Here is a 69,988-nt window from a genome sequence, read left to right on the forward strand (position 1 = left end):
TCTGATGTTAGAGAAGCTTCCATATAAGAATACTCTCTGGGTTCTATTGGATAAATAACTCTCCAATCATGTGATGGCAGGTGATGTAAAGCCATAGCAAGAGTTTTTTCAATAACAATACATTATCAATAACATCAAATGCTGCACTGAAATCTAACAATACTGCTCCAGATATCATCTTATTTTCCATTTCTTTTAACCAATCATCAGTCATCTGAGTCAGTGCAAGTTGAGTGTCTTCTCTATATGCATGCTAAATGTCAGTAGTTAATTTGTTCTCTGAAGAATAGCATTGTATTTGGTCAAACACATTTCTCTCCAGGCTATTAAGGACAGGCAGCAAACTGATTGGGCAGCTGTTAGAGCCAGCAAAGGGTGCTTTACTATTTGTAGTCAGTGAAATTACTTTAGCTTCCTTCCACACCTGTGGACACACACAGTCCTTTAGGCTTTGGTTAAATACATAGCAAATAGGCGTAGAAATACAGTCTGCTACCGTTTTCAATATTTTCCCATCAAGGTTGTCTGTACCTGGTGGCTGACCATTATTGATGGAAAACAACCATTTTTCCACCTCTCCCACACTAACGACCAAATTCAAAACAGCAATCCTTCTCTTTTATTATTAGATCTTTTATACATAAATATGATTGGTTCACTGTTCAGTGTTTGACCATTTTACTAATGAAGTAGTCATTGAAATGATTGGCAATATGGAAAGGTTTTGTTATAAATGACCTATCAACTTCAATGAACGATGGAGATGAATTGGGTTTTCTGCCCATGATATCATTTAAGGTACTCCAAGGTCTTTTTCCGTTGTGTTTTATGTCATTTATCTTGGTTAGGTATTATAATTTCTTCTTCTTTTTGTTAAGTTTAGTCACAAACTTTTTCAATGTACAGTGTCAACTAATCAGTTGAGCAGCCTGACTTGTTTGCCACCTCTTCTGCACAATTTCTTTTAACCATATCATTTTTCAATGAATCATCAACCCAGGGGGCTCTAACAGTTCTCACAGTTAGTTTCTTAACAGGTGCATGCTTGTCAACAATTGGCATACATTAATAACTTTACAAATACTGCATTTGGATTCACTTCCTCATACACATCAGACCAACATACGTATTTCAACGAAAGATTGCTGATAATTTTTTTTGTATGATCTCTTATAAATTACTTTAGGCTCAACCTTTGGCACTTTGGCTTACCTTATTATTGTCACAGGGACCACGTTTACATTCACACCAATATCCCATTATTATTCGGGATACTCAAGGATTTTGTTTTTAAACATCATATACCGTTAACAATAACCTGAAAAAGCTTGTTTCCTGGTTATAAGAAACCCAGGCTAGATATACAGTGCCTTGCGAAAGTATTCGGCCCCCTTGAACTTTGCGACCTTTTGCCGCATTTCAGGCTTCAAACATAAAGATATAAAACTGTATTTTTTTGTGAAGAATCAACAACAAGTGGGACACAATCATGAAGTGGAACGACATTTATTGGATATTTCAAACTTTTTTAACAAATCAAAAATTGAAAAATTAGGCGTGCAAAATTATTCAGCCCCCTTAAGTTAATACTTTGTAGCGCCACCTTTTGCTGCGATTACAGCTGTAAGTCGCTTGGGGTATGTCTCTATCAGTTTTGCACATCGAGAGACTGACATTTTTTCCCATTCCTCCTTGCAAAACAGCTTGAGCTCAGTGAGGTTGGATGGAGAACATTTGTGAACAGCAGTTTTCAGTTCTTTCCACAGATTCTCGATTGGATTCAGGTCTGGACTTTGACTTGGCCATTCTAACACCTGGCATGTTAACATTTTATCCCATTTATTGTTGTTTTTGCGGTTTGGGCAGGTTCAGTTTTGCATATCATGGGTGTGTGATGCATTATGTTTTCATCTGATTGTTAAACAAATCACTTCAAAAAGTAGGCTACTTGTGCAATTTGACCCACCCTAATAATTTTGCCTACTAATTTACTGTAAATTTCTGCTTATAATTTCCGACATTTGGTAGGCCATATTCAGTGGCGACCTGTCATTCAAGGCAGTTTAAATCCCCACATTTGTTGCAAAATATAAGTAAATAAAAAGGCTTGCCTGTTTTGTATGTTATTTTGGCATTAATACATGTCAGTTTGCAAACAATAAAAAAATATATATATATCATTGAGTTAATAAAGCCGCATACAAACAAGGTCTCTTTTTAGTTTTTTTTAATAAGGAAGCTCCAAAATGCAGGTGTTTCAGCCTAGCTCAGTGCTTTCTGTTGTGGTGGGGCAAGCCAGCAGAAAATACGGAGTGTTGCGCCGTGATTTGGCGCAGTGTTCTGTCAGTCATGGGGACACGACGTCACTGCCAAGGCTAAGGGCAGAGCTCTAAAATTCTAGCTCCTTGAGTGCTGCCATAGAGTTACAGTACATTAGAAGTGTCCATCCAAGAAGGCTCAAGGTCATTGGCCACAGATAAAATTACATCAAATCACATTATATCTACAGTAGCTTTGATTGGACTGATCATGTCAACATCATACATTCAAAATCTTATATAGCAGTCATCATCATGAATCAAGTCATCAATCTACTGGCAAATCCTTTTTAATCCTTGTCATATGAAGATAAATAATGAAGAAAAATTATAAATAAAAGCCATATCAGCTATGTTTTTTTAATGGCAGTAAATGAGGCTGAATGAACTGTTTCACTGCCAGACAAGGCTCCACTGATAGCAAGGTGTAGCAGTCGTATAGTGCAATTCATGTATTGTTTAGTGTTGTGGCTTTGCTGGCATACACACCACTTTTTTTTTGGTTTTGCCACACCAAGATTTACATGCTAAAATCGCCACTGGCCATATTATAATTTCTGACATTTGGTAGGTCATTTGTTTATCAACTATAGTTTGATACATGCAGCTTCTCTTCTGTCATAACTTGCTGACCCAGAAAATTCTATAAAGTAGTGCTCACCAGAATAATGTCTTACATCGATAGAATGAATGCATTAGTAATGTACTTAATACCAGTAAAGTTGTCTGTTTTGTTTAGGGACCGGGGACAAAACGCAGTAACTCCAAAACAATAGAAAGATTGGTCCTGTGCAAAATGTTTGACCAGTTTTAAGGAAATGAAAAGCTGAGAAAATGACAAAACATGTTCCTAATAAGATTTCAGTTTGTCTTGGGTGCATATTCTATGTGGTTGAAATACTGTGTGCTTGCATAACAGTGTGAAAGATAACACATTACATGGGCATTTGCATTTTCTCAAGAGATCCTGAAAGAAATAAATCATATTTCTCCACTCCTGTTCCCAATACAAAATTAGAATTTGTTGTATAATTTCACTGCAAGAAATGCATAATTCTGCAGGAGTTAATATTATATTATGCTACACGTGAGAGGTTGTAGGCCTACAGTCAGTGTCCATATTTCAGTCACAATTCCATTTAACCCATATGAACTTAGATGAGGAATATTATTTGTATTCATGGATACAGGGATACTCATTAGAGGGATATCAGAGGTGCATGTAAATGGCTTATACCTATAAAGACCTTAAGCGGCTATCCGGAATACAGTGCTCATATTAATGTGGTCAATGTTATGGTCACTACAGCCAATGGGAACTGATATTGCTCTGGAGCAAAGCTCTGCAGTATTAGTGAAGAGATGACCAACACAAGTCAATGTAACAGATCCAACACTATCTGTATGCACTGTAGTTGGTTGAGTGATAACCTGGGTCGTATTACAGCCATTAGTCACAGTTAGAAGCTTCATTTTGAGAGAAAATAGACCTCTCTGTTAATATCACACACAATATCGAGCATTGCACAAATATGATCCAAATACTGAGTGTTAGCACTTTGTGGCGAAAAGTAGCACCCCACAAGAAAAGTGTTTAAATGAGGTAGGGGAACTTGCAACCACAACACTTTGACAAAGCTCTCTAAGTTTGACAGGAATATGGGTTTGAAAATATACAGCAACACCTCCCCTATAGGCATTCCTGTATTTTCTGTAGATGTTACATCCTTGTATTGCTACTGCTGTTTCATAAAAATAAATAATGTACTGTAAGTGAGTTTCAGAGATGGCCAGTATATGAATGTTATCCGATGTTAGCAAGTTATTGATTTCATTAACCTTATTTCTAAGGCTACATACAGTGCCTTCAGAAAGTATTCAAACCTCCCTGGTCTTTGTGGTTGAATCTGTGTTTGAAATTCACTGCTAGATTGAGGGACGTTACAGACAATTGCATGTGTGGGGTACAGAGATGAGGAAGTCATCCAAAAATCATGTTAAACACTATTATTGCACACAGAGTGAGTCCATACAACTTATTACGTGACTTCCTAAGCAAATTTTTACTCTTGAACTTATTTAGGGTTGCCATTACATAGGGGCTGAATACTTATTGACTCAAGACATTTCAGATTTCAATTTTTAATTAATTTGTAAAAATTGAAAAACATAATTTCACATTATGGAGTTCAGGCTGTAACACAACAAAATGTGGAAAAAGTCAAGGGGTGTGAATACTTTCTGAAGGCACTGTATATTAATATGGGCTGTTCTTAGCCTTTTTCTTTGTAGCTTATCGGAGATAGATATGTGGAGAATTACATTTTTAATAAAAACATTGTTTAGCTAATAGAGTCAGTCAATCAGGCACTTGTGTCAGTTTTTGTGTGTGTGATGTTGGGCCGAAGCTACTGACCCAGAAGCTTGGCTCTCTCACTCCTCCCAGGATTTCGGGAGGGAGGGTGGACAATGAGCTTGTAGTAGGCGAAATAAGTAATGTTCACATTGTCACGACTTCCTCCGAAGTCGGTCCCTCTCCTTGTTCGGGCGGCTTTCGGCGGTCGACGTCACCGGCCTTCTAGCCATCGCCGATCCACTTTTCATTAACCATTTGTTTTGTCTTTGTCTTACACACCTGGTTTCAATTCCCCAATTACTTGTTCGTTATTTAACCCTCTGTTCCCCCACGTTTGTTTGTGAATAATTGTTTATTATATTGCGGTCCGTATTTGTGGCCTTATATTTATACAACTTGTATTGTTGTATTATTTGAGTAAAATTGCTTTCATTACTCATATCTGCTGTCCTGCGCCTGACTCATCTCACCATCTTCACACAGACGCATTACACCCATGCTCTCTGGAAGCTTTCATAGCTGGGATAAGTTCTTTCCACCTCTGGCACACAGCTTCAGAGAAGTCCCCCTATGATCCATCTGCAGCTTTTCAGTGAAAAAATTGCTCACTTTTCCTCAGACTATATCCAGGTCAGATGTGGAGACTCTGGTATGCCATCTACGACAATGTTATTCCTCCTGGATTGTCCTTCTAGTCTGTTTTCCCAGTCATTTGTAATAATGATTCACAGACATAGACTTAGAGTTTGTTGTCAACTTGCTGCAAGTCTCTTTCAGGGCATCCACCTCTCCCTGGGAGAACTGCAAACTGTTCTTAAGGTCTTGGACCTCTCTGGTTATATTGTCCATTCTTTTGTTAGCTGAGTCCACCAATATTTGGACAAAGCTCTTGAAGCTATTTTCCTGTTGCTGTAACAATTGCTTGTAGACATATTTTTGTTGATTTAAAAGATCATGCACTTGCGATAGCAAAACACTGTCCTCTCCATTACTCCCACCTTCTTTAGCTTTGGGCAGCATGATGGTAGCGTTACACATTCTGGTAACAAAGTGTTCTGTTGCAATTTTATAGTCTATGACATTTCAGATTTACATATGATAATTTTTCACAAAGTAGTTTGGATGTAGTGAACTCGTTTTTCAAAGTAACTTTAGTTCAGTAAACTATATTTGTCTTAAGGGGAGCTTTAATGTAGCTTAACTTCTTCCAGTGTGAAGTAATTGGTAGGTTGGTAAACTATTTTCAGAGTAGCTTCCCCAACACTGCTAAAAAGTTGTGACTAAACCTGGAATGTCAACACTGGAAACAAATGAAAGCTGGAATAAGAGTGGGAAAGAGAGGCATGAGACAAGTCCAGTCTGGTTGTGAGGTACATCCCTCTCTCTCCTGTTCTTCCCAGCCCCACCCTACACCTCACAGTTCACTACAAAACCCTTTACATCACACCAGCTACATAACAGACCACCGCTTTACACAGATCAACACCTGAATTAAGAGAGTAGAATTTCATTTTTAAGGAGAAGGAAAACCCTTGACAAAGAACTTTACTTTTCACATTTCCAATCAAGACAAGAGGACACATCATCAGGTATTAGTTCAACTTTTCAACTTGTATCTCTGATTTTGTGCTATTTCAAATATGAAACAGACCAGCTCCATAGTGCATTATAACTGCATTTTAATGTGTTATAACTCTTAGTGGAGTAACCAATCCAATCAAGTTTAAATACATGAATATTGATGATATGTTTAGGGGGCAGGCACATGCATGTAACATCCTTATACTTTCATGAATGTCACTTAATTCAAACAGACTAAGGTATGTATGATTCAGGCCAAATGCAAAGTACAAACAAATACACTTTTTTTTTTGCTCTCTATCGTTTAAAAGATAATAAGTTCTGAGGAACATTTCCACCCAAACTTTTACTTTTGACATGAATCTATTGTGAAACACTCGATGGTTAATCCAAAATACGCTACTTTTTCAATATGGTATAAGAAATGTATTCATACTCTATTCCATTGATGAATCAAACATAACGCCTTCATGTTATGCTCAGGATTCAGTGATTCACCAGGATCTATAAGTAGCAACAATTACTATTAGTAATTTTGTTCTTACCACTCACCCCCATCCTCTCGACCTCCTCCTCTTCCTCTTACCCTCACCTCTATGGGTCCTTGTGAGAAGAGAAGACAAATTTATGTCTTTGTTTTTACTAGTCTGCCTGGTCTTGTCCAGTTGAATATAAGGAGAAGGGTCCAAGTAAGTACTATTGCATGTTTTCTTAATTCAATGAGAGTAGCATACCATCAAGGGGCGGCAGGTAACCTAGTGGTTAGAGTGTTGGGCCAGTCACCGAAAGGTTTCTAGATCGAACTACCAAGCGGACAAGATAAAAATCTGTCATTTTGCCCCTGAACAAGGCAGTTGTTCCAAGGCCGTCAATGTGACAAAAACATTTATTCTAAACTGACATGCCTAGTTAAATAAATAAAACAATTCCTTAGATGGAATAAATAATATGATCCAGTGGAGAAAATAAAGGGATGACATTTTGCAAGGCTGTTGGGGTGGAAGAAAAGCTCTTTTGGCTTGATTTAGTAAAGTTGTACTCAGCTAAAGGGATGACATTTGCTGGACTTTTTCGCAGGGCTAGGTGAGATTGAGTGGATCCAGGTGAGGAGAGGTTGAAGTCTCAATGAGACTAGGAGTGGCAGCATGCCTCTGAACTGGCTGAGGTCGACCGGGCCTGTCACAACACGACTTAGTCCCAGGGCTGTGCTTTCTGAGATTTTTTTTTAAAATGCACCTCTGAGCTACACAATCCTGACTTGTACAGGCCTGTCATAGGGAATGAGTCTGTGTGTGTAAGTATGTGTGTGTAGGTGTTTGTGGGGTACTCTGCCGTGTGAAGATCACAGAAATGACCATGTAATTCTATATCTACGTTTAAAGCAACTACACTTCCTTTAATACCAGAATGTGAACTGGTATTGAACTGGCAACCCCCCCCCCCCCCCCTCTCTCTCTTCCAGGATGGGATCTGCTGGGGTACAGATTGTATGTGTGGCCCTTGGGGTCCTGGGCCTGATCGGAGGCATTGTGTGCTGTGCCATCCCTAGATGGAAAGTGTCATCATTTACAGGACAGAACATCGTAACGGCACAGGTACTGAGCAGATCAAGTGTTTTATTAGCCCTATGTGGTTTACATGTTAAACCGCTAAATACTTTCTAACATTATATTGACTCAAATGACTCTAATAACTCGGAAAACGTAGAATGAATGCAATGTGCTGAAGTCAAATAAGCTGTAATGAATGAATGGCATGTGTATTACTGTAACTATTTGTCTCTGTGTGTAGGAAACTGAAGAGGGCCTGTGGATGACCTGTGTGGTGCAGAGTACGGGCCAGCAGCAGTGTAAGAGCTATGAGTCCCTGCTGATCCTGCCATCTGACCTGCAGGCGGCCCGCGCCATGACCATCATCAGCTGCATGGTCACCTCCCTGGCCATCCTCATCTTGTTCGCCGGCGCCGACTTCACCACCTGCGTGGAGAATGAGGACATCAAGCCCAAGATCAGCCTTGTGGCTGGGATCGCTCTGTTGGTGTCTGGCCTCCTCCTCATCATCCCTGTCAGCTGGTCCGCCCACAACGTCATCAGCAACTTCTACAACCCCCTTGTGGCCCAGAAGATGGAGCTGGGAACCTGTATCTTTATTGGCTGGGCTGCTGGGGTGCTGTTGATTCTGGCCGGAGGCCTGCTCATGTGTTTCAGCAGAGCCAAATCTGGCAGCTCGGGAGGAACCGCCAAGTACTACGGCAACAGCGCTTCAGCCCCCGCTGCCAACAAGAACTACGTCTAGTACATGTATTACACCTCTGTATGTTTGTATGTGTGTAGAGAGATAGTTTGATGTATTACACCTCTGTATGTTTCTATGTGTGTAGAGAGATAGTTTGATGTACTACACCTCTGTATGTTTCTATGTGTGTAGAGAGATAGTTTGATGTACTACACCTCTGTATGTTTCTATGTCTGTAGAGAGATAGTTTGATGTACTACACCTCTGTATGTTTGTGTGTATAGTTTGATGTACTACACCTCTGTATGTTTCTATGTCTGTAGATAGTTTGATGTACTACACCTCTGTATGTTTGTATGTGTGTAGAGAGATAGTTTGATGTACTATGTCTGTAGAGAGATAGTTTGATGTACTACACCTCTGTATGTTTGCATGTGTGTAGAGAGATAGTTTGATGTACTACACCTCTGTATGTTTCTATGTGTGTAGAGAGATAGTTTGATGTACTACACCTCTGTATGTTTGTATGTGTGTAGAGAGATAGTTTGATGTACTACCTCTGTATGTTTCTATGTGTGTAGAGAGATAGTTTGATGTACTACACCTCTGTATGTTTCTATGTCTGTAGAGAGATAGTTTGATGTACTACACCTCTGTATGTTTCTATGTGTGTAGAGAGATAGTTTGATGTACTACACCTCTGTATGTTTCTATGTGTGTAGAGAGATAGTTTGATGTACTACACCTCTGTATGTTTCTATGTGTGTAGAGAGATAGTTTGATGTACTACACCTCTGTATTTTTCTATGTGTGTAGAGAGATAGTTTGATGGAAAGGAAATGGGTCAGACAGAATGAAAACAAGAAAGGGGAGGGGTTTAACCTTGAGGATAAAGAAGGGACATTATTAGTGGAAATAATGGTTGTAAATATTGAATATTTAAAAATAGTAAGACTGGTTTAGTTGTAGTTAATCCAAGGGTCCAATATGGTGATTCAATTTAATATACACATATATGTTTCTTTTTTGGGGGGGGACTAACTCAATATACTATAATATACTACAAATCAAAACTGTGTAAGGATGATGATGTACCTACATTCATACAGTTTCTTAACTGTGTCCAACTCACTAAGAATCACCTACATGAAGGCTAGACAGTCAAGGAGCACCGTAAATTCCAAAAACGATGGATAGAGGAAATTATTTTACAAATTGTGACGGCGAGGAAATATAACCAATTTTCAGTGTGGATCTCCGGACCTCGTTGAAGACCAAATGCAGCCCCCGGGGCAGAGTTTGACACCCTTGTTGTAATGTGTTATCTCGTTGAGTTTTTTAATTCTGGGTGGCATGCTTCTATAATGCCATGAATGAACAACAGAGAGCAAGGTGAGGGACTCAGTGGTCATGCATCTCAAAATACAGGTATAGTTAAATGACTGTATATATCATTTACATCCATGAGATCACAACTTTTTAACTTATGTAAATCAGCTTGTCTTTTACTTTTGTTTATCAAATAATAAATACATGTTTTTATTTTATTCTGTTGCAATACAAATGATTGTCATCTCCTTTGGAAATGTTAACAAAAGAAAAACAAGTTTAAATATTTTGGAAAATATGAAGGACTTTTATTTCCAACTATGTAAGAGCATATATTAAAAACAAGTCTCTATAAATGGGAAAACTGACACCAACAAAACAAATTCAAGCTTCCAGACCCGAAAATATTTGGCTGCTGATATTGATGGATCCTGTCTCCAACTCTCCCTTTAAACATCTTTCCTTCAAACATCCCCAACTATTTCTAACTATTTTACTTTCATCTCCTCTTTATCTTCTCCTCTTTACACCTCCTTCTCTCTCTCCATCAGCTCCACCTCGAACCCAATGGCTCTGTTTCAATTCTTGCTCTCCAGTTCGCTCACGCGCTTGGTCAGCTCCTCTACTGTTTCCTTCAGAGCCTTCACCTCCTTCTGCAAGGCATGTACCTCCTGAGAGAGAGAGAGAGAGAGAGAGAGAGAGAGAGAATATAGAGACAAAAGAGAGAGAGAGAGAGAAAGAAAGATAGAGACAAAAAGAGAGAGAGAGAGAGAGAGAGAGAGAGAGAGAGAAAGAAAGATAGAGACAAAAAGAGAGAGAGAGAGAGAAAGAAGGAGAGGGGAGATTCCTTTGTGAGTTGTGCAAAAGAGGAAGCCATATCTAAAATACAGTATCTATTCACAGATATATCAAAGCATGTAGGTAGATGCAGCCATGTCCTTACCCCAGTGTTATCGTGCTGATGCCCCATGGCTGCTGATGTGGTCTTCAGAAGACTTTTGTGAACTTTGAACTCTTTGGATTTGGTGGTTGTCGCAAAACCGTCCTTCAAGGAGATCAGGATAGGTTGGCCCTCTTTGCCTTCAAACCACTCATTGGCCTCCACAGACGGCTCTGGACCCATGGTGTCTGGGTACAAATCCTCCTGAAACAGGTCAGACTGAAGAGCGAGAGAGAGAAAGTGAGACATTTAAGAATCACATGCTTTGAGTTATAGTCATTTTTTAAAAGTGTATTTACCTTGCGGGGCACCGTCATGACAATGGGCTCACACTTCCTCTCATGGAGCTTGTAGAACCTGGTGGAGGACGAATAAAACAATATACATTCCCATTTTACAAACAGCGCTTGTGTGTATGTGTGTGTATACTGGCGAGTGAAAATGTCCATGACTCTGTGTGGTTACCTGGCGATTTCACACTTGTTGACCTCCAGGCCCCTCTTGGGCATGTAGCCCATGCCCTTCTGACTCTCCTTACTGCTGTACATGGACAGGTAGTGAACATAGGGAGCCTCATCCGTCACCTCAAAGTACCGGATACTGCTGTCACCCTGAGACACGAAAATGAATGGTTAGTAAACCATAGTGTGTGTGTGTCAAAAGAGGTTGGTGGCATCTTATTTGGGGAGAAAGGGCTCACGTAATGGCTGGAGCGGAATAGGTGCAATGGTATCGAATATATAAAACACAAGGTTTCCATGTGTTTGATGCCATTCCATTTGCTGCGTTCTGGCCATTATTTTGAGCTGTTCTCAAAAAACATTTGAGCCTCCTGTGTGTGTGTGTGTGTGTGTGTGTGTGTGTGTGTGTGTGTGTGTGTGTGTGTGTGTGTGTGTGTGTGTGTGTGTGTGTGTATGTGTGTGTGTGTGTGTGTGTGTGTGTGTGCGTGTTTTTAACTCTAACCTTGCCACAGAGGTAGACAACGCCAGTGTCAGGGTCAAAGAAGGGCAATAGGACACCACTGCTGGTGTCCAACTCCTGCAGGGTGAGTGGCTCCCCAAAGCTCTTCTGTCAAACACATACAGGTCATGTCGGGTCTTAAGACACTATTCATAAGGCTTTATAAGAAGTTCATAATGGTCTCATAACACTCACCGGGTCCCAAAGTGCCACCTGTCTCTCACTCATGCGACTGAAGCCGGTGCTCAGGATCTTCCCTTCGGACACAAACACAGCCTTGACAGGCCTGGAGCCTTCGTGTGTCTTCTCCTTCTCCTGAGAGAGACAGAAAGGCAGAAAGAGAGAGATTGTAGATTCAGGGAAAGACAGACACTCAACAAAGGAGGTTCATCTATCAAAGACACGTGAAGGGAACTATATGAACTAATCCCTGACTGTGATTCTATTGAGATCTATGACATTAAACCTGGTAGCTAGGTGCATCTGACTGTCCAGGGTTAGAGTGGCTGGTACTCCTGTGGTATTGATGGGGGCAGGGAGGGGGGCACTCACGGCGATGACTGTGCCCTTGCGGGGGTCCAGCACACGTATGGTCTTGTCCTTACAGGAGGTGAGGATCTGGGAGCCGTCCCTGTTCCAGCAGGCACTGTAGATGAGGTCAGGGTGGACCGAGTCGATCCTCACCATGGCCTCTCCACACGCCACGTTCCACAGGATCACCACGTTGTCACAGCCTGGAAGCCAAGGGAGAGAGAGACGGAGGAACAGGCATTTAGGCCATGCAGTGCTACTCCACTTATGTTAACAGTTGAAGAGGCACTTGTATTCTGAGGCGATGCATCACAGCAGTGCTATACCTGCGCTCATGAGCACATTGTGGGCAGTGGGGTGCCAACTGAGGATGCCCACGCGTTTGGAGTGCCCCTCCAGCTTCACCACGGGGTCGTTCAAGGGCGTGACCAGGCCACCCTCCGGGATCTCCCAAACCTGAACGATGGAGAGGTAGAGGAAGAGGAGGGTATGCCATTACACTGAGTTAACACAGTACATAGATACAGAACACTGATCAACTGGATCACACAGGGACATATGTCCTAAAGTGCGTCCATAATATAATTCTACTTAACAAGCTCAACATTATGGCCAGTGAAAAGTTGTGACCTCTACTTACCATGACACTGCAGTCCTCTGAACCACTGGCAATGATGTTGTCGTTGTGGGGACAGAACTCAATATCCAGCACTGGGCCTGTGTGTCCACAGACTGTGGGCTGGGACATGTCAATACGACCCGTCTACAGGGAGACACAAAGGAAAAAGGTGAGTTACTATGACACAAATAAACACACACACACACAAGCTGATGGCTCAAACAGGAGATAAATACTACAGTATGCAGTAAGAACACATGGAGATGTAGAGTGTTGCTACCACTGTGGTCTTGGCAACAGAAAGACCTAGAGAGGGTTCAGAGGAGAGGAACTCAGTCAGCTGATGACATTTGTATAGCTGTGCCTGAAATCAGCCTTAGAGAGCAGAAAACTCTACTGGTTTTCCATGGCCCTGGTGGAACACACACAGGATCTGGACTGTTGGCCCTGGTGGAACACACACAGGATCTGGACTGTTTGCCCTGGTGGAACACACACAGGATCTGGACTGTTTGCCCTGGTGGAACACACACAGGATCTGGACTGTTGGCCCTGGTGGAACATAAACAGGATCTGGACTGTTTGCCCTGGTAGAACATAAACAGGATCTGGACTGTTGGCCCTGGTGGAATACAAACAGGATCTGGACTGTTTGCCCTGGTGGAACACACACAGGATCTGGACTGTTGGCCCTGGTGGAACACACACAGGATCTGGACTGTTGGCCCTGGTGGAACACACACAGGATCTGGACTGTTGGCCCTGGTGGAACACAAACAGGATCTGGACTGTTGGCCCTGGTGGAACACATACAGGATCTGGACTGTTGGCCCTGGTGGAACACAAACAGGATCTGGACTGTTGGCCCTGGTGGAACACAAACAGGATCTGGACTGTTGGCCCTGGTGGAACACAAACAGGATCTGGACTGTTGGCCCTGGTGGAACACAAACAGGATCTGGACTGTTGGCCCTGGTGGAACACAAACAGGATCTGGACTGTTGGCCCTGGTGGAACACACACAGGAACTGGACTGTTGGTCCTCTCTGTCACGTTGGCCCTCGCCCATCATTCACAGTACCAAAACAAAACCATCTACATTCAATAATGTACTAAGGATGTACAGTACATGCCTTATTTTGAATATGAAGTGGCATAATGTTTATTTTCAAAACTTTATTCAAATGTTTCTCCTAATGTTCCTGCCTTCATTGTAGATGAACAATCAGCTGCCATCCTAAAACCTCTTAGTCACCGTCTCAATAATAGTGATCACATACGGGTTATATTGCTGTAGTAATATCTACAGAGTAGTTAAGTGACATAAAAATGTACTTCTCCAACATATAAATCAAGGTAGACTCAGCGATATGACGTAGATGCAGAAAGTAAACAGCATAGTGGGTCAATTTCCACAACAACTAAGAACGTTGAAGCGCGAGGCTCAACTTCTCAGCGTTTTTGGTCCCGTGGCTCCCACACTGTAAGAGCGTGAAGTGAACCGGTGCACATGCGCAGATACTTTGTGTGACTGTGTGAAGTCGTGCATCTCGCTCATCTCAATATCTGCAGTCATTTCGCTGTCTACCTTTAAATCAAATTATCGTTCATTGGGGAACAATGGCTTCCTTTGACCAAATCATTAGGCCTTAAATGCACTGTGAATTTTGGTTTAGAGGACTACTATTCGTCCCTGTTACAGGCAAGTCCAAACAGTGATGCAATGGCGTCTACCCATGACGTTGAGACAGTCTATATCTTTGGGTAAAAAATAAATCTGTTATATCTACGTATCTGTTCTATATATGAATATACATACAGTTAATGTCAAAGTCTTTCAATTACACCTTTATGCTTCAATATCACATAACGCATTCAAAATCAATCTAGATATTGACTACTATAAGACCATTACATACACTACATATACAAAAGTATGTGGACACCCCTTCAAATTAATGCATTTGGCTATTTCAGCCCCACCCGTTGCTGACAGGTGTATAAAATCGAGCACACAGCCATGCAAACTCCATAAACAAACATTGGCAATAGAATGGCTTTACTGAAGAGCTCAGTGACTTTCAATGTGGCATGGTCATAGGATGCCACCTTTCCAACAAGTCAGTTTGTCAAATTTCTGCCCTGCTAGAGCTGCCCCGATCAACTGTATGTGCTGTTATTGTGAAGTGGAAACGTCGAGGAGCAACAATGGCTCAGCCGCAAAGTGGTAGGCCACACAAGCTCACAGAACGGGACTGCCGAGTGCTGAAGCACTGTCCTCGGTTGCAACACTCACTACCGAGTTCCAAACTGCCTCTGGAAGCAACGTCAACACAAGAACTGTTTGTCGGGAGCTTCATGAAATGGGTTTCCATGGCCGAGCAGCTGCTCATCACCATGCACAATGCCAAGCATCTCCTGGAGTGGTGTAAAGCTCGCTGCAATTGGACTCCAGAGCAGTGGAAATGTGTTCTCTGGTGTGATGAATCACACTTCACCATCTGGCAGTCCGATGGATGAATCTGGGTTTGGTGGATGCCAGGAGAAGGCTACCTGCCCCAATGCATACTGTCAACTGTAAAGTTTGGTGGATGAGAAGTAATGGTCTGGGGCTGTGTTTCATGGTTTTTGCTAGGCCCCTTAGTTCCAGTGAAGGGAAATATTAATGCTACAGCATACAATGACATTCTAGATGATTCTGTGCTTTCAACTTTGTGGCAACAGTTTGGGGAAGGCCCTTTCCCGTTTCAGCACGACAATGTCCCTGTGCACAAAGTGATGTCCATACAGAAATGGTTTGTCAAGATCGGTGTGGAAGAATTTAACTGGCCTGCACAGAGCCCTGACCTCAACCCCATCGAACACCTTTGGGATGAATTGGAATGCAGACTGCGAGCCAGGCCTAATCGTCCAACATCAGTGCCCAACCTCACTAATGTTCTTGTGGCTGAATGGAAGCAAGTCCCTGCAGCAATGTTCCAACATCTAGTGGAAAGCAATCCCAGAAGAGTGGAGGCTGTTATAGCAGCAAAGGGGGGACCAACTTCCTACTAATGTCCATGATATTGGAATGCAATGTTCGACAAGCAGGTGTCAACATACTTTTGGTCATGTAGTGTATGTGTTTGTTGCTGATATTGCAGCAATTCGTCCCATGCTGATATTGTACCTGTATCCCACATATGCTTCTGTTTTTCAATGTCAAACCCACCACTGGTATGCATGACCAAAGAGCTATATTTTCATGTTATCTGACCCTAGCACCGGTTCCAATTCATGTGCCAATGCCATTGATCAAACTCCAGGCGGTGCTATAGTCAGATGGCATGAAAATATAACTCTAGCTCAGTAAATAGCTCAGTATATATATATATTTTATACAGTCTTTTTTTCTCATCTTTATCAAGTGTGCTAATCATTTTGGACCTGACTGTATATGCAGCTGCACTATACTGCGCCCTAGCCACATCCTGTCAAGACTGTGTTGCACTGAACCGCTCCAAATATGGTGAAAAACTAGCAACAACACAGAGAGAGCCAGTGACGTGTAGAACCGAAACTCTGCCCCAAACTTCCTTATTCAGCACAATGTGTGATGCCGCCTTGCAAAATTCAAAATTCAAATGTTGAAAAAACATTACAAACGACACGCCAATGAGCATTTTCATCAAAATTGTAGCGTAGTTGGGAAAATCTGGGCATGAATGAAAGTGACATTTTGAAACTTCAAGATTTGAGACTGAGGCATATGCATAGATCTACACAACAGATGGAGAGGGAAATGGACGTTAGACCACTTCTGAGAAATGAAAACCTCTAACTTCACTTAAGGCATTCACTTTGACCTCTGTCTCTCTGCTCAGGCCCACCTTGTTCAGAGGCAGCACTAGGAAGGCCCCTCCTCCGCTGGCATCCACAATCATGGCCACAAACTTGGGGTTGACAGAGCAGAAGTTGCTGTCCCAGGTCATCTGGGAGATGCGGATGTCATCATAGCACTGGTCAGCCTTCACCCCCTGGCCGAAGACATGACGGAACTTACTGGCCCTGACTACCTTCCTGGACATGGTGACCTGATAGGGGAGAGATGAGGATGGGGAGAGGAAGGGGAGGGGGGGGGGGGGGGTGGGTGGAGCGGTAGTAGGAGAGATGAGGACAAGGAGAGGAGAGAGTGGGGGGATGGGGCGGTAGTAGGAGAGATGAGGACAAGGAGAGGAGAGAGGGGGGGGTCGGTAGTAAGAGAGATGGGGACAAGGAGAGGAGAGAGTGGGGGGATGGGGCGGTAGTAGGAGAGATGAGGACAAGGAGAGGAGAGAGTGGGGGGATGGTAGTAGGAGAGATGGGGACAAGGAGAGGAGAGAGTGGGGGGATGGGGCGGTAGTAGGAGAGATGAGGACAAGGAGAGGAGAGAGTGGGGGGATGGTAGTAGGAGAGATGAGGACAAGGAGAGGAGAGAGTGGGGGGATGGTAGTAGGAGAGATGAGGACAAGGAGAGGAGAGAGTGGAGGGATGGTAGTAGGAGAGATGAGGACAAGGAGAGGAGAGAGTGGGGGGATGGTAGTAGGAGAGATGAGGACAAGGAGAGGAGAGAGTGGGGGAGTGGGTCGGTAGTAGGAGAGATGAGGACAAGGAGAGGAGAGAGTGGGGGGATGGTAGTAGGAGAGATGAGGACAAGGAGAGGAGAGAGTGGGGGGATGGTAGTAGGAGAGATGAGGACAAGGAGAGGAGAGGGGGTTAGTGGGAGAATTAAGAGGAGATATAAGAAGAAAAGGGAAGAGGGCAGAGTTGTTAATGCACAGTGGTAGACTAATCAAGTGGTTATTGTATTTAAGAATATGCAGACTGCTACTGTAGCCAGTGAACTCTCACCCGGCACCCCTACAACATTTACATAGACAGAGAGAGAGAGAGAGAGAGAGAGAGAGAGAGAGAGAGAGAAAAAAGAGAGAGAGTGAGAGAGATGTACAGAAGAAAACCAGTAATCTGTGAAATAAATGCAACTGTTCATAATTTGCATAAATAATACACAGATGCAAGTATAAACATTTTACAGGATATGAAGAGCAATGTAGGGATTTGAATACTGTGACCTTAGATGCCACAAAATGTCTTAAGAACATGAGCATCACTGACCCACTCCCTAGTTAGACCACAAGACAAACACTTAGTGAGGAGACAAACATACAGACACAAAGCTACAGGAAGGAAGGACAATACAGGAAAAGCAGAGAAAAGGGGAAGAAAGAACTTGCACAACTACTTCCTCCAGTCTGCAACTGTTTCTTTTTGTCTTTATTATCCGGGGTACACTTGTGGCTCTGTGCAATGCTTTAACTCACATCTAGTCGTAGGGATGAACCCGCACAGAGAGAGAAAACATGGAGAATTGAAGTAAAAATTAGCATATGGGACTACAGAGGCAAACTGAAAGGCATACTCCACTGCAGTTTGGAAATCATGTGAACCAGGAACCTACAGCAACAGTTAGACCACATCCTACAGAACAAACAACAGAACCACAAGACTATCGTTCTTTCCGTTTCATTCACACACATGCTCTCTTGTCCCTCTCTAATGCTCCTTTTTCACACATTAAACAGTTGGCAGATATGTAAATGATATTATCTTTTTGCGAGCTATAACCAAAGAGAATGCAACTGGTTGAAATATTGTCGTCCAATTTAGGGTTTGTAGGGTTTGTAATGCATTACTGTCAGTAGATAGTCCTCATGTTCAATGCATAGGCTACATTTCACAAGTTTCATATTTATCAATAAGAATATTAGTGCACACAATGACTCAGTCCTGACCTACAGCCCATACATTTATGCTGTAAAACGACAACTCTAAAAGAGTGAGCAGAGAATTTACCTCCATTTGCAGACCTTACTTCCTCAAATCTGAAGCTTCGCTGACTCTGAATCCCTTGGCTAAAGACTTAGGCCTCACTGTTCTTGTAGCATTTGTGCATCACAAGACCTCTTTGGTAGACTTTCATCTAATGCAATAATCCTTTGCAGAGTGTGCCTTAATGTTATAAAGGACCAGGACCGGAGTACATGTCAATAATGGTGTGTGTGTGTGTGTGTGTGTGTGTGTAGGCCTACAGCATAATCATATAAAGTGACAGCAATTATGGACTATCAGTCACATGGTTTGTGATTACTAGGAGAAGGATGCTGTGAAAGCAGGCCTACCTGTTTTAGTGATGGGGAAATATTCTGCTCAGTCAGGCTCCCTGCTTGGTTCTGCTGTGTCGCCAGAGAGGAGTAGGAGCCGGTAGTCTAGGGTAGATCTCTTTATGTGATGGAGGAAGTGAGTTTTAGATGAAGGTGGAAATGGGAGGTGTCACGTTCTGTCTTCTTACTTGCTGGGGTTGAAAGATTTAAATTACAGATCTCAAGAAGAGATGAATTGAAGTTGTTGATATGCAGACCAAAGTGAGCCTAATTAATTAGACTAATCAAATCATCAAAGCGTGTGTGCAATACTTTCTAAGTCTGGTTTACTTTGATTTGTTTACATTTAATTTAAATTAAGAGATATATATATATATATATATATATGAAGATAAACATTGTAATGTCACTGGAACAGAGTCTCCAGAGTGCTCTAAAGCTTAGGGCCTCCCGAGTGGCGCAGTGGTCTAAGGCACTGCATCGCAGTGCTAGAGGCGTCACTACAGACCAGGTTTGATCCTGGGCTGTATCACAACAGGCTGTGATTGGGAGGCCCATAGGGCAGCGCACATTTGTCGTCTGGGTTAGGGGAGGGTTTGGCCGGGGGAGCTTCACGAGTAGGCTGCCATTGTAAATAAGAATTTGTTCCGAACTGACTTGTCTAGTTAGATAAATAAAGAACAATGAATTCTAGGGTTAGGTCATCCCAAGGATCCCACTTAGCATCTACCATACTGTAGTTGCCTACTTGCAGTGGGGACTGTTGACTGTGGGATATAAATATGCGCAAAGAGGGTGCTGCTGTGTACAGGACAACCGCCTACAAAAATCACAATTTAACCCCTTTGCACAATGTATGGATAACAGGATGAAGTCAAACAGAGAATGCCATGGTACAGCTAGGCTCTGTTTAAAGACACATGTATGGATAACAGGATGAAGTCAAACAGAGAATGCCATGGTACAGCTAGGCTCTGTTTAAAGACACATGTATGGATAACAGGATGAAGTCAAACAGAGAATGCCATGGTACAGCTAGGCTCTGTTTAAAGACACATGCATGGATAACAGGATGAAGTCAAACAGAGAATGCCATGGTACAGCTAGGCTCTGTTTAAAGACACATGCATGGATAACAGGATGAAGTCAAACAGAGAATGCCATGGTACAGCTAGGCTCTGTTTAAAGACACATGTATGGATAACAGGATGAAGTCAAACAGAGAATGCCATGGTACAGCTAGGCTCTGTTTAAAGACACATGTATGGATAACAGGATGAAGTCAAACAGAGAATGCCATGGTACAGCTAGGCTCTGTTTAAAGACACATGTATGCATCCTTTAACCAGACCCTGCTCCCTCAACCCCCCTGAAAACATATCCATTAAAACAAGCAAGAGAACAGAACAGGAGAGACCAAAAAGACAGAATGGAAGGCCAGAGACAGGTTTAAAAATATAGACTTCAGTTTATTGCACAATCGTTGCTGGAGACTGAGGAGTGGGAGGGCCTGTCTGTATAATGCAAGACACTACAGATGGACACGTAGAGAAACTAGACACAGGGAGATACAAGATGGCCATAAATTAACAGAAGAGTTGGTGAGAACACAGGCGGGTCGATGAGGCACAGTAGGATGCAACTTGCACCCAGACATGGAGCAGGACAGACAAAACACATTAAAACACAGATTTCACACATGAAGTATGAGATCTTAAAACAGCTCATATATTCAAACATACAGGGTCCATTATATACATTCATAACTGGTTTGTGCAACCCTGAACATGCAGGGTTTGGTCACTCCTAGCATGTTAACACTGTTGAGTAGTAAGTATGTCAGTCAGTCACATTGCCTGTGTAAAAACAACCTGTCTAACTCTGGTATTTGTTTTCCACCAATGGTCTTTTGACTAATCACATCAGGTCTTTTCACATCAGATCTTTTTCAGAGTTGATTGGTCAAAAGATGAATTAGTGAAAATATCAGAACTGGGCTTCCTCTGCCAGACACAGAACGGTTGGCGGTGAGCCTTTATACGATACAATATGATGCCTGCAATAGACTGCAACGTTACAGAGTAATGTCCACCAGATGGGGCCAAATAAACAGCCATTCAATTCATTTACAAAAACCAAGAGAGACCGAAGACAAGGACAAACAGAGAAACAGACAGACCCTCAAGAAAGCTCCCTTCGTCAAGAGGAAAAGGGCATTTCATTATCAGTACAGACAGTATCATAATTAGTACCAACCCTCCACAGAGTAATTGTATCAATAATAATAAGTATCATCGTCATCATCATCGTATAACAATAGTGGACAGTTAATCCTTTATAAATAGTCAGAAACAGGCTAGCTGGCACCTGTGTACAAAAAAAACCGTTTGTTAGTGTTTTCATACATCATGTCATCATTATAATCATAGAGTAGCAGAATATACAGACTAAAACAATGACTGTTTGCTGGCCTGGTTCCATCTCTGAAAAATGGTACTGTTGGTGGGCCTGGTTCCATATCTGAAAAATGGTACTGTTGGTGGGCCTGGTTCCATCTCTGGAAAATGGTTTTCAGTTCTTTCTCCCACCACTCTTCCCTCCCCTCCCATCTTCTCGTTTCCACAGTCTTACTCTTTTCTCAACCGCTCTTTAAATACATTTTACCTCGTTTTATCAGATCCCACCCCAAGAATCCCTACTTCTACTACTACTGCTGACTCTTACCTTCCCTCGGACCCCTACCCAGTTCCGGAGTCCCTCACAGTGGCCTCTGTGGTGTATGGCTCTAAAAGCCATGTTTCAGAGAGGAACCCCCTGGCCTCAACGTAACAGCTACGGCTATAGCACCCTGAGAAGTGGAAAACCCAGGGTGGTGGAGTCCCTTTGAGTAGAGAACTGACCCTTTTTGTTTTTGTGACAGTTGAGAAACACCACTTAAACACACATCCACTTCAGACAGTGTAAATGTATCTGTATCTGATAATGCATAGATATCCAGTTGTAATCAGAGGTATTCATACATGCCCCCCCCTCCTGTATCTTCCCCATCTTTTATTTTTATGAGGTACATTTAGTCGAGCAAAAGCAGTCTTAGACTCTGGGTCTCTCAAAAACCCACACGGTTACCCATCTCTACAACAGAACTGAAAAGAATCCGTTTTATCTGGGTTCACATATTTGAGTAAATAGGTTGGATGTGGTTGATATTAAATACACAGTAGTACCACCCCTCAGGTCCCTTTTCCCTCGGACACAGAGCATTGTCTGAGGTGACATACAGATTGAATTCCAGGTTCTGCTTTCTTTCCTTTAATTACATGTATAAAAAGTATCAGCGTTATATACTGTTTGCACTGTATGTATATATAATCTACATACATACATGTATTTACATGGACTTTAAATAAGTTTCATTACTGGTGTTCACTTTGATCCAAAGCCCTTTTGAAAATAAATAAACAGTGCAGTTTATTTGATATAGTTGTATTGCCTCTGTTCTAGTCCCTCATATTCCTGTATTAGTATATACTGTATGTAGTATGTTCCTCTCTTAACACTCATGGTCCACTGCCCTGACAGCATGTAAAAGCTCTAAGCTGGAGTGACTGACACATGACGTGTCATATGTTACAATGCACAAGCATTTGGCTAATACTAAGTTAAAGTCCTCGTATGAGACAATGACTTTCCGTTTGAGAGCTACTAACATGCATTAATAATCAGTTTCATTCAGTGCACTGTAATACAATTTCAGCTTATGACGTTACAAGGGGCCATGGCTGTAATGTACTCACCATGACAGGGGTGGTTTCATAAGGGGGCTGAGAAACGGTTTAACACTAGTCAGGGTCGGGTTGCAGTCTGAGGCCTGTGTGGGAGAGGCTGGGACATTCTCCCTCACCCTTGACTCAATGTGAGCAAAGTATGTGCTACAACGGAGGCCCTCGACACATCATTTGGCAACTCGTGAGTGAAGTGGTTATTAGTGTGGGTATGTGTGAGTGTGTGCACCAGGTTACAAAAGTGCAATGTTACATAGAAACATGCAAACTTAACTAGTCCATGGGCCGACTAGGTTAAAGGTCCCTCAGAGCAAAGCAGATTAATAAAACAAACCTCTTGGTCTCAACCTTCCACAACAGTCAATCGTTGAACAAAATCTATAAAACACAAAAGTAATCCAAAAAGTAAACATTGTACTTTTCCTCAGAGCATAAACTCAAATGCCAGTGCAGAAACTAGTGGCAACAGTTTTGACTTTAAAACTGAGTAACCAGAAATAGTTTGCTCAGGGTTACTGGTTGTGAAAATGGTGAGAGGGTTAGGGGTTCATTCATGCTTGGTTGCAGTTGTCTAATGAAATACTATACGGCACAGGTCAGCTTGGTACTACAGTATTGTACCTCTCTAAGGGTAACAAAGTGCAAAGAGTCAAACTGGGCTATGTTATGTAGTAATAATGTCCAGCTTTGGCATAGAATGCAGTGCCTCATACCAAATCATTATCTGGCCTCGGACAGTTAAAAGCCTAGAAAGTAGCCTAGCTGTCGGCCATTTCCACCCTCCCAGGGGAACCTACTGGTTTCTAGTAGTCAAATAATAATAGTGCATTCTAATTTAAAAAACCCTCATCACAAACGGTCTCTCTAATACCGTAGTGTAATAAACATTTGGTATCTGTTTGGTGGTAGAACTTCCCTTTTCAGTCAACAAGATCCATCTTGCAGTCATGTAACTATTGTTCAGGTATTATAAAGAGAGACATCCAGTCTGTTTTAGGCATCTTCATTTAAGACGTTATGTGCCCTTTTCATTGACTACATGAATGTGCCAAACATGATTACAATAATCAACAACAAAATATATTTGTTTAACTTAATAGTCATGAACTAATTTGAATAATCCGGATTCAAAACCAAATCAAATTCCTCAGTTAAATGTGAGGAATAGTCACTTTAAATAGATATTGATAAATAAATAAAAAGCACTGTCTCACGAGATTAAGGTCAACCAATAATAAAGAGTAACTTAATGCAACTCAACAATAGCAATTGTAAACGTGGATAATCTGTCATGATTCCCTATTCAAAATGGTTGTATTTTCAATGGCACAATGCATCAAACAAAATGAGCACTAACAAGCCAAGGAATGAACCCCTTCACCCATACCCAGTTACCCTTCACCCATACCCAGTTACCCTTCACCCATACCCAGTTACCCTTCACCCATACCCAGTTACCCTTCACCCAGTTACCCTTCACCCATACCCAGTTACCCTTCACCCATACCCAGTTACCCTTCACCCAGTTACCCTTCACCCATACCCAGTTACCCTTCACCCATACCCAGTTACCCTTCACCCAGTTACCCTTCACCAAGTTACCCTTCACCCATACCCAGTTACCCTTCACCCAGTTACCCTTCACCCATACCCAGTTACCCTTCACCCATACCCAGTTACCCTTCACCCATACCCAGTTACCCATACCCAGTCATCCATACCCTTAACCCATACCTGACCACAGAGAGACAGACAAAGCCAGAGAGAAGGGAGAAAGACAAACAAACATGGAAGAAATAATGAGAGGGAGAATATCCTCTCTAATACACAGTAACTCAAGTAGTTCCATAGGACTCTGTGACGGGTCTGGGAGTGCTTTGTGCATTACTTGTGCATTACTAGCATGTATGCATGCTACGCTGTGAGTGTGTGCGGTGTGTGTGTTTGTTCTGAAGTTTATATGCTATGTGCTGCATAGGTTGCAATAGAATGACATCTGAAAAATACTTCAGAAAGAATGAATGCATCATTGACGGATCCACTTTGACAAAAGACATAGGTTGAAATGGTAATTAACACATGAGGATAAGTCAACAGAAAATCAACTATTGCTCAAGTGTAACTTCACTTGCATATCATGATTTTTTTGGTAGACATTTCTATGTGTATTTCTGATATCAAATCCTTAATCTCCTTTGTGTGTAATCTTCACAGATCCTCTGCTGTGTGTGTGTGTGTGTGTGTGTGTGTGTGTTGACCAGTGAGCCAATATTCCCTAATATAAATAGCAACGCATGTATAATGGCAAGGTGGACACAGATACAGTATGAACATTCTTGCACATGTGTCAAAGCCTGCATCAATCCCTATTATGTAAAACACTTTATCTGGCCTTCCATGCACGTCTTCATGAACACCTCCCATCTTCCCTTCCCAAGCATTACCTATTGAAACAGCCCCCCCCAGAGGTCCTAAACCCTGTTCCCCGCTGGTCCCCCTCCAGGCAGGGTGGGGCTCAGTCTGAGGGACAGTGGTGGCTGTTGATCCAGAGCAGGTCGTCCAGCACACCCCAGTGCAGGTAGAGGATGGAGCCCACCACCAGCACGTGCATGATCTGGTGGCTGTTGCACCAGTAGTCAAAGAGGCCCGGGCGGAAGCGCTCTGGGATGCGCGAGATGTTGATGATCCCGCCCAGTACAGCCAGCGCGTCCATGGTGAGAAAGTGTTGCAGCGAGGTGGGGCTGCCGCCGCCCACGCCCACCCAGCGCAGCAGGAAGAAGGAGAAGCGGAACAGGGCCTGCCAGGCAAAGGAGCGCAGGCGCCGCACGCTACTCCGCGCCGTGATGGCCGAGTAGATAGCGTAGCTGGACAGCAGGATGTAGACGAGCAGAGCCACTGTGCGGGTGAATGGGTAGCACAGCAGGGTGCTGTAGACGATGGGCAGCGCTCCTGAGGCAAACACAACACACAAACTCAGAGGCAGCTAGTCATTGAACTACACCACAACAAATATTCCCATCCCAGAGAATCATGCACACAAAGCTGCCATCAAGGCAAAGGGTGGCTACTTTGAAGAATCTCAAATATAAAATATATTTTGATTTGTTTAACACTTTTGTGGTTACTACATGATTCCATATGTGTTATTTCATAGTTTTGATGTCTTCACTGTTATTCTACAATGTAGAAAATAGTAAAAATACAATAAAAACCCTGGAATGAGTAGGTGTGTCCAAACTTTTGACTGGTCCTGTAAATATAGATGACTTTCCTGTCAAAATAAAGGTTTAATAATAATACTAATACTTTAATAGGTACTTACTATAGTCATTATTTATGCGATGGGAAAATGTTTTTATTTTTATTAGGTTATGCATGTGCTCTTTATGACAAAGTGTGAATTCAAACTTTTTTTCCCCCTACCAAGTTACACATCTTGAAATGCACCAAATTGCTGGAACGACCCACTGGTTATTGGATACTAGAGATGATTTGCATATTTGTAAATTAAAAATGGATTGCACCAAAGAGTGTACACAGAAAACAAAAGGCCGGAAGAGAAATAAAAGAGAAGGAGATAAAAAGGTAGAGAGAATGAAAGAAAGAATGAGAGAGTAGAGAGCTTTTAGTTGCTACCCAGAAGCCCCTCTGCTTACCCAGCGTGTTGATCATGCAGATGCCACACATGTCGAGGGTGAGAAGAGTGTGGTAGACAGGCTCTCCTCCCTCGTGGTTCATGAAGAGGTGGTAGAGCACAGAGCCCAGCTGGGGGGACAGACAGGCCAGGAAGTGGACCACACCCAGCCATGTCACACTGATCTGGGACCAGGGGAAGTTGAGTGGGATGAGGAACAGGAAGCAGAGCAGAGGGATACCTGTCAGGAAGGGGTGAAGGGGATGATCAGGGTTCGGTCAAATAGGCCTAAATCTTGCTGACAACTAGCACCAGGTTTACCAATACAAAACGCTTGCAATTTTCACTACTGTACTGGATAGTTTATTTTCACCTGTTATTATATTCCATTGAAATTACAAAAAAATTAAAATGTGTTATGAATTTCCAATCACATTAGCAATACGGCATGGCGCTACTGCATAGACACCTATTTTCACCTTCCACAAGTTCTTGTTTAGCTTCAGAAACAATTACTGCTGCACTACAGGGCAATCCCACGGTAACAGAATTACACAGAGACTGTATGGCAAGCAAAAAACAACTATGTACAACGACTACTTTGACCAACTTACACACAAGGGTTCTCCCCAGGATATTTTAACAAGGAGGTGCTGCAGAGTACAGCCAAGATTTATGAACACCTGTAACTGCAATTTCCTAAAATCTAGAGCAAACAATGGCCTTATATGATAACAAATTAAGTGGTTCGGTCCTGTAGACAGTGAGTCATGTGGCAGGCAAACAGGCAATCCGTTACTGTTTGATTGAACACTAGGTGTTCAACGCTAGGTGTTCAACGCTAGGTGTTCAATGCTAGGCATAAGTGACTTTGAGCGTGGTACGATTGTCCAGTATCTCAGAAATGTCCGGCCTCCTGGGATTTTTACGCATGACAGTGTCTAGGGTTTACTGAGAATGGTGCGACAAACAAAAAGCATTCATCCAGCGTAGCCCTGTGGGCGAAAACAGCTTGTTGATGAGAGAGGTCAAAAGGAGAATGGCAAGAATCGTGCAAGCTAACAGACAGGCCACAAACAGGCAAATAACGGAGCAGTACAACGGCATTCCGGAACGCACAACTCCTCGGTCAACTCGACAACACCGGGTTCCACTCCTATCAGCTAAAAACAAGAAGAGGAGGTTCCTATGGGAACGTGATCACCACTGGACAACTGAGGAATGGAAAAACTTTTCCTGGTCCGACTAATCACGGTTGGCAGTGGTGTAATGGTGTTGGAAATGTTTTCCTGGCACACGTTAAGTCCCTTGTTACCAACTGAGCCATGTTTGAACACCAACCACACCTTGTAGAATCCATGCCCTGAAGAATTCAGGCTGTTCTGGAAGCAAGAGGGGGGTTTGACCCGGTACTAGATGGGTGTACCTAATAAACTGAGTGCCTTTAGAAAGTATCCATACCCCTTCACTTATTCCACATTTTGTTGTTACAGAGGGAATTCTAAATGAATTAAATATATGTATTTTCTCACCCATCTGCACACAATACCCTATAACGACAAAGTGAAAACGTATTTTTTCAAGATTTTTGCAAATTGATTGAAAATGAAATACAGAAATATCTCATTTACATAAGTATTCACACTCTTTTGCTATGACACTCCAAATTGAGTTCAAGTGCATTCAATTTCCTTTGATCATCCTTGGGATGTCACTACAACTTGGTTGGAGTCCACCTGTTGCCAATTCAATTTTTTGGACATGATTTAGTAAGAAACACACCTGTCTATATATGTCAGAGGTGAAATAATCCCATGAAGTCCAAGGAACTAGTACATCTCCAAGATTGTGATGAGGCATATATCTGGGGAAGGATATAAAACAACTTGTAGAGTGTTCAAAGTTTCCAAGAGCACAGTGATCTCCATCATTGGGAAATAAATAAAATATGGAACTATCCAGACTCTGCATAGAGTTGGCCTTCTGACCAAATGGAGCAAACGGGCAAGAAGGACCTTGGTCAGGGAGGTGACCAAGAACCCAATGAACACTGACAGAACTACAGAGTTCCTTGGCTGAGATGGGAAAACCTGCCAGAAGGACAACAGTCTCTACAGCACTTTAGGGGAAAGTGTCCAGACAGATGCCACTTCTGAGAAAAAGCCACGACAGCATGCCTGGAGTTAGCAAAAATGCAAGTAGACTGATAGCATCAGGCAAAATATTCTGTGGTCTGATGAGACAAATTTGACTATTTGGCCTGAATGCAAAGCGCTATGTCTGGAGAAAACCAGGCACAGAACATCAACCGTCTAACACCATCCCTACTGTGCAGCATGGTGCTGGCAGCATGATACTATGGACATGCTTTTCAGCTACAGGGATTGGGAGACTGATAGAGGGAACAATGAATGGAGGCAAATACAGGCAAATCCTTGATGAGAACCTGCTTCAGAGTGCAAATGACCTTAGACTGGGGAGAAGATTTACGTTCCAACAGGACAATGACCTCAAACATACAGCCAAAGCAATGCTGGAATGCTTTAATCCTATTGAAAATCTGTGGAAAGACTAAAATTGCTGTTCACCGTCACTCCCCATCTAATTTAACAGAACTTGAGAAAAAACACAAATTCAGATGTGCAAAACTGATACAGACATACCCAAAACTGTAATCACAGCCAAAGGTGCTTCTGCAAAGTATTGACTCATGGGTGTGAATACTTATTTAAATTAGATATTTCTGCATTTAATTTTCAATACATTTGCAAAAATGTTTAAACATGTTTTCACTTTGTCATTATGGGGTATTGTGTGTAGATGGATGAGAGAATTTTTTTTTAAATCCATTTTGAATTTAGGCTGTAACAAAAAAAAAAGAGGTATAAGTCAAGGGGTATGAATACTTTCTGAAGGCACCGTTTTTTTCCCCTCTTACGTTCTTTGGGAGATCCCTGCACAGTAAATACAATTAAAACATTTACTGGAAAACAGTGCAGATGCAAAGATCACAGTTCTTTCCTGTGAAAAAGCGCAGCGTAATTCCGTTACCATGGAATTACCCTTAAACTACAGAGATGTGTTGTAGGTTGCTTAACTTAGGCTATTGGGATGTGCTTGGTGAGCAAAATTGATACACACATATCACTCCTCCACATCCTGCCTTCTTCCTGATCTTTCGCTCACTCTGCTTTTCCGAATGTAAAATAATTTGTCCTGTCCAGGTGATACCAATGCAATCCAACACCAGAGGAGGCTGGTGGGAGTAGCTATAGGAGGACAGTCTCATTGTTTTGGCTGGAATGGTATAAATGGAATGGAGTCAAACATGTGATTTCCATGTTTGATACCGTTCTATTTATTCCATTCCAGCCATTACAATAAGCCCGTCCTCCTATAGCTCCTCCCACCAGCCTCCTGTCTAACATCTATTTTGAGTGTGATCTCTTCTGTACCCCTCCCTCCATACCCTCCCTCAGCACTACTGAACAGTACAACTGGACAGGCTCTCTAAGGCTGCGTTTACACAGGCAACCCAATTCTGGGGATTTTGACCAATCACATCAGATATTTTTCAGAGCTGATCTGATTGGCCAAAAAAACAATTAGTGTAAAAAATATAATTGGATTGCCTGTGTAAACACAGCCGAAGTGGTCCAAAGTATGATTGCTACTCTTTAGACAGGAGTTGCGTGTTTCTATCCAAAAGTACTCCAGCTGTTGAACCTATTGTGCAAATGTAGCATGTGGACTCCATTTGTGTGATCTTATTTGTTTTTCAGGTGCCATATACTACCAAAATTGGGACCTGTGTGACTTCACCAACTTGAAATATATAAATATATACCATTTAGCAGACGCTTTCACCCAATGAGACCCAATGAGTCATACATCCGTATTTATGTAGCCTATTTTCTGAATGCTATTATGCTGCAAGAATATTGCAATAACCTTTTTCACTGAACATCCTTTTTCTTTTAATTACTTTCTCTGAATGACAAATTGCATAGTACGGGAGAGGCTAAGCTGCCTGCCAATCAATCAATCATTCCTGGTCTTAATAAAGGATTCCTCTTCCTTTCAGGAATAAATTCCCCCCTGCCCTGGTGATCACTAATCCTGTCTGTTTTAATGACTGTTGGCAGGGTGTGCTGTAAGTAAAATGGAAGGAGTTGGCTGACACTAAAACTCAACACTCAACAAGTTGACTTCACTTGAGGTCATCAAGAATCCTATGCTAGAGACCATGGTTTCATATGCAATCTTGGTCACTTCAATCTGAAAATGAAGAGGATTTTTAGAGACACAGACAGCCTTAGCCTTCTCCTTCTCTGCCCAACACATATACTGAAATTATAAGAGTATGTGGGCAAATTCATTGTGAATATCTAAAACTTGTTACCATACTTTCTGACATAATTACCACGTTATTACCAGTTTATTCTGTGCTGTAATGTACTACCAAGTGCAACCAAAACTTTACATAAAGCTTATTATATTAGTCATCAGTTGGTGATGAGATTTGTCTTTGGTTTTGCCTATGGTAAAACCATAGCCAGCTAACACTTTCCATGGCTGCTGTCACTGGTCACAGTACGGAGCGACTTAAGTGCCAACAGAAACTTTATTTGAATTCAACAGTTTTGAATTTGTAATGCACAAATTGAATCATTGAATAAATAAATTGAACTTGTATTTCATGATTGAAAACTGAATTGAATTAATATTTTTAAAGTTTAATTTCAATTGAATTAAATACATTTTCAAATTCAGTTCTCTAAATTCAGATTCAAAACCAGAGGCAACATCCTGGTACTTTGTCAGCAAGAAATGGTAGAAGTTAACAGATTGAATCAAACATTCCACAGGTTGAACAGGGTTCCGGCAGTTTCTGAAGCCAATGTGGCATGTTTATTTTATTTTCTTCCGATTAATTTGGCTCTAATGTATGTACCATTTTGGCTATAAGCTATTCCTGAATGGGACTCTCTAAGACTCTCTTGAATATTGTCCTTCCTTCTGTTCCCCTCTATGATGCACACAGGACATGTGACAAAAATAAATGCAATTTGGCCCCCATAAGAATATAGTTGAATTGCCCTATCATAGCCCTTCTGAGGATAGCTTTTCCACTCCCTATTTAATCTTGCTCTTGTGACTGACTGGGTTTGAACCGGATCTCCAGCATGTCATAAGACTTTGTTAGCCCACTTAGCTAAATCCCATATGGATGAGTTCAGGAAGCTAAAAAGTCTTCAAGTGTCTACAGGAAGGACTCCTGAGTGGCGCAGGGGCCTAAGGCACTGCATCTCAGTGCAAGAGGCAGCACTACAATGCCTGGTTCAAATCCAGGCTGAATCACATCCGGCCATGATTGGGAGTCCCACAGGGCGGTGCACAATTGGCCCAGTATTGTAAAAAATAGAATTTGTTCTTAACTGACTTGCCTAGTTAAATAAAGGTTAAATGAAAAAATAAAGGTTACTCATTAACCTGTTGTGTGTAGGGGGCAGTATTTTGATGTTTGGATGAAAAACATACCCAAATGAAACTGCCTATTTCTCCCGCCCAGAAGCAAGGAATATGCATTAGGATAGAAAAAACTCTAAAGTTTCCAAAACTGTCAAAATATTGTCTGTGAGTATAACAGAACTGATATTGCAGGCGAAAACCTGAGGAAAATCCAACAAGGAAGTGCCTCTCATTTTGAAAGCTCCCTGTTCCATTGCATGCCTTCCCTCCATTTAAAGGGATATCAACCAGATTCCTTTCCCTATGTCTTCCAGATGGTGTGAACAGTCTTTAGACATAGTTTTAGCCTTTTATTCTGAAAAATTAGCGAGAACGATCACATTGTGTCAGAGGATGGCTGGGTGCCAGCAGAGTTTTGCATGCGCCAACAGCTTGGATCAGACATTTTCTCTCTCTGTCCTATTGAAAAAGCTGCGGTCTGGTTGAAATATTATCTATTATTTATTGTAAAAACAACCTGAGGATTGATTACAAAAAACATTTGACATGTTTCTACGAACTTTACGGATACTATTTGGAATTTTTTGTCTGCCCCGTCGTGACCGCTCGAGCCTGTGGATTACTGAACATAACGTGCCAACCAAATGGAGGTTTTTTGATATAAAAATAATCTTTATCGAACAAAAGGAATATTTATTGTGTAACTGGGAGTCTCGTGAGTGCAAACATCCGAAGATCATCAAAGGTAAGCGATTCATTTTATTGCTTTTCTGACTTGTGACCAATCTACTTTTCTGCTAGCTGTTTGTAATGTTTTGTCTCACAAACGCTTGGTTTGCTTTCGCTGTAAATCTTTTTTGAAACCTGACACGCCAGGTGGATTAACAACAAGCTAAGCTGTGTTTTGCCATATTGCACTTGTGATTTCATGAAAATGTAATATTTGTAGTAATTTAATTTGAATTTGGCGCTCTGCAATTCAGCGGATGTTGACGAAAATGATCACGCTAACGGGATGGGTGCGCCAAGAAGTTTTAAAAGAGTGTGTATCTTGGTTACATTTCACCCACCTTAGACCTCATACTGACGGCATCAATATAACTGACTGGGTTCGAACTCAGGCCTACCGTAGAACAACACTTTCTGTGGCAAACAGAAGCATAAGAATCTGTTTACCACATTTAATGAGAGCACAACAGCGGTGGTTTGGTGATCCATGCATGTGATGAACAACCTTGCCTGAGACCGGAAGACATGATTAGGTTATAACCCAGGTCTCCTGTGTGCCAGACAATGCAACTTTTCAGGTCTCAGGGTAGTCATCATGCAAGCATGGTCCATGAACCAGCTGTTACAATTCACCCCCCTTTGACCTCCTCCTTGAAGAGACCCATTCAAGTCACAGAACCAATGCCTAGGCTTTAGCTCAGCAGGTTAACAAAGTCTTCACCAAGTCAGTCACATTATAATGAGTACCCTTGCCGAAGACTTGAAACTAATATGTCTAACATGTCAAACTAACACGTCTTCAAATCTCAGGCAAGGTTCTCATCACATAAGCATGGTCACAGAAACTACATCCATGTTCCAATTTTAGCTTTCAGCAAAGGGGTCATAATAGCTTATAGCCCAAAGAGTTCAAACGCTAGAGACAAATTCACTGGAAGAAGATAAATTCAACATGACACATTAGCTTTAGAAAAAGCTTGAAACCTGTTTAATAACACAAGAGCGCACGGTTCTCCCCAATGTAAGTGCAGTGCTGCGCCACCTTGTAGACTGTCTGCACCACTATGTAAAAAAATATTTTTTTGTTAGCATTTAATAGAGTATTTTTTGCTCTAGATTGGAGGAAATTGCACTTACACGTGTTAAAAATGTAAAAATCTCTGAGTCCAAAGGGGGTCACTGCCCTGCTCCAGAACTCCCCTCAGCCGTACTCTGCAGCACCACCTTGTTAAAATATCCCGGAGAGAACCCTGGAGTGTGTGATTCTATCTGTTATTCCTTGCTAGCAAAGTACTAGTTTTGAATCTGAATTTAAAGAACTAAATTTGATAAGTGAATCTGAACGCATCTGAGAAGTTGAATATATGAAACTTTGCTAAACTTGAAATTATATTTTGTAAACTTAATATACAGACAATGAAAGCAATATATACCATATTTAAATTGAATATATAAATATTGTATTTGAATATTTAATGCAATTGAAATTGAATTTTAAAACGGAATGCAATATTCATTCAATTCAGTTTCAAATCATGAAATACAAGTGCAATTCATGAATTCAATAACTCAATTTGTGCATTACAAATCGAAAAATATAGAATTTAAATTGAATATCTTAATACAAAAATATTGAATTCAAATCGTTACTGTTTGCACTGAAATCGCTCCATAGCAAAGCCTTCACCCAGGCAAGATCTGCACTGCTCTGTTGCTAGCTAGCTAGCAAACCCACTCATTTATTTCTAGAGAAATGTAGCTAGCCAGCCAGCAAGTTATCTTCAGCTCAAAATATTTAAACTCACCATGTGTGTATATGTTTCCCAGTTCGTTGTGCATGTAAAAAAGGCTTCTTACACAGTCTTGGACAGAAGATATTGGTCGGTATCCAGTCAGGACGTATTTGTTGAATTGAAGATGAGGAGGTGAATTCGCCCAGTCTAATAGTCTGGGTCCATTTAAAAATGCCATAGCAACCAAAATAGTTAAAACGACGCCGCCAAAAAAGTAAAATAATGACTGTACACCTATATACACATATAATAGAATTATTGCGAATAAAAATTTATTAGACACCATTGATAAAATCTGGGGGGGTTAGCTAGCTATAATGTGCTGCTAGCTACATAGCTAGCTAGCTCCCATTGCTACAGTACTGTAGCGAGCTAGCGACAGAAAATATGTTCTTTCTTTTCAGCACCACTACCCGGTGACAGCGTTTTTATCCCGCTGTTTGCTTTTAAAAACCGATACATGTGTCAACCACAGGGGTTGACAAGGACGAGGCCAACCACATACATGGTGTAAGCCCGTGGTATACATTACATATTACATTTGATTTCCGACATACCACCCAACATCTGTCGGAGGTTAGCTAACACAATATAATTCATGGTAGCTGCTAGCTAGTTACTCAATATGTCGCTAGCTAGCGTACAACATTCCACGGCACATAGCATTAGCCATAGTTAGTTTATCTACACCGGTTCACAAGTCCAGTGGCTTTAGCTTAGCTACTTCCATCCGTCACCTTGATACCACTGACTACAGAGGAATGGGTTTAGCGGTCAGATTTCCAATACAGGACTAACGTTAACAGGTCATAACGTAAAATCAGCTAAACGTTCGAGCACAATCATCTCTATTGTCTTTACAAAAATATCCATATTCTGGTTACAGCTAACTAACGGTAGCAGGTTTGTCACCGACCAACAACTGCAGATGTAGTGCGATGGAACGCGTTAGCGTGCTACTGCTGTGATTTGCACCGGGAGATTTCAAACAAATATGAATAAGGAAGATGTCAATCCGACACCAAACAATACAGATTTTCGTGTCCAAATCTTCTCTCGTATTGGTACCCCCATTTCCCATAAAGATTCCGTCCAAACTCTTGTTAAATGTGACTCGTTTATTCACCGGCGTCGAGTCCCTCGCATCGGATGATCGATGCCCTGTAACGGACAGTGACACTCTAATCCAATGTTGGTATAGAGCGGTACTGAAGATAATTATTGCGGGGGACTGACACTGAGTTTTTATGAGAAAACAGCACAAGGGAGACAGGGATACATACCTCACCAGTCACTGTCTGGTATTATTTTGGAATAATGTTTAATAATGGCTTCACCAATAATTAGGCTATCCTCTCTAGAATTTAGGAAACATGAAGAAGAAACAGTTATTTGTACATTAATCTTACATCTTCTCCTATGTATTTTTCTAATTACTTTCACGTAGTTAACAAATGTAGGCCTACAATAGCAACGTTTATTTTAAAATACACAAAAATGCACATTGGATAAGAAGGTGAAAGGTTGACTGTAGTGCCAGCCAGGGTGGCGGGAGCCATGTCAATCAACCAGCCCTCGCAGCATGCGCGCGATGTTCACCCTTCATTAGCCAATAAGAAAGCCTATAACATGAACACGCCATTACTAAACCAATTGGAGCGCAGAATTGTGTTCCTGGGTGTGTTCATATATTATATTATTATATGGGTGCGTTTCTATCTGATAAGATTCTGTAGTTGTGAGAGCGCAAAGAATAGAGAAAATATATTGTCCCTATATTGTTGGAGGTATGCTTAATAATTCTAATTGACTGTATAGATTGTGATTCAATTAAAAAACAACTGTTTACCAAAAAGTAATAACTTAGTTACTAGGAGCATATGAATGTTTCTCTAAATATGAATCTAAAATATTGTTTCCACACTTTCTTTCTTTCTTTCTTTCTTTCTTTCTTTCTTTCTTTCTTTCTTTCTCTCTCTCTCTCTCTCTCTCTCTCTCAATTAAATTCAAGGGTATTTATTGGCATGGGAAACATATGTTTACATTGCCAAAGTAAGTGAAATGGATAAACAAAAAAAACACAAAAAAGTAAAATAAACAATAGAAAGTGAACAGTAAATATTACACTCACAAGTTCCAAAAGAATAAAGACATTTCAAATGTCATATTATGTCTATATACAGTGTTGAAACGATGTGCAAATCTAGTTAAAGTACAAAAAGGGAAATAAATAAATATGGGATGTATTTACAATAGTGTTTGTTCTTCACTGTTTGCCCTTTTCTTGCGGCAACAGGTCACAAATCTGCTGTGACACTCTGTGGTATTCCATCCAATAGATATGGGAGTTTATCAAAATTGGATTTGTTTTCAAATTCTTTGTGGGTCTGTGTAATCTGAGGGAAATATGTGTCTCTAATATGGTCATACATTTGGGAGGAGGTTAGGAAGTGCAGCTTAGTTTCCACCTCATTTTGTGGGCAGTGTGCACATAGCCTGTCTTTTCGTGAGAGCCAGGTCTGCCTACGGCGACCTTTCTCAATAGGAAGGCTATGCTCACTAAGTCTGTACATAGTCAAAGCTTTCCTTAAATTTGGGTCAGTCACAGTGGTCAGTTATTCTGCCACTGTGTACTCTCTGTTTAGGGCCAAATAGCGTTCTAGTTTGCTCTGTTTTTTTGTTAATTCTTTCCAATGTGTCAAGTAATTATCTTTTTGTTTTCTCATGATTTCGTTGGGTCTAATTGTGTTGCTGTCCTGGGGCTCTGTGGGGTCTGTTTGTGTTTGTGAACAGAGACCCAGAACCAGCTTGCTTAAGGGACTGTTTTCCAGGTTTATCTCTCTGTAGGTGATGGCTTTGTTATGGAAGGTTTGGGAATCGCTTCCTTTTAGTTGATTGTAGAATTTAACGTCTCTTTTCTGGATTTGGATAATTAGTGGGTATCGGCTCTGCATGCATTATTTGGTGTTTTACGTTGTACACAGATTTTTGCACTCTTTCTTTTTCTCCCTCCCGCTCTTTCACTCCCTCTCTCTCTCTTTAGATGAGTGGATGAATGGAATCTCGCTCAAACATGGTTTAACTTCCTACACATTTGGAAATGTACCTACATGGTAGGCTGCAGCATGCTGTAGTAGCCATGCTGGTTAAGTGTGCCTTGAATTCGAAATAAATCACTGACAGTGTCACCAGCAAAGCACCCCCACACCATTACACCACCTCCTCCATGCTTCACGGTGGGAACCATACATGCGGAGATCATCCATTCACCTACTCGGCGTCTCACAAAGACACAGCAGTTGGAAGCAAAAATCTCAAACCTGGACTCAGACTAAAGGACAGATTTCCACTAGTCTAATGTCCATTACCTGTGTTTCTTGGTCCAAGCAAGTCTCTTCTTATTATTGGTGTCCTTTAGCAGTGGTTTCTTTGCTGCAATTCAACCATGAAGGCCTGATTCAAGCAGTCTCCTGTGAAGCATTTATTTGGGCTGCAATTTCTGAGGCTGGTAACTCCAATGAACTTATCCTCTGCAGCAGAGGTGACTCTGGGTAGTCCTTTCCTGTGTTGGTCCTCATGAGAGCTAGTTTCATCATAGAGCTTGATGGTTTTGTGACAGCACTTGAAGAAAAATTCAAAATTCCTGATATTTTCCGCATCGACTGACCTTCATGTCTTAAAGTTATGATGGACTGTCGTTTCTCATTGCTTATTTGAGCTGTTCTTGCCATACTATGGATTTGGTCTTTTACCAAATAAGGCTAGCTTCTGTATGCCACCCCTACCTTGTCACAACACAACTGATTGGCTCAAACGCCTTAAGAAGGAAAGAAATTCCACAAATTAACTTTTAACGAGGCACACCTGTTAATTGAAATGCGTTCCAGCTCCACCTCATGAAGCTGGTTGAGAGAATACCAAGAGTGTGCAAAGCTGTCATCAAGGCAAAGGGTGGCTGGCTGCTTTGAAGAATCTCAAATATAAAATATATTTTGATTTGTTTAACACTTCTTTGGTTACTACATGATTCCATATATATTATTTCATAGTTTTGATGTCTTCACTATTATTCTACAATGTAGAAAATAGTAAAAATTAAGAAAACCCCTTCAATGAGTAGGTGTGTCCAAACTTTTGACTGGTACTGTATGCTTGAAGGGTGCTTTCTTTCTTTCTTTTTCGAACCTGAGCCCTAGGACCATGCCTCAGGACTACCTGGCCTGATGACTCCTTGCTGTCCCCAGTCCACCTGGCCGTGCTGCTGCTCCAGTTTCAACTGTTCTGCCTGCGGCTATGGAACCCTGACTTGTTCACTGGAAGTGCTACCTTGTCCCAGACCTGCTGTTTTCAACTCTAGAAACAGCAGGAGCGGTAGAGATACTCTGAATTATCGGCTATGAAAAACCAACTGACATTTACCTCTGCGGTACTGACCTGTTGCACCCTCTACAACCACTGTGATTATTATTGTTTCACTCTGCTGGTCATCTATGAACATTTGAACATCTTGGCCATGCTCTGTTATAATCTCCACCCGGCACAGCCAGAAGGGACTGGCCCTCCCTCATAGCCTGGTTCCTCTCTAGGTTTCTTCCTAGGTTCCGGCCTTTCTTGGGAGTTTTTCCTAGCCACGGCGCTTCTACACCTGCATTGCTTGCTGTTTGGGGTTTTAGGCTGGGTTTCTGTACAGCACTTTGTGACTGATGAAAGAAGGGCTTTATAAAGACATTTGATTGATTGAATGATTTATTGCTGTCTTGTTTTCTGTCTTGTTGTGTGTTATGTGTTTGTTGTTATTAGTGTAACGGTGTAATGTCATATTGAAAATTTAAAAACTTTATTGACATAATTAAAACCATTCTTCCTTCAGTTATCTATGGCCAGCTCATATTGCTCTGCCTCTTTTAATGTAACAAACGGATTATATTTGGTCATTTCAGAACATACATGTAGATTGTTATATTGAATTAGCTGTTCTACAATTGAGAAGGTAAATTCCTTCTTATATCACATTACCAAGGGTTTCCTAGACCTAGTAGGCTATCATTATCTTCTCAACAGTTTCATTTTATCAACCCACACCACCACTTCAGAGAAATTACAAAGTAAATGGTCTGTCAGATGAAGGCATTTAACTGAAAGACCACTGTCGTATTTTTCCACTGAGCAGCACACCAGACCACCACCCCAACCCCTCCTCCGCTCAATTCTCGCTATCTGAAACCACAGAATGTTCTATTCTGTGGCAGACACTCTTTTGCGTCGTCTATACTAAGACCAACATCCCCTCAACCTTCCATTTGCTCGTCCCGGTTGAGTACGAACACACCTTTTCCTATATCAAAAAGGAACTTAATTACGGTACATTATTGCCCCAGCCTCTCACATCCATCACATAGTGGACAGACTGGTCAAAGGTGAGTTTTAATGCTGTATATTTAGTTTTTCTTCGCACCATTTTTATAGAAAGGAAACATACACAAGTAGATATGTGAATATGGACAAAAAATATTATTTTTGAGTACTAATAATTGGATTTGACTTTGATAGTAGGCTACGGTAACACATTTACTACCACAATAGATAACAAAAGAAAGAGAAATTGAACAAAATATGCACCAAAAAAACTGTACAGTCATTAAGAGAGTGGCCTTTGAAATAAATAAATAACAAGTGGGATGAAATAGAACAAGATTGAGATTATGCAAGTGTTATGCTTATACCCTATTATGTATTTCCTAGTTGAGGGTCAAGATTCATTTCCATTGAGGATTCAATTCAGGGAATGAATATGATGACGGAAGTAGAATTCAACAACAACCATTATGTAAATTGGGAATATTTTTGTAGAAGTTCCATGTAGACCAGCACCAAGTTTTCATATGTTTGTGTAAAATATGGTAAACATTGTTAGCTTATGATCTAGCCTATAGGTTACGTTTGCATGCTGACTTGTAATCAGTTATGTATGTTATATCTTGGTTATCAATAATTGTTTTACTTCGTTATAATAATTAACCTTTAATTCACAAATAACTTTTCTTTTCTTCAGCATGAAACAGTGACTTGTAGCTGCCCGTCGCAAACATCTCACCTCATCCAGAATGTCCTTATTGATAGTGTGCCTCTGGGCAGGGCTTATGTTGTCCATCCCTCGTCCCAGTTGCCAATCATGCACCATCGGCTCAGCCAATGAGTGCAAAGAGGCAGAATTTGCTCCTGGAACCAACCTAGCAGGGGAAGGCTTTGACATCACCAAAATGAAACGCAAAGGAGCCTTTGTCATTGACATGAACGTGTGGAAACGCAAAGACAAGACCTGCACCCTCTGTAAGAATCCCTATCTGGAAGGGAAACAACAGAGGCTTCCTTTGGCAGTGGTGGATTGGAGACCAAACCACCAGTGTAGTATGAAAGTGTCCAGTAAACTCCATCGCTCCAGCGAGTCTCTCGTCAGCTCCAGTGGCTCTTCTGTGGAGAATAACTGGCAGGTCAATCTAGAGTTAGAGAAGGGATCAATAAGTGGGAAGATTATGCTCGCTGGAACCAACTCCAAATTGGCTGAGTACTCCATGGAGAAAACCAAGAGTGACAAGTTCAGTTTCACAAGCCACAGTGTGTCCTGTGGGTATTACAGGTAAACATCAGGTGGCCCACACAGCATGAGCATTTTACCCATGTGTCTCTGTGAAACCTCATCTCAGTTTCCTTTGGGGATTGTAAATACTAGTGTGTTTTTGCATGTTCATTTCATTTTATGAGGGCTTGTCTGTATCCATACAACATTAACCCCCCTCTCTCTTTTCTCTCTCCACAAATAGCTATCGAGTATCTGGCCAGCCCAAGTTACACCAAGAATTCAAGACAGCAGTGAAGAATCTCCCCAAAATATATCAACAAGAAAACAAACAACGTTATTACAAGCTTATTGATAACTTTGGCACGCATTACATTACCAAGGTGAGGGAGAGAGATGGTCAACATCAATGTGGTAAATCATCAAGGCAATAGACACACAAACTACATATCAAAATTAGGGATGTTTGCCCCTAGATGTGCAGTTTACTGCAGTTTAATTACATTACTTTCTACCTCTCATCCTGTGTGTAGGTGAGCCTGGGTGGAACGGTGCAGTCTGTGACCAGTATCAAGCAGTGCCAGGCCAGCCTGCAGGGTCTCAGTGCGGAGGAGGTGAAGATGTGTCTGGATGTGGAGGCGTCTGCCAGTGTGGGTGACAGCAACAGCTTGAAGACTGAGTTCAAGCACTGTCAGGAGGATAAGTCTAAGACAGAGAGCAAGGCCAGCTTCTCCAGTGTCTTCAATGATAGGTGGGGAATTATAGTCTGCTGCTCTTTCACATATAGATTCTCCCTCACACAATTTCTTTAGTTCTGTCTCTCTCTCTCTTCACACTTCCCTAATCAATACATACTCTCCCTTGCTGAAATGTGTACTGCCCCTCACAAAAACCTTTTCCCCCTCTGACACCCTACAGGTTCACAGAGGTGAAAGGTGGCCACACCACAGAACCAGAGCTCCTCTTCTCTGCTGATAAAGATCCCGCCTCCTACAAGGAATGGCTGAACTCCCTACCACACTATCCGGACATCGTCTTCTATTCGCTGGAATCTCTCCATGAGTTGCTGCCCACCACCAACCCAGCTCGGAAGCACCTGCGCAAGGCCATCAGCGACTACATCCTGGAGAAGGCCTTGTGGAAGAACTGTTCTGAACCCTGTCAAACTGGCATCAAAAGTGACCACAGAGACTCCTGCGTCTGCAACTGCCACAACAACCCCGGGGTGAGCGCCGACTGCTGCCCCACCCGCAAGGGCCTGGCGCGGGTGGTCATCACTGTTCAGAGAGGGGCCAACCTGTGGGGAGACCACACCACTGCCACTGACGGCTACGTGAAGGTGGCTTTCGCAGGCCAGATAATCGGACGCACTAAAGTTATCTACAACAACAACAACCCCAGCTGGGCAATGAGCTATGACCTGGGAACCGTGGATCTGTCAACCAGTAAGAAGCTGAGATTTGAGGTGTGGGACGAGGACGACAAGTGGGATGACGACCTGTTAGGAGAATGTGAGAAGGAGCTGACAGCCGGGGTGAAGGAGGATCTCTGCAACCTCCAGCATGGCCAAATGTTCTACAAGTGGGAGGCGGTGTGTGCCCCCAGTCTAGGTGGCTCCGCCTGTATGGACTATGTGCCCTCCCCTATGAATCCCCACCTGGAGAAGGTTTATGTGTCTCGCCACTCCCGTCTCATTCCAAAGGACATGCTGGTGAGTATGGGAGTCTTGTTGGACGGACCCAATCTCCATGGCAACAAGAGCCTCAGTACAGGGAACAGGGAGTCTGGTCGATTTTAGAGGTATGCATGGTGATCCATGTCAAAACCCCACATATTTTTTCAGGTAGATTTCTCCAACCTAAAATAATAAAATAAATGTTTTGTTAAAATGTGTTTTGTTTTCTATACTGTATCTTTGAACTCCCGAGTGGTGCAGAGGTCTTAGGCACTGCATCTCTGTGCAAGAAGCGTCACTACAGTCCCTGGTTCAAATCACATCTGGCCATTATTGGGAGTCCCATAGGGCGGTGAACAATTGGCCCAGCATTGTCTGGGTTTGGCCGGGGTAGGCCGTCGTTGTAAATAAGAATTTGTTCTTAACTCACTTGCCTAGTTAAATAAAGGTTACATTTAAATAAAACAATTGGGAGTATTAGTTGCTTGTTTTGTACTTGTTTGTGTTAATTTACAAGGTAGCTTGCATTCAGTTTCAGATTGTGGAATGATTGGGTTACTTTATGCATAATAAAATGCTTATAGCACACACAGGGAGATCTCGTTTATGTCTCAAATGCAAAGTTCTCTGAAGTTAACAATCAGGCAATATGTACATGTTGATGCAAGATGAGCACGTGCATAGCTGTCATTTCTTTTTCTGTCAGGTGTTGTATTGTTACGTTATGTTGCATTTGGTTTCGTTTACTGTATGTGAGATATCAGTTGTTTGAAGGCACAGTTGCATTACTTGAGAGAGGAAGGGCTATGGTTTCCTGTGCACGGATGAAGTTCAGGTGACGCCATGCAAAAGACGAATGAAACAAACTGCCGTGTTGAGATAACGACAAAACGATTTCCGTTGTGGAACATGATAAAGGTCTTTGGGGATACATTGTCAGTAATAGCAATACAGTAACATAAGAAGTACTATGTCATGAACAAAAACCACTGGCATACTGAGGTATTAAGGAATAGTTTTTCATACACATGACATCTTCTGTATGTACTGTCCATCACAATGTCCCAGAGAATATCCCCCTTTATAATGACCTCAGAAGAACTCAGGTGTCGGGTTTTGGGAACAGGTCTTTAAATTTTATTTTATTTGGTGTTGATTTAAACTCATAGAGCTTCAGTCTTAAAACTCAACCCCCACATCACATGTACAGTACATTTGCCATACTGGTGCCAAGGTTAAAAGAATGAGGAGACTGACAGACATTATGTGGTTGCTTTCTGCCCTTTAGTGTGAAATGGATATGAACACAAACACACTGGCAACACAATCTCCAAAACCAGTAGAGGAAGAGAGGGGACAGACACACAACAATAGAAAAGACAAGAACCATAAACAAAAAACAGAAATACAAAACAAAAATGGAATAGTTAAATGTAACAACAGACCAAACAACAAACATCACAATGAACACATGACGGAACGGAACAAATATTCACTTCAAGAAGGACTCAGCTGATTGACTTAACCTGGACAGAGAAAGAGAGAGAGAGATAAGAAATGTTGTTAAGTGAAGCAGCTGGTTAAAGAGGACAATAAAACAAGGTAGATCATGAAGCTCTGATCTAAATGACTAGTAAGGTGACTTCATGTGCTCAGTCAGAGAGACAAGCATAAATGAGCAACAAACACTCATCCCACCCACCTTTGTACCCTCCATTTCCAAAGAATCCAGTCAGTCCACCACCACCATATTTGCTTTCCTTCCCTCCTGCTCCTGAAGGAGACACACAGTCAGAGGTTTAGGTTTAGTTAATTCAGCAGACAACAAAACAACCAAACGACAAAACAAACAAAAATGCAACGGTGTTAATGGACATCCCTGGTTAGATGTAGGAACCAGTGGAGGCTGGTGAGGGGAGGATGGTTTACAGTAATGGCTGGAATGGAGTCAATGAAATGGAATGCAACACATTTCATTCCATTCCATCCACTCCATTCTAACCAATAATCTCCCTCTCTATACGATAATTACTATAACAGCTGGAATGGATCTACTCCATTCCAGCCATTACTATGAGCCGTTCTCCCCTCACCAGCCTCCACTGATAGGAACTAATATGGTTATTCTGACAGAAGAGAGCAGGACTTTCAGTCAGGGAATGTGACTTTATAACTCACCGTTACTGTAGGGGGCACTCTGACCTGCACCCAGCTGTCCTTGACCATAGCCTAAGCAGTGACAAGATGAGTCGTAACAATATTTACCACAAACAGGACACACAGACACAAGGGACATTTACAAGACACGCACAGAACACTCACAACAGACTAACACTGAAAAATGTGTGCTCTTCCTCACCCACATGCATTCACACCTTAAGCAGTTACCACACACATAATTTCCTGAGGCAAGTGTAGGGGATGTGGTTGTGAGTTTAATCACCTGCTGGCTGTGCTCCAAAGCCCCCCCCGTTTCCTGAAACGACAAGAGACAAGTACCCACATTTAAATAGGAGGAACAACAACAAACACATTCAGGCATACTACAGTAAACACACAACATCATATATAGCACATGAGCAGATGGACGTGCAGACACACAAACGCATATGTATAGCGACAGACGACACATATAGGACAAACGGACATGTACATAAAGACATATACCATTTTTGCAAGGTGGTTTCCCACCACCAGTCGCAGGTCCATAAGGCTGTGCACCCTGTTGTGCACCCTGTTGTGCACCCTGTGGCAATCCACCGTTGCCTTTAGAGAGATAGTCAGAGACAGCAGAAGCAAGACAGGTTTAGAAAGAAATGACCACACAAACAAGCACATTGTACACACACAATCTCTGTCTCTCTTTCTCTCTCTCACACACACACACTACCAGTCTCACCATATTTGCCAGAGGATTTGCCTCCATCACCACCACCAAGGCCCAGTTGCTGAGCACCATAAGGGAAGCTTCCATCACCTGCTGGGAGAGTTTATTACAACAAGTGTATTTAATTGTGTCTAATACTGTTATAACAAGACCTCACATAATCATTCACAACCACACACGCAAACAGTTTTTATTCTTCCTCACACATCCACACTGTATAAGCAGGGTCACAAGTCACAGCAAGTAATTGTAATACAAAAGATTCCTTGGGTCACAATGCTCTTACCATCCAGTCCAGCAGTATTGACTGGGGCTCCATTGTAAGGAAGCTGACTGACTCCTCCCCCTGTGGAACACCACAAGGGTCGCTTATAGAGTCTCATCATCTCTCCTCCCACCCCACAGACCCCATCAATGCATGGAAAACATATGACTCATTTATGGCATCAACTGTATGCAAATGTGTAAAATGACAATGATTACTGGCTTTCCTGTGACAGTGACCTTTGAGTCACTCTGTTGCTGCTTCAGTGTTCATCACTGACTTGCTTTTTTCTTTGTCTAATCCTTCTCTTCATCTCTCTACTTTTCACCCTTTCTCTACCTCTTTATTTTTCCTGACCACTCTGTTTTTTCAGTCTTTTTTCTGCCTCTATTTTCTCTTGTTCTTCCTTTGTTCACCCTCCCCTCTCTTTAGAGTGTATTTACCCAGGCCAGTATCATGCCCCAGTCCTATAGGCTGAGCAAACCCGTAGGGCTCTGGGCCGTACCCGCCCAACTTCCCACCATCAGGCCACAGCCCAGCAGGTACCACAGGCTGGCCCCCATAAGGCAGAGCACCACCAGGACCAGAGCCAGCACCCCCTACAGACACACACAGGGTACTGCATGAAGGAGGAGGCATGCGAGTTAAACAAACATGGATTACACAGAGCTGATCAGAGTGAGCATAGAGTGTGTCAGATGAGAAGTGAAACACAGAATGTGTGTATGATTGTGTGAAGGTAATCATCAAATGGAGAGACTTCAATTTGTTTCGCTATGTGTCCTTTAGAATGAAGATATATGTAGATGTCATCATCCAGATGATGTCATGAATGATGTGCTGAACATGCATATTTTGATGAGCTGGCATTCCCCCAACAGATATTTTTCAAGCATAACTGTCTGGTTAAAGGGGTCATCCATTTGGTGCACGTTTATGGATTATCACATGATTATGGATTATCACAGGATTATGGATTATCACAGGATTATGGATTATCACATGATTATGGATTATTACATGATTATGGATGAATTGATCAGGTATGTTTCAGATGGTCATTCCCAATGGTAATTCGGAGTGTTTAGAGTAAGTGATTAGGTATTACACCGTGACATGTCCAGGGAGCGTTTTGGAGTGTGATGTTATTAGTGACATAAATTAGGGTGAAAGTTATTCTCCTTCCATGTGTACATCCTGCTTGTTGATGCCCTCTATCTTTTCAAGACAGGACATCTTAGGGAAAACATCCACTTCTTGACCCCTCTTCTTCCATCTCAGGGTGACTTCCTCACCATATTTCTCCTGTCCCTGTGGATATCCTCTTGCGCCAAGACCTAGAATAGCAGAGGCATAAAACAAACAATGAACCCCTGGGCGGTTAACTCTGTGGTTAGATAGAGGTCCCCTAAAGTGATGAAGACAACTAGGAGATATTGACAAGACATGGTTGGCAGAACATTGGCATGGTCCAGAGTTATTTCCAAATGGGAGACATTTGCTACACAGAGCGTCCACACTGTTACATTACACCTAGCATCCACACTGTTACATTACACCTAGCATCCACACTGTTACATTACACCTAGCGTCCACACTGTTACATTACACCTAGCATCCACACTGTTACATTACACCTGGCATCCACACTGTTACATTACACCTGGCGTCCACACTGTTACATTACACCTGGCATCCACACTGTTACATTACACCTAGCGTACACACTGTTACATTACACCTGGCATCCACACTGTTACATTACACCTAGCATCCACACTGTTACATTACACCTGGCATCCACACTGTTACATTACACCTAGCATCCACACTGTTACATTACACCTAGCGTCCACACTGTTACATTACACCTGGCATCCACACTGTTACATTACACCTAGCGTACACACTGTTACATTACACCTGGCATCCACACTGTTACATTACACCTAGCATCCACACTGTTACATTACACCTAGCGTCCACACTGTTACATTACACCTAGTATCCACACTGTTACGTTACACCTAGCGTCCACACTGTTACATTACACCTAGCATCCACACTGTTACATTACACCTAGCGTCCACACTGTTACATTACACCTAGCATCCACACTGTTACATTACAACTAGCGTACACACTGTTACATTACACCTGGCGTCCACACTGTTACATTACACCTGGCGTCCACACTGTTACATTACACCTGGCATCCACACTGTTATATTACACCTAGCATCCACACTGTTACATTACACCTAGCGTCCACACTGTTACATGACACACGACATGTTATATGATTATAACATCTTACCTCTCACAATGCAGACTTTGAACAATTGTTATTTGTTTTGAGTAGGCCTAAGTAAGATCCTAAATTAGGATGTTATAACTACTTATGAGTTGTTATGACAGCTTATGCAAGTTTTATAATGCACTATAATGCCTTATTTGTATATATACCTCATAGAAAGTGTTACTGACCTTCCTCATCTTACTGAGAGCGAGTCAAGTTCCCATAGAGTAGAGTAGTTACCAGATTGAGTTATTATTTATGCTGCTGGTGATTCCCTGATCCACCTCTACGCAGACGACACCATGCTGTATACATCTGGCCCTTCTTTGGACACCGTGCTAACAAACCTCCAGATGAGCTTCAATGCCAGACAACTCTCCTTCCGTGGCCTCCAACTGCTCTTAAATGCAAGCAAAACTAAATGCATGCTCTTCAACCGATCGCTGCCCGCACCCGCTCACCCGTCTAGCATCACTACTCTGGACGGTTCTGATTTAGAATATGTGGACAACTACAAATACCTAGGTGTTTGGTTAGACTGTAAACTCTCCTTCCAGACTCACATTAAGCATCTCCAATCCAAAATTAAATCTAGAATCGTCTTCCTATTTCGCAACAAGGCATCCTTCACTCATGCTGCCAAACATACCTACGTAAAACCAACTATACTACCAATCCTTGACTTCAGCGAAGTCATTTACAAAATAGCCTCCAACACTCTACTCAGCAAACTGGATGTAGTCTATCTGTTTTGTCACCAAAGACTACTACCCACAACTGCGACCTGTATGCTCTCGTTGGCTGGCCCTCGCTTCATATTGGTCGCCAAACTGGCTCCAGGTCATCTATAAGTCTTTGCTAGGTAAAGCCCGCCTTATCTCAGCTCACTGGTCACCATAGCAGCACCCACCCATAGCATGCGCTCCAGCAGGTATATTTCACTGGTCACCCCGAAAGCCAAATCCTATTTCCAGTTCTCTGCTGCCAATGACTTGAATGAATTGCAAAAATCACTGAAGCTGGAGACTTATATCTCCCTCACTAACTTTAAGCATCAGCTGTCAGAGCAGCTTACCGATCTGTCCGATCTGTCTGTAAATAGCCCATCCAACTACCTCATCCCCATATTGTTCTCTTTTCTTTTGCTCCTTTGCACCCCGGTATATCTACTTGCACATCTACCACTCCAGTGTTTAATTGCTAAATTGTAATTATTTTCGCCACTATGGCCTATTTATTGCCTGACCTTACTACATTTGCACACACTGTATATAGACTTTTCTATTGTGTTATTTTTTATTTAATTTTTAGAATTTTACTCCTTTTTCTCCCCAATTTCGTGGTATCCAATTGTTGTAGTAGCTACTATCTTGTCTCATCGCTACAACTCCCGCACGGACTCGGGAGAGACGAAGGTTGAAAGTCATGCGTCTTCCGATACACAACCCAACCAGCCGCACTGCTTCTTAACACAGCGCGCATCCAACCCGGAAGCCAGCCGCACCAATGTGTCGGAGGCTACACCGTGCACAACCTTGGTTAGCGCGCACTGCGCCCGGCCCGCCACAGGAGTCGCTGGTGCGCGATGAGACAAGGACATCCCTACCGACCAAGCCCTCCCTAACCCGGACGACGCTAGGCCAATTGTGCGTCGCCCCACGGACCTCCCGGTCGCGGACGGTTACGACAGAGCCTGGGCGCGAACCCAGGGACTCTGATGGCACAGCTGGCGCTGCAGTACAGCGCCCTTAACCACTGCGCCACCCGGGAGGCCTCTATTGTGTTATTGACTGTACGTTTGTTTATCCCATGTGTTGTTTGTGTCGCACTGCTTTGCTTTATCTTGGCCAGCTCACAGTTGTAAATGAGAACTTGTTCTCAACTGGCCACCTGGTTATATAAAGGTGAAAAAAAAAAAAAAAGAATGAGTTGTTACTGGTTTATGAATGGTTACCTCCTGCTCCCTTCCCTGCCTTGCCTCCCAGCCCAGCAGCACCATCCGCTAACACTGTTGGGTACCCATTCCCTGAAACATAATTATAATCATCAATCAATTATAATTATGTCTGTATGTGAGCGGGTCAGTTAGTTGGTCAGCCACCCACAGATGTTAGTTGGTTGGCTATAGTTGATGAGACCTACCGGGTCCATAACCATTGCCTCCAGTACTAGCACCGTAGCCATTGCCATAGCCTGTGGAGAAGAGGGGGCATGTTAAAAACCTTGACAAGAAAGCAGACATTTAGTCTCAAACAAAGTTCCCAAACAACACTGCATGCAGCTTTCCAGCTCCTCTAGCTTTAGCGTGGGCTTGTTAAATGTTGTGGCAGAAGTTTTCCCCAACAGTACTTCCTGTACAGGGGATAGAAAGGTTAACAGATAAGGACAGGTGCATGTCATGTACAGACAGACAGACAGACAGACAGACAGACAGACAGACAGAGACACATGCCGAATACCTGCAGGCACTGCATTGGCCCCACCAGCTGGGCCTCCACCTGCATGAGAACAAAAGAAGTCGAGGTCACTTCCTGGTGGTACAGACCCTGAGGATCTGTCTTCTTTCATTTAAGATCTCTTCTCAGTGACAACTTTGGTGCAGTTGTCTTCCGTCTCTAGAGAGGCAGCTATGTTTCACACTGCTACTGTAATCCTCAGTCATTCCCAACATATCTATTGAATGTCGTATTTCATCGTCAATGCTCTATACTCCAGTTTACAGTGTCCTCAAACTGCAGTTATATTTTAAGGAATTTGACCTTAATAAAGGAATTTGACAAGGGGAAGCATGCTGACTCACCATTCCCATAGCCGTTGCCCGCTCCAGCCCCGGGGTATGCTCCTCCCATTTGATCACCATAACCTGTGATGACAACCAAAAAACATTAGAGCACAGCACATCATTCTTAGAGAGAGTACTGTGGGATATTTCATAAAGAGAAAAGAGGAGATTGGCACCTGAGATCAAAAATCGAGTAAAGAAGATGGCAAATGGAAATGAGAGAGAAAATGAAAGGTGGGAGAGATAATAAGAGATTAAGAGAACCAGAGAAAGATCGAAAATTAGAACTAGAGAGTGCAAAAGTGTGATAATTAATAGGCCTTACCTGCTGATTTGCCTGCTCCACCCTGGGGGTATCCTCCTGCTCCCCCCTGGGGATATCCTCCCTGTCCCAGATTAGCACCTGAGAGAGAGAGAGAGAGAGAGAGAGAGAGAGAGAGAGAGAGAGAGAGAGAGAGAGAGAGCAAGAGTGAGGAAGAGGGAAATGAGAGAGAAAGAGAAAAAATAGAATAGAAAGAGAGAGAGAGAGTGAGAAGAAAGAAAGAGAGAAATAAAGAGAAAAGCATGGCAACAAAGTAAAAGACTCACCACCGCCAGCTTTGCCTGGTTTTCCTGCTCCACCCTGGGGGTATCCTCCTGCTCCACCCTGGGGGTATCCTCCTGCTCCACCCTGGGGGTATCCTCCTGCTCCACCCTGGGGGTATCCTCCCTGTCCCAGATTAGCACCTGAGAGAGAGAGAGAGAGAGAGAGAGAGAGAGAGAGAGAGAGAGAGAGAGGGCAAATTAGAGTGAAAGAGAGAAAATAGAATAGAAAGAGAGAGAGAGAGTGAGAAGAAGTAAAAGACTCACCACCGCCAGCTTTGCCTGGTTTTCCTGCTCCACCCTGGGGGTATCCTCCTGCTCCACCCTGGGGGTATCCCCCTGCTCCACCCTGGGGGTATCCACCTGCTCCACCCTGGGGGTATCCTCCTGCTCCACCCTGGGGGTATCCTCCTGCTCCACCCTGGGGGTATCCTCCTGCTCCACCCTGGGGGTATCCTCCTGCTCCACCCTGGGGGTATCCTCCCTGTCCCAGACTGTCACCTGAGATATAGAGCAAGAGCGAGAAAGAGGGAAAAATGGATTTAGATAGAAAAAATTGAAAGACAAAGATATATAAAGAGAGAGAAATAGAAAGACAAAGATAAATAAAGAGACAGAAATAGAAAGACAAAGATAAATAAAGAGACAGAAATAGAAAGACAAAGATAAATAGAGAGACAGAAATAGAAAGACAAAGATAAATAAAGAGACAGAAATAGAAAGACAAAGATAAATAAAGAGACAGAAATAGAAAGACAAAGATATATAAAGAGACAGAAATAGAAAGACAAAGATAAATAGAGACAGAAATAGAAAGACAAAGATAAATAAAGAGACAGAAATAGAAAGACAAAGATATATAAAGAGAGACAGAAATAGAAAGACAAAGATAAATAAAGAGACAGAAATAGAAAGACAAAGATAAATAAAGAGACAGAAATAGAAAGACAAAGATATATAAAGAGAGACAGAAATAGAAAGACAAAGATAAATAAAGAGACAGAAATAGAAAGACAAAGATAAATAAAGAGACAGAAATAGAAAGACAAAGATATATAAAGAGAGACAGAAATAGAAAGACAAAGATAAATAAAGAGACAGAAATAGAAAGACAAAGATATATAAAGAGAGACAGAAATAGAAAGACAAAGATATATAAAGAGACAGAAATAGAAAGACAAAGATAAATAAAGAGACAGAAATAGAAAGACAAAGATATATAAAGAGACAGAAATAGAAAGACAAAGATAAATAAAGAGACAGAAATAGAAAGACAAAGATAAATAAAGAGACAGAAATAGAACGACAAAGATAAATAAAGAGACACAGAAATAGAACGACAAAGATAAATAAAGAGACAGAAATAGAACGACAAAGATAAATAAAGAGAGACAGAAATAGAAAGACAAAGATAAATAGAGACAGAAATAGAACGACAAAGATAAATAAAGAGAGACAGAAATAGAAAGACAAAGATAAATGAAGAGAGACAGAAATAGAAAGACAAAGCGAAAAGCTTTGCCTGCTCCATTCTGGGGGTATCCTCCTTGTCCAAGACCGGTTGCATTACTCAAGCGATCATCTACTTTTAAATGAATTTCAATTACATCACCTAACATGCATTAGAATGTACTGTGAAGAGATAACATGGAACCTGTGGCAGGTTTGGTTTCCAATGATTTTCTTTATGCCACAGAATAGTGAGCCATCCATTGAAAGGAGAGAAGATGTTGGTTAGGTTTCTGTCTGTCGGTGTCAGTTCCATTACCTGCTCCATAGCCGTTGTTTCCTGCCCCAGGGTAACTGCCTGCTCCGGCACCGTAGCCTGTGGAATAAGTCAACAAAGCTCAGCACAAAACCCTGTGATTGAATTGAGACTGAGCGACACGATCCCTAAACTCATCGCATTGTGATTGACCCTGTTACCTGTGGAGGAAAACATACAGCGAGCACTCATCACATAATGCTGCTATTGGCTCCAAGCCTGCAGAGCACAACATCCATGCACATTACATATCACAGTGATTAGGCCGTAGCTTGTGACACTCAACATCCATGCACATTACATATCACTGTGATTAGGCCGTAGCTTGTGACACTCAACATCCATGCACATTACATATCACTGTGATTAGGCCGTAGCCTGTGACACTCAACATCCATGCACATTACATGTCACTGTGATTAGGCCGTAGCTTGTGACACTCAACATCCATGCTTACGACATAACTGTGACCAATCAGAAAGATATGTTTACACAAATCCAAGCCACAGTGAAAATAAGACAAACCGGCAACTCAGGTCAAATTTCAAGTCAACCATCCCTAAAGCAATTCATCAAAAGCTTCCAGTGTGCTTCTAGAACACAAACATAGAGCTAACAAGACAGGTGCATCATTCATAGAGGGTGTTATCATATACAGTGCCTTCGGAAAGTATTTAGACCCTTTGACCTTTCCCACATTTTGTTACCTCACAGACTTATTCTAAACTTGATTAAATAGTTTTTTCCCCTCCTCAATCTACACACAATACCGCACAATGACAAAGCAAAAACAGGTTTTTAGACATTTTTGCTAATTTATAAAAAATAAAAACGTAAATATCACATTTACATAAGTATTCAGACCCTTTACTCTACTTTGTTAAAGCACCTTTGGCAGCGATTACAGCCTCGAGTCTTCTTGGGTATGATGCTATAAGCTTGGCACACCTGTATTTGGGGAGTTTCTCCCATTCTTCCCTGCAGATCTTCTCCAGCTCTGTCAGGTCGGATGGGGAGCATCGCCGCACAACTATTTTCAGGTCTCTCCTGAGATGTTCGATCGTATTCACATCCAGGCTCTGGCTGGGCCGCTCAAGGACATTATGAGACTTGTCCCAAAGCCACTCCTATGTTGTCTTGGTTGTGTGCTTAGGGCCATTATCCTGTTGGAGGGCCGTTATCCTGTTGGAAGGTGAACATTTGCCCCAGTCTGAGGTCCTGAGCACTCTGGAGCAGGTTTTCATCAAGGATCTCTCTGACTTTGCTCTGTTCATCTTGCCTCGATCCTGACTAGCCTCCCAGTCACTGCTGCTGAAAAACATCCCTACAGCATGATGCTGCCACCACCATGCGCCACTGTAGGGATGTTACCAGGTTTCCTCCAGACGTGAAGCTTGGCATTCAGGCCAAAGAGTTCAATCTTGGTTTCATCAGACCAGAGAATCTTGTTTCTCATGGTCTGGGTGTCCTTTAGGTGCCTATTGGCAAGCTCAAGTGGGCTGTCATGTGCCTTTTACTGAGGCGTGGCTTCGGTCTGGCCACTCTACTATAAAAGCCTGATTGGTGGAGTGCTGCAGAGATGGTTGTCCTTCTGGAAGGTTCTCCCATCTCCACAGGGGAACTCTGGAGCTCTGCCAGAGTGAGCATCAGGTTCCTAGTCACCTCCCTGACCAAGGCCCTTCTCCCCTGATTGCTCAGTTTGGTAGAGCGGGCAGCTCAAGGAAGTGTCAAGGTTGTTCCAAACTTCTTACATTTAAGAATGATGGCAGCCACTGTGTTCTTGGGGACCTTCAATGCTGCAGACATGTTTTGGTACCCTTCCCCAGATCTGTGTCTAAAAACCTGTTTTCGGTTTGTCATTATTGGGTATTGTGTGTAGATTGATGAGGATTTTTTATTTATTTAATCCATTTTAGAATAAGGCTGTAATGTAACAAAATGAGGAAAAAGTCAAGGGGTCTGAATACTTTCCGAAGGCACTTGAGCCATTGACACAAACTGATCGCTACAAACTGCAGTTAATGGCACATGCAGGTGGATATAACACACAGACAGCTAGATTGTATGGGGTTAGCAGTTTTGGTTGCTTTAGAACCCTGTCCATTGGGATCTCCCACTCCTTGACCATATCCTAGAGACCACAACAAATGTTACTCAACAGTGCTACCTACACAATATTACAGCCACAACGGAAAATAGAAAAAAAGGACAGACACAGAGTTTTACCATTGCCTTTGGGTCCCTGATCACTGGGAACTCCAGCTCCTGGACCATATCGTGGAGACCACTAAACAAGTTAGCTCTGTAGCTTATAATATATAATGTCCCTCTGTTATAGCGCTTGCAACACTAAGAGTTGTGAGTTTGATTCCCACTGGGGCCACCCATTTATAAAATGTATGCATGCATGACTAGAAGTCTCTTTGCTTAACAGTGTCTGCTAAATGGCATATACTGTATTATTATATATTACATGTCCGGCTCGAAGGACCATGAAAAACACCACCACACAGAGAGTGGTTTAAAATAAGAAACATATCACCCTGTCTCCTCCTACTGTGTTATTGTCCTTACAGGGGTCCCACTTTATTTTGTAGGTTATGATAATGTGTGCCATCTAGTTATTTAAACTCAGAGATTTAAACTGGCATTACCATTGCTTTTAGCCCCACCATTGGGAACTTCAGCTCCTGGACCATGTCCTGAAGACCACAAAAACTGTTATTCAACACTGCTTATAGAAAATCAAAACCACTTGCATAAACACAACACATGTTGTCTGACATAGACAGATAAGATGCACAAAGACTGACAGAGACACACTGACAGGGTATCAGAGGTTTACCATTGCCTTTGGCTCCCTGATCACTGGGAACACCAGCTCCTGCACCATATCCTGAAGACCACAACAACTATTATTGAACACTAGTTACTCAACACAAGTTAGCTGTGTAGATCTGATCATCAGAGGTTATGTAGCTAAACATAGGAGAGTGTCAGATGAATAGAGATTGAGAGACTGTAACACTCTGAAAGAGGTTTACCATTGCTTTTACCAGCATTGGGAACTCCAGCTCCTGGACCATATCCTGGAGACCACAACAACGGTTACTCAACACTGCTTATAGACAATTGATAAAAACCACTTGCACAACACATTTTACCCTTGATCCTAGTATTTCATCACATAGCTTATAGCCGTGCACAAATATCTAGCAAACACTAGCTGGATGTGTTCAGGCGCTTATCACCAATACTCTTCTAAAGATAGAGTACCATACAGCATGCAACACAGACAGGCAGGGTATCAGAGGTTTATACCATTGCTTTTAGCGCCGTAAGGTGCTCCAGCTCCTGGACCATATCCTGGAACCACAACAACTCTTACTCAACACTGTTCTACAATTGACCAGACCAGCATCCATGGATCGGTCAAATTCTACAAAATGCTCAATGAACTGGCAACAGGCATGCAAAAATATGTTACAAACTGTAACATTATCACACAGCATGTAGCATCCTGCTCGACCTCAACTTTGACATGGACGACAAACATTGAAGACAGACGTAGACACAGACAGGGTAGCAGATGTTTACCATTGGGTTTAGCACCCTGACCATTGGGAACTCCTGCTCCTGCACCATATCCTGAAGACCACAACAACTGTTACTCAATACATGTTACTCAACATAAGTTCTCTGTAGATCTTATCATCTGAGATTCAGTACCTTATTTATAATAAGAGATGCTATAGCATTTCACTGTAATAACATGTTTATTTGGCCTGATGGAATGGTTCAGAGTACTTAAATGTCTGGCTCGAAGGACCAGGAAAAAGAGTGTCACCCAGTGATTGGTGGACTAAGAGAAAGGTGCCAGTTTACCTCTAAAGTGACAGAGAAATAGAGACTGATGAAGACTCAGAAAGAGGTTTACCATTTCCTTTACCACCATTGGGTGCTCCAACTCCTGGGCCATATCCTGGAGACCACAACAACTGTTACGCAACACTGTCAACACTGACTTATTGTGAATAATCACTTGCATGAGCACAAAACATGCTGCCCTGGGACCTTTCCCCTCTGGCCATGCACAAATATATGAATCCTTCTCAACGCTCAGGAGTCACATCGCACCAACTTTTGTAGTACTTATCATGCAACATACAGTCAAAGAAGCTCCACTTTGATACAGAGAGACAGAGTGTGACACAGACATATTATCAGAGGTTTACCATTGGCTTTGGCTCCCTGATCATTTGGAACTCCTGGGCCATATCCTAAAACCAACAGCTCTTATTCAAAACTGTTCTAAAAATGACCAGACCATGCAAGCATAATATGCTACAAACGTTGGCATTACCACACAGCATGCACCATTCAGCTCAACTTCAATTTTGAGATAGAAAGACACACATTGAATAGGGAGGTAGACACAGACAAGGTAGCCATAGTTTACCATTGGGTTTAGCACCCTGACCATTGGGAATGCCAGCTCCTGGACCATATCCTGAAGACCACAACAATTGTTATTCAACACAAGTTAGCTCTGTAGATCTCGTCAATGACCATTGGCTTTTGTCTGAAGTCATGAAATATACAGCAATAGAGATACAGACTCTGACATTTAGTGATGGTAACAGAGGTTTACCACTGGGTATAGCACCACATGGTATAGCACCACTGGGTATAGCACCACTGGGTATAGCACCACTGGGTATAGCACCACTGGGTATAGCACCACTGTGATTAGCACCACTGGGTTTAGCACCACTGGGTATAGCACCACTGGGTTTAGCACCACTGGGTATAGCACCACTGGGTTTAGCACCACTGGGTTTAGCACCACTGGGTTTAGCACCACATGGTATAGCACCACTGGGTATAGCACCACTGGGTTTAGCACCACTGGGTATAGCACCACTGGGTATAGCACCACTGGGTTTAGCACCACTGGGTTTAGCACCACTGGGTATAGCACCACTGGGTATAGCACCACTGGGTTTAGCATCACTGGGTTTAGCATCACTGGGTATAGCACCACTGGGTTTAGCACCACATGGTATAGCACCACTGGGTATAGCACCACTGGGTTTAGCACCACTGGGTATAGCACCACTGGGTATAGCACCACTGTGATTAGCACCACTGGGTTTAGCACCACTGGGTATAGCACCACTGTGATTAGCACCACTGTGATTAGCACCACTGGGTTTAGCACCACTGGGTTTAGCACCACTGGGTTTAGCACCACTGGGTTTAGCAACACTGGGTATAGCACCACTGGGTTTAGCACCACTGGGTTTATCACCACTGATTATAGCACCACTGGGTATAGCACCACTGGGTATAGCACCACTGGGTTTTTTACACCACTGGGTATAGCACCACTATGTTTATCACCACTGGGTATAACACCACTGGGTTTAGCACCATTAGGAACACCAGCAACTGGACTATATCCTGAAAACCACAACACTGGTTAGTAACCACCACATACCGTTTAAAGAATGCATGTCTGAGCACTGCGTAAAACTGCATCAAATACCACAAAAGCAACAATAGGGAAGTTAGGCATCCAGTCAAAATGTACAGCAACAGTGTAGTTAAAAATCCCTAACAGATCATAGCAGGTCACCAGCTGATATCCACACACTAGACAGTGATATTTGTCAGAAGGGCAATATCATCTAGAAATACCAGCATCATGCAATACTGTACGTAGCAGACAGACGGAGTAACAACAGACAGAGCCGCAACAGACAGAAAAACAACAGACAGAGCAACAACAGACAGAGCCGCAACAGACAGAGAAACAACAGACAGAGCAACAACAAACAGAGCAACAACAGACTGGGCAACAACAGACAGTAAAAACAGACAGAATAACAACAGACAGAGAAGCAGCAGATAGAGAAACAGACAGTAACAACAGACAGAGAAGCAACAGACAGAGTAACAACAGACAGAGATGCAGCAGATAGAGAAACAACAAACAGAGTAACAACAGACAGAGAAACAACAGACAGCAAAACAACAGACAGGGAAACAACAAACAGAGTAACAACAGACAGAGAAACAACAAACAGAGTAACAACAGACAGAGAAACAACAGACAGAGCAACAACAAACAGAGCAACAACAGACCGGGCAACAACAGACAGTAAAAACAGACAGAATAACAACAGACAGAGAAGCAGCAGATAGAGAAACAACAGACAGAGAAACAGACAGTAACAACAGACAGAGAAGCAACAGAGAGAGTAACAACAGACAGAGAAGCAGCAGATAGAGAAACAACAAACAGAGTAACAACAGACAGAGAAACAACAGACAGCAAAACAACAGACAGGGAAACAACAAACAGAGTAGCAGAGGTTTAACATGGGGTTTAGGTTTAGCACCCTGACCATTGGGCACTCCACATCATGGACCACTTCATAGAGACCATAATACTGGTTATTCAACACAACCTAAAACAGGGTATTCAGCAGCTATCTGATTGTAATATATTTACTGTAACGTCATATCTTCCTGCTGTTAGAGTTTAAACTTTTGACAGAGACAGACACACAGAGATAGAGTAGCAGATGTTTACCATTGGGCTTAGCACCCTGTCCATTGGGCACTCCAGCTCCTGCACCATACCCTGAAGACCACAACAATGACTCATTAGGTACAAAAATATATACAAACAGACCAAACACGTGACATACAGTAAAAGCTAACATATTGACAAGTTGTTGAATCGGTACGTTAGTCATGGACATGCAGTCTTAGCGACACTTGTACTGCAACTAATATGAACCATACATATACTTCAGGAACCCAATATGACACAGCATATTGAACACCCCAGCACGCAACAAGCAGTGTTCACTATTAAACTGTGACACTCACTCTAAACGAAAGCTAAACTGAGGATGTAGCAGAGACTCTATATTTAGACTGTCAGAGTCAGGGGATGAATTCGGATTAGCATGTAAGTCAGAGTTTTGAATGAACCAAGCCGTCCTCTGTGGCGCAACACTGATACATAGAACAGGCACCAGGGCACAGACACAGACAAGATCACACACTGAGCTACAGACGGGATGACAGGCAAACACACGGTTGCCTTTAGCACCCTGTTCAATAGGTTGCTCTGCTCCACCATCACCAGTCCCTCAACAACCAATAGAGGTACAGTACAATTCATACAACGGCTGGGTCTAATCCTGAATGCTGATTGGTTAAAAGTGCATTCCAGCCGGTGTCTATTCCACAAGTTTCCACCTGCTAAATCTATACACATTTTACCACACACTCACATACTTTCACTACACACATCAACATGTTCAGCTAAGAAGTCAAGTAAATGTTAATTGAAGGTCACTTCAGGTTTTTTGTCACAACTGAATGAAATGCTTTTCCAATCTGGACATATTAAATCATTAGATGAAGAGCAACATTCACAAACACTTTTGGAAGGAAATCATAGACAAACAACAGGAAGATGATATGCATCCCAGTTGACAACTAACAATGGGATGACTGAAAAAAATAGCAGGTGAAGAGGAGTCTCTAACGAGCCCCAGTCCAGCTGGTATTGTAGGTCTATAGTGTTTGGCTCCCTATACATCTGGTATCGTAGGTCTATAGTGTTTGGCTCCCTGTACATCTGGTATCGTAGGTCTATAGTTTTAGTCTCCCTGTCCATCTGGTATCGTAGGTCTATAGTGTTTGATTCCCTGTCCATCTGGTATTGTAGGTCTATAGTGTTTGATTCCCTGTCCAGCTGGTATTGTAGGTCTATAGTGTTTGGCTCCCTGTACATCTGGTATCGTAGGTCTATAGTGTTTGGCTCCCTGTACATCTGGTATCGTAGGTCTATAGTTTTAGTCTCCCTGTCCATCTGGTATCGTAGGTCTATAGTGTTTGGCTCCCTGTCCATCTGGTATTGTAGGTCTATAGTGTTTGATTCCCTGTCCATCTGGTATTGTAGGTCTATAGTTTTTGGCTCCCTGTCCATCTGGTATTGTAGGTTGATAGTTTTTGGCTCCCTGTCCATCTGGTATTGTAGGTCTATAGTGTTTGGCTCCCTGTCCATCTGGTATCGTAGGTCTATAGTTTTAGTCTCCCTGTCCATCTGGTATCGTAGGTCTATAGTGTTTGGCTCCCTGTCCATTTGGTATTGTAGGTCTATAGTGTTTGATTCCCTGTCCATCTGGTAGTGTAGGTCTATAGTTTTTGGCTCCCTGTCCATCTGGTATTGTAGGTCTATTGTTTTTGGCTCCCTGTCCATCTGGTATTGTAGGTCTATAGTTTTTGGCTCCCTGTCCATCTGGTATCGTAGGTCTATAGTGTTTGGCTCCCTGTCCATCTGGTATTGTAGGTCTATAGTTTTTGGCTCCCTGTCCATCTGGTATCGTAGGTCTATAGTGTTTGGCTCCCTGTCCATCTGGTATTGTAGGCCTATAGTTTTTGGCTCCCTGTCCATCTGGTATTGTAGGTCTATAGTTTTTGGCTCCCTGTCCATCTGGTATCGTAGGTCTATAGTTTTTGGCTCCCTGTCCATCTGGTATTGTAGGTCTATAGTTTTTGGCTCCCTGTCCATCTGGTATCGTAGGTCTATAGTTTTTGGCTCCCTGTCCATCTGGTATTGTAGGTCTATAGTTTTTGGCTCCCTGTGCTACAGGACCAAGACTTTTGCCCTCTTTCCCAACAGGCACCTGAGGTTCTAGACTTTTAGCCGCCTGTGACTCTGGGACCACAGAACCAACACCTTCGGAACCCTGTGGCTGCTGAGCTACTGGACCTTGACCCCCCTTCCCATCTGCCACTGCAGCAGGTCCATAGCATTTGGCTCCCTGTGCTTCTGGAGCAGCAGGACCAAGACTTTTGGCCTCTTTCCTAATGTTTATCTGAGGTCCTAGGCTTTTATCCCCCAGTGTATAGGATGCCACAGGACCAGAACCTTTGACCCCTTTGCCATTTGGAGCTGCCGGTCCATAGCTTTCGGCTCCCTGTGCTTGAAGAACAACAGGACAAGGGCTTTTAGGCCCCTTCACATCTGGCAATGCAGCAGGTCCTTGGCTTTTTGCTCCTGATAAATCCTGTGCAACTAGACCTTCACCCTTATTACCCTTTCCAGCAACTCTTAAACCTCCCGCAGAGGCACCTGGCAGAAAAAAGACACAGAACACTGACAAGATGAGGGGCGATCGTCCGAGATTAACGATGGGCCTTAGTTAAAGGACACATCATCAGCCGTATTAAGACACAGACTAAGATCAACAACAACAGATGACAACAAAAGCCACAAGGGAAACAACAGACGCAAAATAGACTAATGTGAAAATATACTCTCTGAGGGCATCCACTGGCATAAACACACGCCCACATGGAGGTCACACACCTAACAAAGCACTGCCATCAAAACTCTAGAACTTCAATGGCACACACCAAGACCAGTCTCCATGTGACATTTAGAGACAAAGACACACAACAGTCAACATCAGTGCGTGACAAATCCACCTGATGGACAGTGAGAAACGAAAATGCAGAAAACACAGACTTGACGGACAAGCCGGAGATCGTTTACAGGGACAATTACACAAGAATCTTAGCGGCAGGGTCCTAGTGGTTAGAGTATTGGACTAGTAACCGGGAGGTTGAAGATCAAATCCCCGAGCTGACAAGGTAAAAATATGTCGTTCTGCCCCTGAACAAGGCAATTAACCCACTGTTCCTAGGCCGTCATTGAAAATAAGAATTTGTTCTTAACTGACTTGCCTAGTTAAATAAAGGTAAAATTTAAAAAATAAAAACATCCACAAGACTCACAAAACATCCACGTCAAACCGTAAGCCCATTGGATATACCAGCGGCTCGATCACTGACGCTGAAACCTTGAAAGCACTTAGTAAGTATAGAGAACCAGATCAGAGACTTAGAACCAGATCAGAGAAGAAGGAAAGGCCACCAGGTGCACGTATGAAACATTAAGTTCTAGACTAATTATTAGAAAGAGATGACATGAAAACAAGGAAAGCAAGGTTTACCCTGTTTGGATGGTTTAGCACCCTGTCCAGTGGGAACTCCTCCAGCTCCTGCAGCATACCCTGGAGACCACAACAGTGGTTATTCAAAAAGATTAACCCATAAACCAACCAATAAAAAGACTGGCGTCTGAACACCAAAATGAATCTAGAATTCTATATGACAATGTGATTTCAAATATCAAATTGAAAATAGAATACTTTGATCATCGTTAGGAGTCACTTTCTAGTGATTGGTCAAGAAGACCCAGGACAAACCCATGCTGTTAGAAAAACCCAAATCCCTGTACAAAGAACAAAACCCACAACCACAACATGCTGACAGGGGCTGTGATCCACACATGGCAATAGATATTGGCGTCTCAATAGCATTCAAACAAAACTATGACTGAAAATGATACCTACACCATATGTAGACAGTATGTAAACTTACACAATCAATATCATGATTGTGGCATAATGTGTCTACATGCAACATGCACCTTTACAGAAACTGGGACAAAGACACACATAGACAGACAAACCCACAGGGTAGCAGATGTTTACCATTGGGTTTAGCACCCTGTCCATTGGGCACTCCAGCTCCTGCACCATATCCTGAAGACCACAATAGTGATTACTCAACACTGGCGACTATAGGACGGACTCATGCAGATACGATGCTCTGATCCACGAACATAACCATACACAAACACACCCACTTACATACTTTACTACTAACACAATTCCAATCACACCACAACAATATACACTGCTCAAAAAAATAAAGGGAACACTAAAATAATACATCCTAGATCTGAATGAATGAAATATTCTTATTAAATACTTTTTTCTTTACATAGTTGAATGTGCTGACAACAAAATCACACAAAAATGATCAATGGAAATCAAATTTATCAACCCATGGAGGTCTGGATTTGGAGCTGATCCAACTTTGATGTAATGTCCTTAAAACAAGTCAAAATGAGGCTCAGTAGTGTGTGTGGCCTCCACGTGCCTGTATGACCTCCTACAACGCCTGGGCATGCTCCTGATGAGGTGGCGAATGGTCTCCTGAGGGATCTCCTCCCAGACCTGGACTAAAGCATCTGCCAACTCCTGGACAGTCTGTGGTGCAACGTGGCGTTGGTGGATGGAGCGAGACATGATGTCCCAGATGTGTTCAATTGGATTCAGGTCTGGGGAACGGGCGGTCCATAGCATCAATGCCTTCCTCTTGCAGGAACTGCTGACACACTCCAGCCACATGAGGTCTAGTATTGTCTTGCATTAGGAGGAACCCAGGGCCAACCGCACCAGCATATGGTCTCACAAGGGGTCTGAGGATCTCATCTCGGTACCTAATGGCAGTCAGGCTACCTCTGGCGAGCACATGGAGGGCTCTGCGGCCCCCCAAAGAAATGCCACCCCACACCATGACTGACCCACCGCCAAACCGGTCATGCTGGAGGATGTTGCAGGCAGCAGAACGTTCTCCACGGCGTCTCCAGACTCTGTCACGTCTGTCACATGTGCTCAGTGTGAACCTGCTTTCATCTGTGAAGAGCACAGGGCGCCAGTGGCGAATTTGCCAATCTTGATGTTCTCTGGCAAATGCCAAACGTCCTGCACAGTGTTGGGCTGTAAGCACAACCCCCACCTGTGGACGTCGGTCCCTCATACCACCCTCATGGAGTCTGTTTCTGACCGTTTGAGCAGACACATGCACAATTGTGGCCTGCTGGAGTTCATTTTTCAGGGCTCTGGCAGTGCTCCTCCTGCTCCTCCTTGCAGAAAGGCGGAGGTAGCGGTCCTGCTGCTGGGTTGTTGCCCTCCTACGGCCTCCTCCACGTCTCCTGATGTACTGGCCTGTCTCCTGGTAGCGCCTCTTGTGTGGGTTGTAGACTCCGTCTCATGCTACCACAAGAGTGAAAGCACCGCCAGCATTCAAAAGTGACCAAAACATCAGCCAGGAAGCATAGGAATTGAGAAGTGGTCTGTGGTCACCACCTGCAGAACCACTCCTTTATTGGGGGTGTCTTGCTAATTGCCTGTAATTTCCACCTGTTGTCTATTCCATTTGCACAACAGTATGTGAAATTTATTGTCAATCAGTGTTGCTTCCTAAGTGGACAGTTTGATTTCACAGAAGTGTGATTGACTTGGAATTACATTGTGTTGTTTAAGTGTTCCCTTTATTTTTTTGAGCAGTGTATATATGGCTGCCCATTTGAAAGAATTTGGCAGCTGTAAAATAAAGACAACCATTGATGGTAAGTAGATAGACACCTGTTAATGCACTGAGAAAACAACATGCATTTACATCATGTCTGACTGAATCAACGAAAGGCATAAATACTGATTACACAGAAGAGATTGAAAACGGCAACACGAAGAGCAGACATGAAGGCAGAAACTGAAAAACGCAGGTAAAAACAAACAAACATGAATGCGGACACAGACGGACACAGCAGGATTGGAAAGTTTACCCGGTTTTGGTCCCTTAGATCCCTGTCCATTGGGATACCCGGCTCCAGCACCTAATGTTTGCAAAGGGGCACTGTCAATTGGAATGATCGAACTCCACATGCAGTGTATGAGGTACAGAGGCTTTGCAGCAATCAACCACTTTGCTTGTACAGATGTAGGATCTTAATTTCAGCCAGTTTGCTACAGCAGGAAAATAATCCTGCTGCGACAAGAAATGTGAATTATTATGTGGATTAGAATTCATCTTTAAGAGTAAATTGACGCACCTGTGCATCAATCTAAGTAACATTATAAAAAAATCCCCAACAAAACCAGTCAGTTTAATGGATATTTATGTAGGGGTTAATACATTTTTCGTTAGGGCAAATTAAGTCTGAAATTTCAAAGTGGAAAATAAATTAAAACTAAAAAAATTCCAATTAAGATCCTACATCTGTAAAGCCAGTTTACAGATGCTTGGTGTCTATGTAGGGCCCAGCTGGCTAATGTACACTGTACAGTGTACAGTATGCAGATGACAATTTGTAAGATGCGTAATATGGAAATCCCCACTGATTTATTGATTGGGATTGACAGTTTGTTCAATGAATTAAGTGCTTGAGGTGTGAGCTGTAAAAGATATGAACCCTGGCTTGTAAAATAGTAGACTATAGTATTGGCCTTTAGATGGTTCAGGCCAGCAGGGATTGGCTGCTTACCTGGTCGTGGATAGCCTCTGGCTCCAGCCCCGTAACCTAGCAACAAGACAAGTAGCAAGGTCAAAGGACATGCAACACATAACTCTTTACATCATGTCATTTAACCACATAACCACAAACATAAAGCTTAAATCTCCACCCCTGGAGTTATTATTATTTTATTCCAAGATCACATTCTGGTTTATTAGATGAGAACCAATCTGCACTCACAGACAATGGCCCAAATTCAACTTAACTATGATCCAACAGACAGAGACAGAGGAGACGGTCTTGAGGATCTTAAATATTGTGTGTTCTATACAAACAAATACCAGGTAACAGAACAAACACGTACCTGGCTGTGTGCCATAGCCATTACCACCGTATCCTGACAAACACAGACAAACAGACAGATGATGTTTACTCGGCATTGTTAGTACAAACTTTGGAATAGAACATCTCTTGTCCTGAATGTCACACTCACCTCCACCTCCACGTGGTTTCCCACCCTGTGAGCCCAGTCCGGCTCCCGTCCCCATTCCTTGGCCATTTCCTGCTCCCAGACCAGCACCTACAATCAGACAAATGGGAAGAAGTCATATAATGTAGACATTTATTAAAATAAATGAATGAATATTTAAATCAACAAGGAAAACTGCTGCAAGAGTTAAGACATTTTTGGCACATACAGTGGGGCAAAAAAGTATTTAGTCAGCCATCAATTGTGCAAGTTCTCTCACTTAAAAAGATGAGAGAGGCCTGTAATTTTCATCATAGGTACACTTAAACTATGACAGACAAAATGAGAAAAGAAATCCAGAAAATCACATTGTAGGATTTTTAATTAATTTATTTGCAAATTATGGTGGAAAATAAGTATTTGGTCACCTACAAACAAGTAAGATTTCTGGCTCTCACAGACCTGTAACTTCTTCTTTAAGAGGCTCTTCTGTCTTCACTCGTTACCTGTATTAATGGCACCTGTTTGAACTTGTTATCAGTATAAAAGACACCTGTCCACAACTTCAAACAGTCACACTCCAAACTCTACTATGGCCAAGACCAAAGAGCTGTCAAAGGACACCAGAAACAAAATTGTAGACCTGCACCAGGCTGGGAAGACTGAATCTGCAGCTTGGTTTGAAGAAATCAACTGTGGGAGCAATTATTAGGAAATGGAAGACATACAAGACCACTGATAATCTCCCTCGATCTGGGGCTCCACGCAAGATCTCACCCCGTGGGGTCAAAATGATCACAAGAATGGTGAGCAAAAATCCCAGAACCACACGGGGGGACCTAGTGAATGACCTGCAGAGGGCTGGGACCAAAGTAACAAAGCCTACCATCAGTAACACACTACGCCGCCAGGGACTCAAATCCTGCAGTGCCAGACGTGTCCCCCTGCTTAAGTCAGTACATGTCCAGGCCCGTCTGAAGTTTGCTAGAGAGCATTTGGATGATCCAGAAGAAGATTGGGAGAATGTCATATGGTCAGATGAAACCAAAATATAACTTTTTGGTAAAAACTCAACTCGTCGTGTTTGGAGGACAAAGAATGCTGAGTTGCATCCAAAGAACACCATACCTACTGTGAAGCATGGGGGTGGAAACATCATGCTTTGGGGCTTTTTTTCTGCAAAGGGACCAGGACGACTGATCCGTGTAAAGGAAAGAATGAATGGGGCCATGCATCGTGAGATTTTGAGTGAAAACCTCCTTCCATCAGCAAGGGCATTGAAGATGAAACGTGGCTGGGTCTTTCAGCATGGCAACGAAGGAGTAGCTTTGTAAGAAGCATTTCAAGGTCCTGGAGTGGCCTAGCCAGTCCCCAGATCTCAACCCCATAGAAAATCTTTGGAGGGAGTTGAAAGTCCGTGTTGCCCAGCAACAGCCCCAAAACATCACTGCTCTAGAGGAGATCTGCATGGAGGAATGGGCCAAAATACCAGCAACAGTGTGTGAAAACCTTTTGAAGACTTACAGAAAACGTTTGACCTCTGTCATTGCCAACAAAAGGTATATAACAAAGTATTGAGATAAACTTTTGTTATTGACCAAATACTTATTTTCCACCATAATTTGCCAATAAATTCATTAAAAATCCTACAATGTGATTTTCTGGATTTTTTTTTCTCATTTTGTCTGTCATAGTTGAAGTGTACCTATGATGAAAATTACAGGCCTCTCTCATCTTTTTAAGTGGGAGAACTTGCACAATTGGTGGCTGACTAAATACTTTTTTGCCCCACTGTAACCATTGTGGATTTCATGTAAACCTAAGTTACTAAGACATTTCATCTTAACAAGCCTTGTTCAGAGACTGTTTGTTAAGTTAAGTAGTAGACATTACCATAGCCTCCCTGGCCTCCGTTACCATATCCTCCCCTACCCCCGGCCCCTCCTGGGCCTCTGTATCCCCCTTTGGGAAAGACAGTGGAGACATGTCACATATTGATACACACAAATAACACATTGAACAAGAGTAGATAAACACAAGCTGAATCAAACAGAGAATACTTACAGTGAGAATACAAAACATTAAGAACACCTGACACAGCCTTTACCTGGATTCACCTGGTCAGTTTATGTGATGTCACTTGTTAAAGTGACTTCAATCAGTGTAGATGAAGGGGCCTCAGGTTAAATAATGATTTTTAAGCCTTGAGACATGGATTGTGTATGCATGCCTTTCAGAGGGTGAATGGGGAAGACAAAATATTGAAGTGCCTTTGAACATTTGAACAGGGTATGGTAGTAGGTGCCAGGCAACCGATTTGTGTCAAGAACTGGAACGCTGCTGGGTTTTTCACGCTCAACAGTTTCCATTGTGTATCAGGAATGGTCCACCACCCAAAGGACATCCAGCCAACTTGACAAAACTGTGGGAAACATTGGAGTCAACATGAGCCAGCATCCCTGTGGAACACTTTGACAACCTTGTAGAGTCCATGTCCGTGGGAATTGAGGCTGTTCTTAGGACGGGGGGGTTCCTAATGTTTGGTACAGTAGACTCAGTGTACGTGGTTTAGCTCTATCTTTGAGAAACTCACCTCCTCCAAGCTGCTGAGCCCCCCCTGGATAACGACCACCTGTGATTCATTAGAAAGACAGGTCATGATGGTACATAAATTCAATTATGAATGATGATTGGTAGCACTAAAAATATAAACATGGCAATCAATCAATATTACCCCCAGCTCCTCCGGTTTTGGCGGGCTTGGCTCCATAGCCTCCCTGTATCCCAAGAGCACCAGCCCCTGGAAGACCACAAGACACCACAGGGAGATGTGAGACGTCAGTGATCAGTGATGCACCATAGTGGAGCATGTTTCTCTATGGTGGGAAAAAAATCTAAACGTTGTATCACATGAGTCTATATTAAATCATTAATAAGGAGGATGAGCATTGCAAGACAGAATCTAAGTCCGATTTCTCATTGACGATTGCACCACTTTCCGTTTTTAATTCTAAATGCCAGACAACTTAATCTGAAGCTATATTTAGTTGAG

General features: G+C 42.5%; 5 protein-coding genes across 10 annotated transcripts in view; 2 read left to right on the plus strand and 3 right to left on the minus strand.

Annotated features, from left to right (window-relative positions):
• The first annotated feature begins 6,126 nt into the window (after positions 1–6,126).
• On the plus strand, positions 6,127–8,738 carry LOC139365001 (claudin-4-like). 3 transcript variants are annotated; one of them, XM_071102302.1, is made up of 4 exons: positions 6,144–6,263; positions 6,870–6,944; positions 7,718–7,850; positions 8,047–8,738. In XM_071102302.1, the coding sequence occupies exons 3-4, from the start codon at positions 7,719–7,721 to the stop codon at positions 8,548–8,550; spliced, it is 636 nt and encodes a 211-aa protein (XP_070958403.1). In that variant the 5' UTR covers positions 6,144–6,263; positions 6,870–6,944; position 7,718; the 3' UTR covers positions 8,551–8,738. The 3 variants fall into 3 exon arrangements, with proteins under 3 accessions (XP_070958401.1, XP_070958403.1, XP_070958402.1); XM_071102301.1 differs by having other exon boundaries at positions 6,902–6,944; XM_071102300.1 differs by lacking the exon at positions 6,870–6,944 and having other exon boundaries at positions 6,127–6,263.
• A 770-nt stretch (positions 8,739–9,508) lies between these two features.
• Positions 9,509–19,209, minus strand: LOC139365000 (coronin-1A-like). Its single transcript, XM_071102299.1, has 11 exons — positions 19,067–19,209; positions 16,739–16,942; positions 12,891–13,013; positions 12,577–12,706; positions 12,272–12,453; positions 11,915–12,034; positions 11,723–11,827; positions 11,225–11,370; positions 11,059–11,116; positions 10,763–10,978; positions 9,509–10,490 (listed from the first exon to the last, which is right to left on the minus strand). The coding sequence occupies exons 2-11, from the start codon at positions 16,934–16,936 to the stop codon at positions 10,398–10,400; spliced, it is 1,371 nt and encodes a 456-aa protein (XP_070958400.1). The 5' UTR covers positions 16,937–16,942; positions 19,067–19,209; the 3' UTR covers positions 9,509–10,397.
• A 5,308-nt stretch (positions 19,210–24,517) lies between these two features.
• Positions 24,518–35,543, minus strand: LOC139424030 (progestin and adipoQ receptor family member 4-like). 2 transcript variants are annotated; one of them, XM_071175713.1, is made up of 3 exons: positions 34,471–35,543; positions 26,487–26,705; positions 24,518–25,779 (listed from the first exon to the last, which is right to left on the minus strand). In XM_071175713.1, exons 1-3 carry the CDS (start codon positions 34,742–34,744, stop codon positions 25,346–25,348), a joined length of 927 nt encoding a protein of 308 aa, XP_071031814.1. In that variant the 5' UTR covers positions 34,745–35,543; the 3' UTR covers positions 24,518–25,345. The 2 variants fall into 2 exon arrangements, with proteins under 2 accessions (XP_071031814.1, XP_071031815.1); XM_071175714.1 differs by having other exon boundaries at positions 26,487–26,649; positions 34,471–34,539.
• A 4,162-nt stretch (positions 35,544–39,705) lies between these two features.
• LOC139424031 (perforin-1-like) lies at positions 39,706–43,297 on the plus strand. The gene is made up of 5 exons (XM_071175715.1): positions 39,706–39,875; positions 40,511–41,095; positions 41,280–41,418; positions 41,569–41,786; positions 41,954–43,297. Exons 2-5 carry the CDS (start codon positions 40,563–40,565, stop codon positions 42,831–42,833), a joined length of 1,770 nt encoding a protein of 589 aa, XP_071031816.1. The 5' UTR covers positions 39,706–39,875; positions 40,511–40,562; the 3' UTR covers positions 42,834–43,297.
• Positions 43,298–43,821: 524 nt separating this feature from the next.
• Positions 43,822–69,988, minus strand: part of LOC139424032 (uncharacterized) — a 28,826-nt gene continuing 2,659 nt past the window's right edge. The window contains exons 3-36 of one of the 3 annotated variants that reach the window (XM_071175716.1): positions 69,671–69,736; positions 69,530–69,568; positions 68,830–68,898; positions 66,961–67,047; positions 66,832–66,864; positions 66,498–66,533; positions 65,799–65,849; positions 63,877–63,927; positions 63,334–63,393; positions 59,889–59,939; positions 57,750–57,800; positions 57,228–57,272; positions 56,888–56,938; positions 56,612–56,656; positions 56,335–56,379; positions 56,136–56,186; positions 55,945–55,992; positions 53,294–53,350; positions 51,793–52,026; positions 51,565–51,669; positions 51,269–51,314; positions 50,962–51,024; positions 50,621–50,659; positions 50,304–50,354; positions 50,116–50,187; positions 47,158–47,199; positions 46,306–46,461; positions 45,884–45,943; positions 45,610–45,690; positions 45,378–45,476; positions 45,154–45,186; positions 44,889–44,939; positions 44,413–44,484; positions 43,822–44,236 (exon numbers count right to left, since the gene is read on the minus strand). In XM_071175716.1, coding sequence (XP_071031817.1) covers positions 44,232–44,236; positions 44,413–44,484; positions 44,889–44,939; positions 45,154–45,186; positions 45,378–45,476; positions 45,610–45,690; positions 45,884–45,943; positions 46,306–46,461; positions 47,158–47,199; positions 50,116–50,187; positions 50,304–50,354; positions 50,621–50,659; positions 50,962–51,024; positions 51,269–51,314; positions 51,565–51,669; positions 51,793–52,026; positions 53,294–53,350; positions 55,945–55,992; positions 56,136–56,186; positions 56,335–56,379; positions 56,612–56,656; positions 56,888–56,938; positions 57,228–57,272; positions 57,750–57,800; positions 59,889–59,939; positions 63,334–63,393; positions 63,877–63,927; positions 65,799–65,849; positions 66,498–66,533; positions 66,832–66,864; positions 66,961–67,047; positions 68,830–68,898; positions 69,530–69,568; positions 69,671–69,706 — 2,115 coding nt within the window. In that variant the 5' untranslated portion in view covers positions 69,707–69,736 and the 3' untranslated portion in view covers positions 43,822–44,231. The remainder of the gene's footprint in view (positions 44,237–44,412; positions 44,485–44,888; positions 44,940–45,153; positions 45,187–45,377; positions 45,477–45,609; positions 45,691–45,883; positions 45,944–46,305; positions 46,462–47,157; positions 47,200–50,115; positions 50,188–50,303; positions 50,355–50,620; positions 50,660–50,961; positions 51,025–51,268; positions 51,315–51,564; positions 51,670–51,792; positions 52,027–53,293; positions 53,351–55,944; positions 55,993–56,135; positions 56,187–56,334; positions 56,380–56,611; positions 56,657–56,887; positions 56,939–57,227; positions 57,273–57,749; positions 57,801–59,888; positions 59,940–63,333; positions 63,394–63,876; positions 63,928–65,798; positions 65,850–66,497; positions 66,534–66,831; positions 66,865–66,960; positions 67,048–68,829; positions 68,899–69,529; positions 69,569–69,670; positions 69,737–69,988) is intronic. The other 2 variants (XM_071175717.1, XM_071175718.1) reach the window with 2 other exon arrangements.

This window comes from Oncorhynchus clarkii, chromosome 13, assembly GCF_045791955.1.
Source record: "Oncorhynchus clarkii lewisi isolate Uvic-CL-2024 chromosome 13, UVic_Ocla_1.0, whole genome shotgun sequence".
Taxonomy (NCBI): Eukaryota; Metazoa; Chordata; class Actinopteri; order Salmoniformes; family Salmonidae; genus Oncorhynchus; species Oncorhynchus clarkii.

Bases quoted from the DNA above. Each gene is read 5' to 3' on its own strand.
- LOC139365001 (XM_071102300.1), top strand. From the start codon at position 7,719: ATGGGATCTGCTGGGGTACAGATTGTATGTGTGGCCCTTGGGGTCCTG. The intron at 7,851-8,046 runs GTACTGAGCAGA...CTCTGTGTGTAG, and splicing joins AGAACATCGTAACGGCACAG to GAAACTGAAGAGGGCCTGTG.
- LOC139365000 (XM_071102299.1), bottom strand. From the start codon at position 16,936: ATGTCCAGGAAGGTAGTCAGGGCCAGTAAGTTCCGTCATGTCTTCGGC. The intron at 11,117-11,224 runs GTAACCACACAG...GTCCTCCACCAG, and splicing joins AACAAGTGTGAAATCGCCAG to GTTCTACAAGCTCCATGAGA. The intron at 10,979-11,058 runs GTAAATACACTT...CTCGCTCTTCAG, and splicing joins TCATGACGGTGCCCCGCAAG to TCTGACCTGTTTCAGGAGGA.
- LOC139424030 (XM_071175713.1), bottom strand. From the start codon at position 34,744: ATGGTGTCTAATAAATTTTTATTCGCAATAATTCTATTATATGTGTAT. The intron at 26,706-34,470 runs GTGAGTTTAAAT...CCTTCCTGACAG, and splicing joins GGGAAACATATACACACATG to GTATCCCTCTGCTCTGCTTC. The intron at 25,780-26,486 runs GTAAGCAGAGGG...TGTTTGCCTCAG, and splicing joins CTGCATGATCAACACGCTGG to GAGCGCTGCCCATCGTCTAC.
- LOC139424031 (XM_071175715.1), top strand. From the start codon at position 40,563: ATGTCCTTATTGATAGTGTGCCTCTGGGCAGGGCTTATGTTGTCCATC. The intron at 41,419-41,568 runs GTGAGGGAGAGA...TCCTGTGTGTAG, and splicing joins GCACGCATTACATTACCAAG to GTGAGCCTGGGTGGAACGGT. The intron at 41,787-41,953 runs GTGGGGAATTAT...GACACCCTACAG, and splicing joins TCCAGTGTCTTCAATGATAG to GTTCACAGAGGTGAAAGGTG.